Source organism: Pocillopora verrucosa, chromosome 6 (assembly GCF_036669915.1).
Source record: "Pocillopora verrucosa isolate sample1 chromosome 6, ASM3666991v2, whole genome shotgun sequence".
NCBI lineage: Eukaryota > Metazoa > Cnidaria > Anthozoa > Scleractinia > Pocilloporidae > Pocillopora > Pocillopora verrucosa.
Window position 1 is genome coordinate 5,895,496 of NC_089317.1, and position 72,089 is coordinate 5,967,584.

At 36.7% G+C, this 72,089-nt stretch overlaps 4 protein-coding genes and 1 pseudogene across 5 annotated transcripts; 3 read left to right on the top strand and 2 right to left on the bottom strand.

Annotated features, from left to right (window-relative positions):
- The first annotated feature begins 1,051 nt into the window (after positions 1-1,051).
- Positions 1,052-5,982, top strand: LOC131787827 (uncharacterized). Its single transcript, XM_066169095.1, has 3 exons — positions 1,052-1,412; positions 4,502-4,544; positions 5,597-5,982. The coding sequence occupies exons 1-3, from the start codon at positions 1,053-1,055 to the stop codon at positions 5,815-5,817; spliced, it is 624 nt and encodes a 207-aa protein (XP_066025192.1). The 5' UTR covers position 1,052; the 3' UTR covers positions 5,818-5,982.
- A 22,362-nt stretch (positions 5,983-28,344) lies between these two features.
- LOC131787826 (eukaryotic translation initiation factor 3 subunit F) lies at positions 28,345-36,562 on the bottom strand. The gene is made up of 8 exons (XM_059104889.2): positions 36,361-36,562; positions 34,485-34,564; positions 32,755-32,892; positions 32,142-32,233; positions 30,706-30,781; positions 29,956-30,016; positions 29,125-29,238; positions 28,345-28,469 (listed from the first exon to the last, which is right to left on the bottom strand). The coding sequence occupies exons 1-8, from the start codon at positions 36,553-36,555 to the stop codon at positions 28,389-28,391; spliced, it is 837 nt and encodes a 278-aa protein (XP_058960872.2). The 5' UTR covers positions 36,556-36,562; the 3' UTR covers positions 28,345-28,388.
- Positions 36,563-38,587: 2,025 nt separating this feature from the next.
- LOC131787828 (uncharacterized) lies at positions 38,588-44,816 on the top strand. The gene is made up of 6 exons (XM_059104891.2): positions 38,588-38,721; positions 39,148-39,455; positions 40,499-40,613; positions 41,959-42,072; positions 42,686-43,039; positions 43,578-44,816. The coding sequence occupies exons 1-6, from the start codon at positions 38,628-38,630 to the stop codon at positions 44,213-44,215; spliced, it is 1,623 nt and encodes a 540-aa protein (XP_058960874.2). The 5' UTR covers positions 38,588-38,627; the 3' UTR covers positions 44,216-44,816.
- Positions 44,817-61,531: 16,715 nt separating this feature from the next.
- Positions 61,532-69,915, top strand: LOC131777435 (immunoglobulin superfamily member 10-like). 2 transcript variants are annotated; one of them, XM_066168149.1, is made up of 7 exons: positions 61,532-61,663; positions 63,413-63,751; positions 64,361-64,627; positions 64,777-64,809; positions 67,584-67,616; positions 68,467-68,499; positions 69,297-69,915. In XM_066168149.1, the coding sequence occupies exons 1-7, from the start codon at positions 61,603-61,605 to the stop codon at positions 69,557-69,559; spliced, it is 1,029 nt and encodes a 342-aa protein (XP_066024246.1). In that variant the 5' UTR covers positions 61,532-61,602; the 3' UTR covers positions 69,560-69,915. The 2 variants fall into 2 exon arrangements, with proteins under 2 accessions (XP_066024246.1, XP_066024247.1); XM_066168150.1 differs by having other exon boundaries at positions 64,412-64,627.
- Positions 69,916-70,607: 692 nt separating this feature from the next.
- Positions 70,608-72,089, bottom strand: part of LOC136281828 (uncharacterized) — a 3,868-nt pseudogene continuing 2,386 nt past the window's right edge.

Below are 72,089 nucleotides of genomic sequence, written 5' to 3' on the forward strand. Positions count from 1 at the left end.
GGCTAGCAATCGAAACATTAGCTTTGAAACTATTTACGGTGGCCAATTTACGTTATCATGCTTTCATCAAGCCCAAAAGGAAAAAATTATCATTTCTATTCTTGTTTCACTTGTGGTGTTTGTTGCAAAGGAAAAACGATGAACTACGAGCAACCCGTCGACGTTAGGAACTAAAAGCATTTACACGTACGACGAACAAAAACTGACAAAAAGTTATAATTGGATTTTGTGGTCACATTAAAAATATGACAGGTGCCAATGCTGAGATTCTAAAATAGATAAGTAAGAAAATAATATATCGCCCGTGCATATTTTAATGTAGACTTTGAGCAATTTCTAGTTTTGGGCGAAGTCTATCGCGTTAGTCAAGAGAAAAAAATTCCGTCAACACGCAGCGTGCTAACGTCAATATCTTTTTTCACTGATTTTGATTTATTCGCGCAGTGAATTTCGCCGTAAAGCAGGGACTGCTACAAGTCTAGTTTCAACAAATTTCAAGCATATATATGGAAATTACATGTTACAGAGTTACAGCTTGATTACGTATGAATCTTGAATGCTATTGGACCCTTACATTTATGAAGATGTCATTAAATATTGAGCACAGAACATCAAAGTGTGATTTACGCCTACCATTACTTCAAATAATTCGAAATTATTTAGTGAATATTTTCTTAAGAGAACGATTTCCGAAAAGGGCAATAACTACAAGATATACCCACTTCCAGTAAATAATTTTAATACATCTAAAATGTTATACTCCTGAAAATCGGTAAGAACTTCGTCATCGTTATCCAAAAACAAGAGTAGAAAGAGAGATAGAGAGAAACAACAAATTAAAACAAAAACAAACAAAAGAAGCGTACACACACACATGACGTTCGCGTGAAAGCAAACCCGAAGATCACATTGAAAGAATCTGGTCGATTAACATGATAAAAAACGTTTCAGTCAAAAATGACAAAATGTAAGCGTTGTATGTCTATAAAACAGCTGGATAAAATCCGGTTTTAATGGACAGCCTATAATGACCGCAAAAGACAAGCATCAAGATGGCTGTTATACATGTTAAATTGGCAGTGTTTTCATTTCTCTTTGGTTTGGCTTTAACTAAAACTTGCGATACACTTTTTGGAAACCCAACCCAAGCAAGAAATCAAGATCGAATTTTTGCAGGAAAGCGCATTTCGTCTGACATGATTCCAGCATATGTCCCCGATGGCATATTCACCGTTACTGGTTGCCTGGACAGTTGTTTACGGTTTTATCACTGCACCTCCTTCGATTTCATGCAATCCTCAAAATTTAATGGGAAGATCTGTAAGATTTACGGCGGTAACCAACAGAATGTGCGTTTGGCGTCCAGGCGCGATTGGATCCATTTTAACATGAGTTCTGCATTTTTAAGACAGGTAAGCTGAATTGTAAAATTATATTTAGAAGAATAAGCATAACTTTGACTTTTGAGTAATAGTACGTTAGGATTTAAATGAGAAGAGCGAAATTTGATGCACTTTTGCGACCAACTAAGACATATTTCGTAAATCGTCTCATCAAATCTTCCTAGTAGAATTTAACGATTCCCATCAGGTTAAAATTTATCAGCGGGGTATTTCTCTAGTTTGTCTTAATTTTACACTTGGCATGTGTCTTCACTAATGAAGTTACCAAAATGTAACAAAATTTCATTTCCATTTTATTACTAAAAGAAATATGATAATAAATATGTGCGTACGACGCCCGATTTCACGTCGATTTCCAGTCCCGCGAGTGTTATGATCTCCCGCGGGTATCGACCCCTCACTAAGTTGAATCGCTTCGATCTGGATGTCATGGGAAGATATGTAGATAAATTCCACCCATTTGATCAGAACAAGGGTTTATAATCTCTAGATCAGAATTTTGTGAGCTACGACATTTATAGATACCTGTAGGTTCACTTGCACCTTGGAATTTATAATCGCCAAAAAATATATATCATGATGTCTAGTCCGATGCTAGATCGAACGCACTTTACAAATCCATGATTATTACTAGTTTTAAATCACGTTACAGGCCTGCAGCAGCGTAAAAATATATTCATGTCCCTCACAAAAAAATTCTATTGCGTCGTGTAGATACATAGATGGCCATCATTTGAAGGTAAAACATCAAAACTATCGACAGACGAGAAAACAAACCAACAAAGCAAAACAAAACATAGCAAAACAGAACAAAAATCTGGCGAGAAGGGGAACCATGAACCTGCTACGGTGGAGCTGAAATGAATACTCTAGACGTCTAAAAAACTTGTCCAGAGTGAGATTCTGAGCTCACATTTACTACCACGGACCCTTATTCAGCTCACTTGTGAGAATTTCTGTCTAAAATCAGGTTGCTTGCAAGATTGAATGCAACGTTCCCCGCCCGTATTGCTACAATTCGCTGCATTGTATCAACTGCATAACAGCTTTCAAGTGCAAACATTTATTAAAAATCTCTCGTTACCTTTGTTATTATTATTTTGGTTTTTTTTTTATATTTTATCAGTAGAGAACAGGGTAAGTTAAACGAAATCAGGTCGGACATCCACAAAAAAATTATTGACCAGAAGGCTTCTTTAAGGCAGATTTCCTATAACTTTTTTTTTTCTTAACGATTTTGTTTTAGCAAAGACCATAGTTAACAATTCAATCGAAGTAGATTATTCTCGTTTCAGCAAATAAAGCGATAGTTTTGACTCGACAATCATCGTCGTTATTACACTCAGCCTTACAATTAATTCTTTCTATTTAACTAATTCTTTTATCAACACGTTACTAACTGCGGTTCATTAGTAAATAATCAAATCTCTTCCAGTGATAATGAATTCAATACCGCCTACGCTTGTTGGAAAGCTAAATTATTCTTGTTTCAGAGCAAAATGTCAGGTCATTTGGTCAAATTGATTTCACAGTATTCGTACGGTAACACTTTGGTCTTATCCCCAAAGTCTAACAAGTTAGCCCAAGGCTTTTGTCTACTCAACGAAGCAACCACAAAATCACTTATTTACTTATCAGTCTTCCCAGTCAAGTATCTCCAATTATCTAAAAATGGCTACCACAGGCTTTTTGAAAGTTTCCTGGCTTTTATTGTATTGTGTCATATCATCAACTCGAATCAACAATTCCTGTCAACAGAATGGACTATTAAGGTTTAAAGAAATCATTGATAGCAATAGAATTGGTGGACATCGATTAGCAGACATGAACATGATTGTTTTTGAAAAAGATGTGTTTACTAACCTACAGTGCTTAGATCTTTGCTTGAGAATTAAAGTTTGCGCATCTATTGATATAAAAAAACAGAATACGCAGAGAAGTTGCAGATTAAACCGCGCAAATCCAAAGTATTTTATCATAGAAAACGACGACTGGACACATATAAATGTGAGTTCAAGGGCGTTAGAGGAGGTAGGTTCCCGTCCAATATGTGCTATTCTGTTCACTTCTTTTGTAAGGGAAATGCTGCACTCAGTCAGAATCTTGCAGTTGCAACACGTTTTCACTTCGAAAGACATCTTTTGATTTTTAATGTTGATAAATACTCGAAACTCGAAAACTACGAAAGATAATCATAGTCCAAAGCAAAACTGAGGAAGCTTTTAACATAAGGCCTGATCTTTTCTTCCGTCATTTTTTTTCAATCTGAATTTTCATAATCACTTTAATTGTTTCTTGCTTTTATCAATATTTCAATAACATGTTTACCTTTCAGTTCAATAAATGATTCTTACAAATGCTTTCAGAGAACAAAAAGGTGGTACTTAAATTTAACTCAACACAAAATTCATACCATCCTCTCGGTTTTCCTAACAAACCATACATATCCATTTGAAAGTGAAATCAAAATTCTATGTTCAACACTTATCCTTGTTTTAAATTCATTCCAACTCCTCGTTAAGCCTTGCGTTAATTTACTGGTTTACGTGGGTAACCTTTGATTTACATAAGATCATAACCACTTCTTAGAGTTATTGAATTTACTGTATTTTTTCTCTTCCCTCTTTTTTCATTGCTGACTGTTGTGACATTATCTTTGCATTGGCGATAAAAGTCCTGGGTTTTTGGATTTACATGTTTATCATCTAATATTTTATTATTTACGAACATACTTTTATTGCTTTATTTTCCGTATAGAAATTCATAAGTTTGCCATATTTGCTGCAGTGTTAGGAAGAGATTTTGTATTCGAAATGATAAACTTTAAGTTAAGAAAATTAAGTCAGGAAAATTGCACCTGTTTCTAGTTTTTTCCTGATTATACCCTTTAAATAAGATCAATTGTCAGTCACACTTGTAAGGGTTTGGAGTAAGCTATGTTAATGATCATATCCTCTTTTAGTTAAGCAATATAATATTGCACCGCTTTTGATAGAACGTGAACTTACTTTCTGTTATCTGTTTCATAGCATGTAGTTCTCAAGGTTACAGTGCAAACTGATAACACGAAAAAGGCAATAATGTTTTTTCTGTTCCAGATTCTTGCGTCGGCAGAAGACGAATGCAAAGAGAAAGACACAGGTAATTTCATTAAAATTGAAAAATATATTGCATACCCATAAATCACTATCAGTCAAATAGTCGATGTCAATAAACTTCTTAGGTAACTGGAGACTGCAGCCGTTCGGATTTGTGAGAACCTGTATTTTCAATAAAAGGAAATACGAAGAGAGTACAGCCAGCCACAGTGATTGTGAGATTTAGACTGACAGGAGTGGGAATTTGGCTTTCATGACTGCAAAAGCCTATTCTTTCACATTATTGAAGAGTTTGGAAGAGGGTTGAAAATCGTTCATGAGCTGCGAACTATAATATTATAGCTAAAACTTTAATATTTGTCATTAAAAGCATGCACAGAGGTCATAGAGGAACCCGCTGAGGTTGTTGGGAAAGGAGGAATCTGGATGTGCCAAAACAGAATTTACTTCATTTCTGATTTCTACCCTCTCCCCAAGCTCTGAGGTATTTCAATAATTCCCCTAAAATTTCCCGGCAATTTTTTTTTTCTATCGTATCTCCTTAATATTCTGTATTCTGTCAGACATGTTTAAGCGTACGTGTCTATGGGAAGATAAAGCGGGAGGAAAATATTCTATTCTATAAACACATGGCATATTAACCTTAATCTAAAACTCTCCTAATCTTCCCTCCAGGTGAGTTTCGAGGAAGGTCACGAAAGCGGAATCATATGAAATTAACGTAAATTCAACTGCGGCCTTCCTTGCAAACCTTTCCATAAATTTCGTAGATTTCGTCGATAGCCTGTCGAATAAGCGAAAATTTCGCAGTTTTCGTATATTTCGTTGGGCCTATCCGTATAACTATTTGAATTAATCTCGTAGACTTCGTCGATGGTCTTGCTCATTTCCGTAAATTCCGCTGTTTTTTCTCTCTGAGTTAAATCCTGGACATTACTCCCCAAAATTATGCACAAGGCCTTGCATGGATGAAGAGGGACTGGTCAGCCTACCTGACAAAAAAGCTAATGTCAAATACGTATTTCACTCGCAATGGAACAGTAGACATTAGAATGAAAAGTTTTATTTAATTGGCATGAAATGTATTTTTTGCAGATGAAGCGAGTTCCACTTTAGAACTTTCGTTCCAAACGCCGACTGCTGTGTCACTGGATGAGTATTGCAAGACCAAAGCACTAACTGTTGATTCATGTACTCAGAAGAAGAGGCTGAGAAACTGTAGCGGAGTCTGGGAGGCTCGAATTCTTGCAAATGGATGGTGTTGTGTTGACCCAGAAAGTTCAAGCCAACACTGTTGCTGTCCTATCCCACAGTAGATACCTATGCTACATTCATTTCACATCCTGTTCTACTTTGGAGCCCTTTTTAGAGACTGCAGTGGGAGGCTTACCATCTGCCTGACATTAATTATAAACACGCAAAGCATTGCTACTTAAAAGAAATTTCAAGTGCCTTTTTTTTCTGTAAGCATGTGTAATTACTTTTTTTTCAAAAATATTTGTTTCGAAGGATTAATTAGCTTAAAAGAAAATTAATACTACCGAAATTGAAAGAAACCTAACATCAAAAGAAAGACATGCTAGCTATTTGCCTAGACAAAGCCGGCTATTATTGTACCATGTTGCTTGAAAGCGCGCTCTGACGAAGGGCTAACGTTTGAAACGTCAGCTTTGAAACTCTTAACGGTGGTCAATTGACGCTATCAACTCAGTTGATAATGCCAAATTGCTTTTTTATACTCTCTCACCGACGTGGCACCACAGTTTCTTTAGAAACTTACCTCCCTTATTGTTTGAAAGATGTCACAATAGGACTTAGCATGATTACGTCGGAAAACCAAATTTCCTCTACGCCCACGCGTATAAGGTGCAGTATGGTAAATTTTTTGAAGAGAATTTTCCCAAAGCACTGAAACCAAAAGAGCAGCGTATCCACGTAGAAAGAACAAGAAAGTCGAAATAATTTATAAAAATACTATTGTAAACGAGGCTTGAGAGAATTTTCAACAAATGACGCCATCTTGTTTAAGGGCTAATTTTTCAAAGTGAACTTATCCGTGACACATTTCATTCTAAAAGCATTAATAAAACATTCAAAGCTTAACAAGCAAATCACATCACCAAGTCGTGAAGCTTCCTGGTCTGATTCAGCAAGGTTGAATCCAGAAAGACAGTTTACCGACCGCATCAAAACTTCACATAATTAAACACTAAACATCTATAAATTCATTTCCAGCTTCCAATAAGATATGGTTCTAATTGTTCAAAGGACGGATATCCAAAGACTAAATCGCTATCAATCAGATAAGTGTTTAAAAACCTACAACGCTATCCAATGCATCCTGTGCACAGTATCATCGAACTTTCGAACATGCTGGGCCTAGAGAAAAGGAAGTTGATTCATCTACCCGACCGATACTTGATTATGAAACTCTAATCTGGAAATTAAAATAAGTGCTAATACCGATACGAATGAAGCCTAATTGGTTTTATAAATTTTGTTCAGTTCGAGTATCGAAAGCAGTCTTCTTCAGGGAGAACTAATGGCAGATTATTTCCGAGGTTCCGGTAACAAGTCACCGCGTGCATTTCAATCAGTAGAAAACAGAAACTCTCTGAATGACAGCCGTACGAGATGGTTCGATTTGCAGCTGTCTTAAGGAAAAAGGAACTCCAGAAAGTTAATAGGTAAAAGCTACCTTGGTTTTTTTTTTTTAATAAGTACTTGCTTTGTTTTTGGTCATATAGGAAACATATCCTGTCAATAATTCTGGCATGGTGTTTGACAACACAAAAAAAATACACATATTACTGCTTCCAGCTAATTGTTTTTAATCAATGAGATGATACTGGCTTGTTTTTCCCAAGATTGCAATAATAAAGTGCAAAAAAAGGAAAAGAATTACTCGCGAAAAGTGGGGTTAAAATTTTGATGGCGGGAACACACTGATTGGTTTTGCTTCTGAGTTTTAATGGATGTTAAGCAAACACTAGCATATGGCCTAATCCCTTGATTTCCATCTGTTGATTTAACTCTGACAAAAAGATATTAAAATATCCGGCGAGAAAATGGAAATAGTACGTATGAAAGAAAATTTGCGTTTTGGGCAAATAAGTGTTATTTGTTCACATTGAATTTAACGAGTGTTTTTTCGGAAGACTTACCGCTGTGGCAATTAAATGGCAAAGTTATACATCGCAACGGTTATGGTTTGCTCTGCTTTTGCAATTGGTACTCTGATTAACCCATGCCAAAGAGGGTATAGATCATTTCGAGATACCTTACAAAAACATCGGCGGGAAGGAAGGGTGCTGTCAAATTCAACCGTGTCACTTCCAAGGCAGTTTGTTTTCACCAAGATGCAATGTCTTGAAATATGCTTGAGGAATCCTCTTTGCGACGGCTTTGAGATGAGACAAAAGGTTAACAACGAAAAGAACATGTGGGCATGTAAGATATACCGGATTTCAAATTCTAGTGAAAAGAAGCAGGAAACAAACGCTGGACTCAAAAACTGGATTCATTACAACATCAGCTCCCTTGAACTTCGAAAGGTTAGCTTTAAATTTAGTTTACGGTACCCTGAGTTATGCTTCTCCTTTCGGATTATATGTTTTAATTCGCTTTGTCCAATTTTGCTCCTTTTTTCGTCGTTGCCTTTTGCTATTTTTTTTGGTTCTTTATTCTTTATTTTTCTCTTCGTCTCCCGAGCACAAAAAAAACATAGCTAACCACGGCTATTACTGAAATGTTGGCTAGAAGCTACGGCCGGTATTCTCTTTCCTATTTTAATTTTTTTTTCTTTTCTACCTTTACAAGAAAAAATTGTTTCCTTGGTAAAAATTAATACAGAGGATATTACATGGCCGTGCGGAGGTTAGAAATTTCTCTTGGAGCTTTAAAAAATATTTAACGGGTGAGCGAAGCGAACGAGTGAAATATTTTGAACACGAATCTTCTATTTATCATGTAAACATCAATGGAAAACTAAATCATTCACTTTGATATGTGTATATTTTAAGTATAATAAAACAACAGTGATCTCTTCACATGTGAGATAACATGTTATATCCCTTAAAGTGTGAAGATATCATGTTTTGAGCGAAAGCTAATTCGGTATTTTATCGTTATCCATATAATGAAAATGAATATCCTGGCTTATTCGTAGTCTATTATCCAAAATTGCGCTCCATCCAATCACCAATGAGCAGCACTCGAGTTGAACACCTTCAGGCACAAATAGGACGGTAAACAAAGAAAATATAGAAAGATATTTCATAAGACTGGAGATCCTAAAAAAAAAAAGTGACATTAGCCTAGATTAGTTAAATTTGATGTAAAGCACAGAGATAATTGTATTTTACTTTTCGCCGGCATCAGGAGACATCAAATGAAAACTGAAGCAAAACAAGAAACAAAAATATATAGGATAAAAATTTAAGGGTATTTGGGAAGGAGTTATAATGAATACAGCCTATTTCTTTTACCCAATCAATTCCCTTTTGATTTTTCTTTTCATATACATGTACATTAATTAATCTTATCGTGACAAAGTTAAAAGTTGGAATTTGACGTAAAGTATTACATGCATATTCATGTGTATTTATGACTGTAACATACCGCAATTGATGGAAAAATATGCAGTTACAATTTATTTACTTCTTAGCCATCTTCGCTGACAATTCCAAATAGGTCTCTAAAATCTGAAAATAATAGAAATCTGATGCCCCTTTGCAATATATTGTATATAACGTCTCGAGGATGTCGCTGACTTTGCACCTCTAAAATAAAAACGTAGAATTTCATATGTGCAATTAAAAAGAAAATAATATTCCTACTATGAAACTAAAGTTGTTTCCTAAATCTCAGCGCTGAGACGGCTTCTCCATGAAAAGTAAAAAAAAAAAACGAAAACACTTGCAGGGCCGCTGAAATTATCAAAGACCGTAACTGCTGTTTATGTCAGATGAACATGAAATAACTATTTTTTTTGTGGTAACATTGCAAAGAGCGCCTTTCGAAAGATTCATGCCACTTGCTGCACGAGCTTTTCAACATCAACTCTATGAGAATATCATTCTCTTGATGCTATATTGAACAAAACACACAAGACATTTGAAAAAGTTTTTTTTTTCCTGTAGCTGTAACTGTTTAAACAGCTGTTACTAACATTTGCTTTGTAGAACAATAAAATTGTTATGAGCAGTAATTCATAAGCTTATGCATAAGAGAATAAAACATGGGTAGCCATAATTTTGAGTTAATTTTTTTTTCATAGAAATGTATACTAGGTTTTATCCTCAAGTTCCATGAGTTTCCAGACCAAAGTTTATTTTAAATTGTCAAATATCCTTATTTATACTTCTTGTAAAAGATATTTTTTACCACCGTTGCTATTACTATCGTTTGTTTATATTTCATTACAATTTCATAATCTCCGTCCTTTCTAGCGGAATGATAGATTTTTTCATAATTTTTTCTTTAATTTTGGAAATCAGCCATTTCCATAATTGAAGTAAATCAGAAGTTTAGAAATTTAAAAGTTTTGTACAGTTTAGAAGTTTAGAAAATTTAGAAATTTAGAAAATTAGAAATTTTGAAATAAGTAGAAATATAAAAATTTAGAAATAATTGAAAATTTACAAATTTAGCAATTTATTAATTTAAAAATTAAAAAAAATCTGAAATGATCTAGACCAATGGAAAAAAATTGTGAACATTATATGGGATGTAGGAAATCTGCTTTATCATGAATGTTCATGTTTGAAGTGATGCGTTATCTATTAGTTCTGAAAAGTTCATTCTATAGATTAAATAACAATTCTTCAACATACTTTATTCAATGTGGAATTGTCGAGTTGTGTCATAAACAACCCATAAAAGGACACGCGTCAAATTTAACGTCACTTTTGTTAATTATCTTCAGCCAGAGCTATAAAAACTTCATTTCCGTTGTCATTTAACTAACTTAGGCATTAAAGCGCAAAACATGTTGTTGAAAGATTATTTTGCTGCGGCATTGCTAGTAGGCCTAACATTTGATGTTCACTCACCAAGTCATTCCTGCCAAAATGCTTTTCAAAGCATCTTGCACAGCCACCAGCGAAGCGGGAAATTTCCTCGGACCAATGCAATCAAGCTATTGGGAGCGCATGTTATTTCAAAAATTCAGTGCCTAGATCTTTGTCTTCGAAATACAAAGTGTGATTTCTTCGACATGAAAAAAACTAATGCTAAGAATTCTACGAGGCCTTGGATTTGTTCAGTTAAGCAACGTGTATCTGCTCAGGATACAGAGCTCGTCCCATCAAAAGTGTGGCTTCATTTCAACATAAGCTCTCATAATCTTCAAGAGGTTAGTTCTTTGAATTGTAAAATACTGTTTTGTTCAACTTCTGCATGAACTTGAATGATATATCGTTTGCTTAGTGGATTTCAAAATCGCTTTTAAGGCAAATCTCAAAACATATTTCATATTCATGGAGCTCCAAATCTAGAGCATTTGTCCTTTCAAATAAGAAAATTAAGCACAATAGGAAAAAATGAAAAGTCTACCCCTATATTTTTTCCCAAACCTTAAAAGATTAAATATCATAGGTTTTTAATATTACAAAAACAAAAAGCTTACGTAAAGGATTATGAAAGAGCTATTGCTGTCATATTTTCATGTACCATTAAAAAAAACCGTCAATGAGATGAATTAATTTGTGGTTGCTTTCCGCATTTGCATACTTATAATATATATGATCATGTCAGATTCTCGGCTGCAGACAATGAGCCTCCCAAAACCAAATGCACAAAATGAAGAGCATGCAAATCCACAAAAAGCAGTCGATGTTTTTTCCAAAGCTGACGTACTTAATTAATGACTGTTTTACTAGGGAGAGAGTATTTATCATAAAACCTGCTGGTTTGCACACACAAGAATGATTCATTCCTCACGGAAGATATCACTCAGAAACTGACATTTGGTGGGGAAATCATGAAGGCGTCTAAAAGTCTCTATCTTATTGTGAAATCAATGCAAAGAAAATATATCCGATGCCATTAGCGGCGTTAGATTTTGAAGATGAGAGCGATCCTCACAATGTCTTACGGCAATCTACGCAGCTCAAACAAAACATTAAATGCCAAAATTAATAAAAACTTCCTCATGATAAAAAAATAAAAATAACTGAAATATTCCCTCAAATTTTGATCTTAATTAATCAACATGTCGTGTTAGTCCAACACTCATAAACTTGAAGAGATACGTCCTCTTTTTTCAAAAAAAGCTCGCAGAAATATCGAGCGAGTTTATGGAAATTTTTATAATGTCTACAAAATCCATTAATTGACGTCGGGATGTCGCTTTGACTCGCCTAAGAGGATAAAAATATGTCACAATGTCATCACTTAAGACGACACCGTCAGCAAATGGTTTAAATGGTTCCTCGTTCGGTGATGTTTTTCTATACCAAAATTTAGGAGGCAGCCAATGGCTCTATGATATAACACAAAGAGATTATCCTTAAATAATTGCTTCATACTTAGCGTACTTATATCGAGTTATGGATGCAGGCGTGAAGTTCGGAGAGCGCGCAAGCAGCATAATGGTTGTTGGAGGTGCAGTCGATAGCAACTCTAGCTTCTCGAGTGCTCTCCAAACTTCCCAAGTGCATCTAAAACTCGACAAATGGACAGCTAAAACATGAAAAAATTATTTTATGACATAGCATGCAAATACGAGTTGTGCACGAAAAAAGAGTTTGTTACAACTGTGTCGGGTTTATCAGGTAGTCGTGTTCTATCCGAAAACGATGAATAAATGACGAGGTAAAAAACCATCAAGAAATATTTCAAGACCAAATTTTTATTCAAAGAATAGTAAATTTTCTGCTTAGGAGCTAAAAACGTACGTATTTCTTGCAAGTGCGAGACCGCTTCGTAGATTCAGCACGCTTAGATCGCTGTTTACAAGAATTCCCAGCCAGAAAATTGCATAGGTTTAGGTTGAAGATTTTGAAACTTCCGAAATTGCACTGTTTTAAAATCGATACTTTTAGGACATATCAACACTTAAAAATATTATTTACCTTTCGAAAAATGGAGCGAATAACTTGCAAATTTTTCCTTTTTACAAGACCCGTGCAAGTTTTGTTGAGTAGAATTTGCGAACAGGAAATTAGCTAGCTTTGTGTTGAAAGTTCTGAAAATTGTACGATTTAAAAAAAGGGTCTATTGAAAGTACTTTTGGGACATATCAACACTTCAAAATAATATTTACCGTTACATAGATGAGTTCCCAACGTCGCAAAGCCTCAGTTGAAGTCAGAAAGCTTACTCCTTCTTTAAGCCATAATCCGCATCGCGTTTGGAAACTGAAGTATCGTTATTTCGTCGCTTGAGAGGGCTACATGCTAAATGTTTTTCGAAACGAGAAATATTTAGTATATTTTTTAGAAGATCTAATTATTTTAAAAGGTCTTAATAAATGCCTAGGAATTTTTTAAAAGGCCTATCTCAATCAGGATGGAACGGACAAATGATCTTCAAAGTTTTGAAGCCTCGCAGTTAAACGCGCAGGGAACTTGCAGCCGAAGTGAAACTATATTCGTCATGTTACGGATAGGCGCTTCGGAAAGGATACCAGATCAAACTCTTAGTTGTTCACCCACATGGTGGCCAATGTAATTTCTGTGGCTCACTTCACTGTGATGGCGGGAGATCGCCATGGTGAAAAAGCCGCGAAGGACCTCAGCATGATCGCAGTCGCTCTGACACCTTCATCATTTTTATTAATTTCAACAGTTATGCCACTTTAGCTATATTTTTCATCATTTCTGTCTTGTTTTTGAACACGAAACTACGTACATTAAACGAATGTTAGTTTCGTTTGACTTTTGTCACCGCACGTAAGCCATAATCTACCTTGAGTGTGAAAACCTTCAAAACTCGGAATGTCATTTCGTTTTCTCGTTGAAGATTTTCGTTTCTGCGCAAGTTATGAGAGCGTCAATTACGGCGCTTGGCATGTTTACAACCTTTGTTTGGTTCTTCTGTTGCTACCTGCCGGCTCGCTTGTTCCGAAATTTCACTTTCAATTAAGGAAAAGAAAGCAAGAGAGAAGTCTAGGAGATGATCGGAAAGTAGGAATTGGCAGATGGCGTGACAGCTTCAGCTCGGCTCCGTGTTTTGTACTCTGATAGAACCCATTCTTTTAACCAATGACAGCGCGCGTTCTATTCCAGCTTTATTATAAGATTAATTTACTCTTGCAACCATAATGTCAATTAGTAATTAACTAGTTAATTAATGTATTATAAATTTATTATTATTATCATGAACAATATTTTCGGAGCTCAAATCCCTCGAAAGTGAATTGCAAAGGTTATCATAGTTTGAGCAGCCAATCAGAGCGCTCCTTCAACGTAACTCTAGCAACTGTTTTAGTTTATACTCAAATAAATGTCTGCCAAAACAAAGGTAATTCTAGAACGATTTTTGGGATACTCACTTGGAGTTGATGCTTTCACTCTCAGATTTTGTCATCTTCGACTTCAGCCTGCTAAAGGAAAGATATCTGTCTCTATCAAGCTCATTGGATTGACACTGAGATTTTTCGGACGGAGATCTAGATAGCAGTGGAAAAAAATAACTGGCGTATCAAGACAAAACCTAAAGACGAAGTCTCTTCCTGTTCTTTTTCAGAACAGTGAATGAAAGTTATAACCTATCGATAATAAAGTAGACAGGATATTTTAAACTAAAACCCTCTGACGATTCAATTTAAAATTTGAAAATTGAGTAACATTTAGTGTGTACTGAACGTCCAAAATGTTTTACCGGCAAAGTCTTTAAATTGTTTTAAAGTCATAATGTTCAAATTTAAGCTTTTAATTTTTTATATATACAACATAGCTAGTATATACGTGTGGACCGCAAGTTCAAGGTTGTACAAAAAGAAAACAATAAAGGCTTTACTGTTTTTATTACAAATATACTAACGAGTGTATGTGTGAAAATGGTGAAAACAGCGCAAGAAATTGTCAGGTAGGTTAAATTGAAACAATTAAGATAGATTTGAGTGAAAAATTAATCAAAAAATAATTGCAACGTTAACTTTACATTTCCAATTTCTTTTTTACGAGCATTCTATTTAACCTATAATGAGGGTACCATCAACGGTACAAATATTTGCTAGTTAATGAACCCAGAAAAATTTTTTTTTCTTTGAGGGAAACTATTGCTGATTACTATGTTTTTATTTGGAATTAACGAAAAATAAAGAAGAATTTATATATGAGAGTGCTTATTTCCTCAATTTTAGTTGTCAGGTATAATGAATCAATGTTGGATAACCTTTTCAAGATAAATCATTGTTTTGCATTCTATACACTCTGCGTGCTGGTTGACGATTGAATTTTGGCCTTTTCACCAAGAGAAGCCTGCCCAAAGTGTTCCCACACTCAATGCGCATATTGGGCCGTCTCTAGCTTCTTGCGACGTTGAAGCTGCAAGCACTTAATGGACAAATTTATCATATATGCTTAATTATGAACATAAAAATTAAAAACCAAATGGAAGACGAAAAAATTAAATGATGTGCATTAGCGTTGGACCTATATTACATTTCCTTTCCTTGATTAAACAGTGTCTAAATGTGAGAAAATGGGAATGTTTGGAGTAAGGCTAATGGCTCTAAATGGTATGGAAGAATTGCGATTAATATAAGGACGTCAGATTCAAAATACAATTTTCGTTAAAGACAGTTTGCCGTGTACCATTTAATTACAGTTTCATTTAGGAGAAATTGCGTGTGAAAAATATTGACGCTGAGTAAACTGTGACATCTGTGCGGTTTGGATACTGAGGTAAAAATCTATTATAACCATAAAAAGTAAAAAATTAAAAACGCTGTTCAAGTTACTTTGTTTAAGCTTTTTTTGTTTGTTTTTTTTTTAAATAAAGCCGCATTAAGATGAAAAGGAAATTTGACTTACTTCACTAAATTAAGTCAATGCATATTTTTCGCCGTCATAAGGAAAATTACCATAGCGTACACACTTGAACCACGTCCGTCTAGAATCAAGCTGTCCAGTTCTGTAAATAGAACGCAGAAAAAAATGACGAAATTAGGTCTTAAATTAGCATTCTGTTTAATTTTTCTTGTGTTTGAAAGTTCCCTTTGTTGTGAGTCGTCTTACGATGCTCTGTACGACCTTCAGAATATATTGAAACATCGTCGGAAGGCTGAACGTATACATCCAAGGAACAGAATAATTGAAACCATTGTGCGAACAAAAATGGAATGCCTTGACATCTGTTTACGGACTTCTCAGTGTGCTTCTTTTACTTTGAAAGCAGTAAGGTATAAGCGTGGCACAAGGACTGCTTGGATCTGTTTGATAAACAAAGAAGCAAATTTTTCACAGAAGATGGCAAAGCATGATTCTAAAGGATTCATTCATTTCAGCATGAGTGCCTCGAAGCTTCAGCAGGTCAGCTATTTTTTCAGTTTTGTGTTTTAATTTCTGTCATTAATATTTGTTTGAGATTTGTCACTCTTTACTACCTTTTGGTTTCAGTAGAAAGACAAGTCTTGGAATCCTTAGTTCATCATTTCAAAATTTGTACTTTATCATTTATGTATCTTCGGATCGTGGTTAACATATCTACTTGCTACAGCACGTTTTCTTGCTTTGTTCTTCCGATATTGTTGTAATTTCTGTTCCTGCCTTAGTTTTATTCGAGTGACTATGGAGGCAGACTGTTGTTTCACACAGCAATGGCACCAACCCTGTCCATACCCGCATCAACAACGTAAACGTGTATTAAAATTTCTGACCCCTGACGCAGTATGCAGTCTGTAGCCTCTTTAACTCTTTTACTTTCAGCTAGAGCTCCCACCAAATTCGATTTTAAAATTAGGACGCTTATAAATTGCAGTATTGTATAACTCAAAAAGCTATTAACCAGGAAATGAATTAGAAATCCTTATTTACCGAAGTCTTTCAAAACTCAGTTGTTGAAAAACCGATAATGATGTCATTGTCACTATTGCTGAATTAATTCCATAAGTGGAACCCTTACCGAGTCCAGTTATGGTTGTAGCTTTGAGAGTTCGCCAAGAAATCGCCAGTTTGGGTTATGAACTCGGCTTTGCTTATCTGATTATTTTTACCATACGCTCGGAAGGATCGCACCTTACATAATTTGTGAACTTTTTTTTTTTTTATTTGAATGAAATATATGCGAGGATAATTGCTATGTTAAATATTTCTTTCATTTCGTGATTCTATTTGACAGATTCTTTTGAAAGCTCCTGAGGGAAGTTGTTGAAGGAAGAGACCACCATTGCCGTCATTTTGTCACTTGGCTTCGTTCACTCCACAAGAAAGAAATCATCACACATTTAAGTCAGATTGTTCCACAATTTTAGTCATGTCAGGTAATAAGTCAGATAGGTGTTAAACAATGCGTAGTGCTTACCGCATCTCAATTAAGTTGGTGTTTCGCTCGAACTAAAGGCGCCATTTCACTTTCGCGGAGTCGGAGTCATGTAAAATTCGAGTCTTAAGCTTGTCGCAGTCGGATTCGGGTGAAACAGAACATTTTCATTTCCTTTCGGTTCCACTTTAGACTTCGACACTTATGATACAGTGAAAAGAAATTCGTCGGAATCGCACACAAAAGCGGAAGGACGAACGAATCACAATGTTAGATCTTAGGCCATTCGATGGTTTGCGACTACAACAGTCCAGTTTCCTTTGGATCCTGGACGACTGACTTGTAAGCATCATCGATACTATTTTTCAGATTCCACTGATTTGATTTTCACTGGTTTGTATCACTCTTCAGCTCTGGTTACAAACTCGACTCCGAATCTGCCGGAAGTAAAAAACAGCCTTAAGAGGAGTGTTTGCCTAGCACCGCTTAACATTTGTCTGGCATTGCTATGAATATGAGCATTTTTGCAGGCAAAATCATAACTTACGCGAGTTTCAGGATATAAGAGAAGAAATATGAGAACAGATTGAATGTAATAAAAGGCAGCACCAGAGTAACTGTAACTGGTTGAATTAACAAACTGATTGCAAGTTTCCGTGGTCTGTTAAGTAATTGATCTCACATAACGTCATAATAAGATAAGAACAAAAAAGTGGCACATGTAGTTCACCAGGCGCGGCCGAGTGAGTCACTGATGTTCTTACCACATTTTGAAGTCTCGTTTGATCTGCTACTGCACAGACCCATATAGTGTCTATTTTCAACATAGAGTCTATTTGTTTTTTTTATTTATTAAAAAAGCAAATGGTCTTGATGGTATCGTAATTTAAGTGTCTTTCCTCCAATAGCCCATAAGCAAGAACCAGTCAAAATCAGTGTATGATCCTGCTTATCATTTAAAAAATATTGGCCCACGCTGTGCAGTCCAGGATGTCACTTTGTGGCACATGTAAATACAAAATGATTTTCCTACGGAAGCACTAGAACCATGGCGTGCAGTGTAGCGTTGAATAACCCCGTGATCAGCCACGTGATTGAAGAGCAAGGAACAAGCAAGGGAATTCATCGAAGATGGCGGTAAATTATGAATTTGTTCATGCTTAGCGTGCGTATATGGATGCACGCGGGAAGTTTGGAGAGCAAAAAAAATGCGTAAGAGTAGCTCGAGGCGCAGCCGAGGGCAACTCTAGTTTTTTGAGTGTCACAGAGCGACAACAAGGATCTGCGCGAAGAAGCCTTTGATTCTTTTTGTTTTGGTAAATTCCCAATTAACAACTGTGCACTTTATTCCCCAGGTTGAAAACATTTTACCATCAAGTGTTGTTAATGACCAATTGATGACTCTTTTTGTTCCCAGTGAATGTCTTTTTGGCCAAAATTTGTTGCAGCTGGTCTGCCGACAAATTTGCGAAACGTGCAACTTGCGACTTTTTTTTCGGCTTTATTTTTGTTGCTTGGTGGATCAGGACCTAAAAGGTCAATGCCGACAGAAAAATTGGGCAGTTCTTCGCTGATTTCTTCCATATTTGAAAGAGAGGGAAAAATGCACTGCAGCTTAACAGGACGGAAACTGAAGCCAGGTAAAAAAAATGCTCACGTATTTACGCACGCCCGTGCGTAAATAAAGATTTTGTTCATAGCGGTTCAATAGGACTTATATAGGGCAGGCACGCGCGCTATGTTATAGGATGGCATTTCGTTATAACAGCAATCTATTATCACTATTCATTTCTAGGATGTAAATGAACAGCTACGCTCAAAAGTGAATGAAATATTGGGATAAAAGTAAAGCCATGACGACGAACTAGGTCAATAAACCTACAATCTTTCCCGAAAAGCTGCGAATTCATTTGACCTTTCTGTTGAAATACAGTCCATATTTTCGCCACAGAAATTTTCCTTCTTCACCATTTCCCACACTCTTTTGGTAGAGTAGGTTTATAATATATATATGTGGAAATTTGCATTGACGTGTTTATAAAACTCGAAATGCAGTATCGACGAGCACCAATTTTTCACCTGGCTGGTATAAATGTAGCGAATCATAAATTAACTAAGGAACAAACAGAAAAATTTTAATAAGACAAGTTGCTTGATGAAATCAATTGCATTTTGGTTGTGTCAAGATCAATCTAGAGATCTCACAATTCCTTGAGAAAACAGACTGTAAACTAAGTACGTATATCACTAGAATGACGAGGCTGAATTTGCGCACAATCTTTCCCTCGTGTGTTCTTGTTCTGGTTGCAATCACAAGTAACGAATCGTGTCCAGACTCTGCAGAAAATTTTGAACACATTTTACAGACTCGTCAGCTTCCCGGAAAATTTCAGTCTAATGATGAGGGATTCATCCTATCTAGACAGCCCGTTCATTCAATGATGGAATGCCTAGATACATGCTTGCGAACAGTTATGTGTGGTTCTTTTGGCGTGGTTAAAAGGCCAGAGAGGTGGGGTTGCAGAATTTACAAACATATCCCACACCACCAGCTTCTAAAGCTGATCCATCCAAAAGCCGGATGGATGCATTTTAACGCAAGCTCATACGAACTTCAAAAGGTTAGTTTCATGTATTTGACATGCTAGAATTACCACAGATTTTATAAATCCAAAATAGGTTAGCCTCTTGGTACAATGATAGCTTATCATTTAAACCGGATTTTAGGGCTTATAGGCATAACTATAAATGAGTCTTGACCGAGCGGAAATTTTAATTTTTCGTGATAAGTTCTCCCTTCACAATTTCTTCCGGCAGTGTAAACAAACAAAAAAAACGAACAGAAAACAAATGTATAAATTTTGCCTTTGACAAATCCCCTTGTTCAAAAGCTCGGCAATGAAGAACATGTCATGCAATAAATTTGCTTCCAAGGGTCACCTGTCAAGATTAAATGTAATAAAAACTCAAAAAAAATTACAAAGGGTTTGAAGAGAAAATTTGAAGATGTTTGCCTGACAATTTAACAGATGCACTTTCAAATGTATTCATCGAATATTTTTTTTCTCGTCAAAGGGACCCTGCCTGTATAAATGTGAATTTTATGCATGAAAAGAGATCAAGCTGGGCCCATCAACTTCTTTGCGAAAGTGATATGCTTTATTCGGAAAGAGGTTAACACTAGAATTTATGTATTTGGTATTAAAATGACGACACAGATGAAAATTTTGGTCTTTTCCTGATTGACATTTGACCAAGAGAGATGTCAATAAGGCCAATTCGATAACGGAACTGCCACTGTGTAGTTTGGTAGGCACATCTTAACGATCGAAACTAATAATTGTGGAAAATATCAAATAACGAATATTCATGATTGTGCGAGGAGTGACTCAGATTTCAAACCTTTTTTTTTATTTCTTCTCGTATTGATCTAGTTTTTTGGTGGATTTCTAGAAAAGACAAAAGTTGATATAAGTGATTAATTAAGGATTCTATTTTTGTTTTTTTCTTTTTTGATGGCATGGTTCCTTTTTTAATTCCCTCTTTTTATCCTCATTTTTTACCTTTCTTGGTCTTTTGCTCTCATCTTATTTTCCTTGTTTTTATTCCTCTTTCTCTTCGTTTTCGTTTCCTTTTTTTTCCTTGGGTCTTTTCCTATTAAAATCTTAATTATTTTATTTCCATTCATTTTTTCAGATTCTATGGCAAGCAAACGTGGGCTGCAGATAAAGGAAAAGAGCTCTGTTTACATTAACAATATATTAAAAAAGTGGCGCTGAGAAAAACATGGACAAAGACATATGCCTCCCGAACAAAAATCGTTGAGTGTGATTTATAGCATGTAGTGCCACTCCAACAGAAGAAAATTATACATGTGAAGTTTTTGTCGTTTTCAATTTTTTTGTAAAACAAGGACTCGGATGGCCTTGATTTTGGTTTCTACTCTTACCTGTACCATCCGTAAATTTTGGATTATTTGTTCTCAAAGTAACAACAAGAGCAGCAGCAGCTTCAACAACAACAACAGCGTCAACAACAATAGCAAACAAGACTAGCAATTTATTTGGCAAGCCAGTAATTTGCAACGTAAAAAAATATAGATTAGAACATGAAGATCAAAATACAAAAGGTACTCGAAGCTTAAAAGTGCCGTGGCCTATCTATCAGCATTAGATCTAAATATTCGATCAACCAGTAGTATTTAGTATTTCAGCAAACCAATCTTCAAATGTGAGAGGGGGGAAAAAGTTGGCTGGGGGCATGCCGAATTGATTGATCGACTCATGAAATAAACGCAAATGGAAAAAAAAGTAATGAATGAACAAATCCCATTATGTTTATATTTCACCATGGTTTAATAGTGACTCAAAGGTGTCATAACGATTTAATTAAGAATTTCTTACTAGGCAGAGAAATTTGAATTTAAATGGGACATCGAAGTGAAATGATGAAACATAATCTACGACCGAGTTTCTCTTTCAGTTTTGTTGTTTTAGTTATGACAATTCGCGGGGAGTCGTGTAAAAGTTCTTCTGAAAACTTTGGAGACATCTTGCGAGCGCGCCAGATTCCAGGAAGGTTACCCACCAAGGAAGAATTCAGGCTCTCAGAGCATTCGGTTGTTTCAGAAATGGAGTGTTTAGATATCTGCTTGCGAAGACCAACGTGTGCTTCTTTCAATGTGCTCACGAAGACCAGCCATATAAATTGCATTGCCTACTATGACATCCCGAATATTTTGCATCTAAAACCAACATATCAAAACAGCGGATGGCTCTTTTTCAACGTCAGTTCACTTGAACTGCAACAGGTTAGTTATCACAAATCAACCGCTGATTATGTCGATGGAAGTGAAACAAAGTTGATGCATCCTTGGGTAGTTAAGATTTGTCAGTTGATTCTGTTTTGATGTCAATTGTATGGCAATGGTACCGGATTTTCAAAGGTTTTAATTAGCTAAGAGAAAATCGAACTAAAACTGAGCTGTCCTAGTGAGCATTTCCCAATTACAATGACAGAAATAGCAGGGAAAGATGTTACTTGTTTGGGATAGAGATGGATATTGAAGTCAACCATCGAATCAAACACAACCTGTGAACTTTGCAGGTGACTGGTAAAGCATCGGAGCGGAAACCCTGTCTGGATTTTGTCTTCTCGTGGGAGACCCCGATTTTTTTTTTTTCTCTCACGCTTGTCACAAAATGAAAAACATCTTCCCTTATACCAGAAAGTCTAAGAGCCAAAATAAATTAGCACTTTCTACCGCTACAAACATTTTGATCTAAAACGAAATAGAAGTGAAAACAAACATGAAAACACTACGAAGACCACATGTACCTACACAAGAGAACAACAAACAAACCGCATACAAAACAAAAACAAAAGAAAAAATGTAACGGATACAACAAACCTACCATTTTTTTAATTTTCTATCGAAAAAAAGATGTTACAAGAGCCATGCAAGTAAAAGGGAAACTCCCAAATCTAAAGTCGATTTTAAAACCTGAATTGGAAAATAATTCCTCTTTCCTTGTGATTCTGGTCAGATTTTGCCGATCTGATCGAAAATGCGCAGAAAAACTTTTATCTGAATGCTCGGGTTATTATGAAGATATTATTCGCTCTTCGCTTCGGTTTTTTAAACGAGTTAAGGAAATTAATCTATATGTTAGCATTGTAAAAAAAAACAGCTTTATGTTTTTAAATTCATAGTACTACCTTAGTTCATTTCATTTACATGTGAGGTCTAATTAATGGCTTTAAGTAAAATAGGAAAAAGCTAATTAGAGTAGTTTTGGTGATAAATTTTTATCAAAAATTCATTGGATTACGGCAAAACTGTTAGTGGCAGCTGCAAACTACTTATTTGTCCTTAAAAAAGCAATAATGATAATTCGAAACCACCAACAACTTGAGTTCATATTTATTCCAGTTTACACATCAAAAAGTGAAGGAATAATGACCAGTAACGTTATTATAGAAATACTTTTTATGCATAAAGGCACAATCGACCGGAAAAGAACAGAATCGGTTTTTTATGAGATTCTATTCGGTATCACATAACAAAAACTAAAGCTAAAAGGTTCTACACGTTTTTTACATTTGGGTTAGTTAAGATATGTTGCTCACGGTTGGCTGCTGACATTAGCCATGTACCAAATGGAAAAGCACTGAGGTCTAGATTTCTTTGAAAGAGGTGATAGATATCTGCGCATGTCACGAATTTTCATTGGAATTCATATCAACAGTATAAACCAATTAAAAGGACAGGAATTGAAAATAAGAAATAAAAAAGGAAGGATTTTGAAAGATTTCATATCCTTTGTATTCGCGAAAGTAATATAACCGCTCACTTGTCGCTGAGGTCCGCTTAGCACACAATTAACGCACAACTTACACAAAATGCATCCTCGCGATCGACATACAACAGTTTACTGGAAAATGTGTCAAGTATTCAAAGGATATTGATGCCTACGTCTTACCCTTAAAAAAAGCTCTAGCTTTTGGATTTTCAAAAATTTTGAAATTTTACTATCCCGGTATTGCTATGGTTTTCACACGTGAGCCCGCAAACGTTTGTGACAATCCAGACGTTTCTCAGCTCTACTGATTACTTCACAACCTCAGTTGTTGTATCCCCATAGGCTTAAGGGAAGGCTCTGGTACGTTTTCCTCCTTCTCATGAAAAGCTAATTTGCACATACCTTTTTTTAAACAGATTTTGTCTTCAAATACTCATTCCTGCTTCGCAACTGAGATCCGTAAGTTTGTACGATTTTTTGGCTAGATCATTATTTGAATGCACGGACAAAGACACTGAATGTAAGAGCAGTGAGACCACCCTCACTCTACGTCCTAGTAGCCTCATTCAGTATAGTGGTTTAATATGTGCCCCATAAATTACAAACATTCCATCGTTTTTTAGAGAAGAGAGGATTCTTAAAATGAGCGCCGTCTTAATTAAGTTAAGCCTGAATGAATGTTGCATCTTTGTCACAAAAGGAAATAATAAAAGCTGAGGCACTTGATTGTCGAGTGAATGCGGTAATTATCAACTTCTGCTGCAGTTAATATTTAGATATTTAACTGAGCGCCGAAGGGTAATTTCTTTTCTTCATTCATTTATCTCCAACAGCTGACGCCCTCACCGACGAAGATGACTTCTTACTGACTGATGCTGAGTCTTGGTTGAGCAAGCCATAGTGACACAGCTGGCTGTGGAAAGAAAATTCTCTCTCCAACATTATCAAAATACGCTGAAGCAGTTGCAACCATTTCTAAAAGCCTTTATTCAGGGGTTTTAATAATTTTCTCCATTAGCGGCTGCTCATACATACATATATACATAAACTTAATTGGGTCTCCCTTAACAGGGCTTTTCAGACACAACTAACCATCTCTACAGTTCATAATTTAAAAATCATAATTTATAATCATAATAAAAAACAAAAAGCCAATGATGCCTATTCCATTCATTAAATATAATGTTAAATAGTATTTTCTTGAAGTTTTTTATATTCCTAATACCCTGAAGATCCTTTAAAAGGCTATTCCATTGCTTAGCAGCCCAAAAATAGAAGCTCCGTTGTCCTGTCACGTGACAAGCGGCAGCGTGGAGAGCTCAAATCTTTGGATCTTCTCCTGTTTCTTCTATGAATCGCCGACCGTTTTGTAAAGTTATTCGAAAGATAACCTGATACTTACTAAGCCATTCAAACATTTAAAAACTAAGACTAAATCTTTAAATAAAAACTTTTCGGAAACATTCAGCCATTTAAGAGATCTGCTACCCTCGGAAATGCGATCATATTTCCTTAAACATAAAGCAATTCTGGCGGTAAACAATTCTGTCAGTTTATGGTTTAATAGCCGACTGTAACGTTAGGTGATCGAAACCCAAACATGAAAATATCGGCGGTGAAAGGTTCCTGTTGTCGACGGAAAGACTGACGAACCCCATGTCTATTGGCTATAGCACTTTAAAAACAAAGAAAAGAAACGGAGAGTTTAGATCATTAAACACTATACCATTAGCCACTTAATAAATTAACAAATGGTTACTGCTAACACAAAATTCAGCAACAAAGTTATAAATTTTAGCCAGACAAGAGTACCGCCATAACACGAAAACCAATCGCAATTGGTTGATCGCAAGTGATCAAAACGAGATCCAGCCTAAAAGCACTTCACGCACACCGCACAGGTGAATACTGTGCTTTTAGTGCGCGCCGATGGGCTGGTTCGGAAGTGATAACTCACCTATTCACCTCGCTCCAAGTGGCCAGAGACAAACTCACCCGTCAAGAGTTTATTTTCCGACTATTTTTAGGTAAATCGACAAAAATTAACTTTTTTTGTGTGTGTGTGTGTGTGTGTGTGTGTGTGTGTGTGTGTGGTATATACTAAAGCATTTATCTACCTCAGTGTCAAGGATAATGGTGGATATTTTCCTCCACTTTGTTAAATTATTTACAGTAAAATTACGTCCCTTAATAATTTCTTTTAATTTTTCTGTCAAAAGAAATGACCAATTGTCTAAAAAGTATAAAACAAAATTAAAGCGAGACACCCAGGTTGATAAAACTGTTTTCACTTTAGCACAGTCTTTGACAGGGTGTCAAAACCACTTCCACGACTTCAACATTTGAACAGATCCTTGATGGACACAGAGTTGATAATGATTAGAGAAAGTTTACTAAGAATTTTTTTCTGTTTTCTTATTTTTTTTGTAACCGGAGGATCATGCTGGAACTTTTACGATAACTTTGAGAATATCTTGCGGACTCGTCAAATTCCCGGAAGGTCAGACATTGGTCAGCACCGGCTCTCAAAACAGTTTGTAGTTTCAAAAATGGCATGCCTTGACATCTGCTTGCGAACAACAAGATGTGCTTCTTTTAATCTGCTAGAGAGGACTGATAAGAAATGGAACTGCATCATACTTGACAAAACTCCTCGGGAATCAGATAAACTGAAACGCACAGATACAGGTTGGATGAATTTCAACGTTAGCTCGCAAGAACTTCAGAAGGCAGGTGGCGATAACATAAGACACTGCATTACCTAACTGCTTGCATCTTTCATTTCTTGGTGGGTCATTAGAGCTTGTTATTTTATTGGGAGCTTTTTCGATAGGAATTTTCCTTCAAATAGACGGCGTAGAGACTGGTCTTAAGTTTTAAAGGTGCATTGTAATTAGCTTTTTGGTGTGTTCAGATCATGTGAATGAACGGCACGGAAAATGTGGATAAGTCTTCCCATTTGCAAATATAGCAATAACTTAATAAATGCGAAAAATCTCGATGAAATCATGGAGACGTTTAGCGTGAAAGTTTTTTATGTCTAGCGTACATTGAACTGCAGGACATCTTAAGCCAATTTTCAAAATCGAAAATTTAATTTCCTCTATCTTGATTAATATTAGCGAGATTTGACCAAACTGTTAAAAAAAGAAGTGATTTTTTTCTTGATAGAAGCTAAAATTATAAATGAATTGGACCGTAAATTACAATTTAGTTACAAATGTTTTCGAGTTGCTGGAAATAAAATTCTGACCATTCTTTAAGAGTTGGTATTTCTCTTCTACGTTTTAGGCCATCCTAATTTTTGAACGATCCTGCCAAGAAATTTTTGTTCGGGTGTCAGTAGTTAAACAATGCTTCGTCTTGAAAATGAAAATGACAACATATGTCATCATTTGCATGCGAAACCTGATAGGTGAATCAAAGAAAAATGAGTAAATTAATTGAAACCAATTTTGGCGACTAATTTCCACCTAAAAAAGATACTTGTATAAACCTTAAGAAAAATATGGGCTTTAACTTGGTGCATTACATAATTCTCATTCTGAAAAAAATTGAATCAGGAAACTTGCTTTTTTGCAGATTTTGTCCTTTGACACCCAACTTTGCCTTCTGGAAAGATCTGTAAGTTTTTTGTTTTTTTTTTAAATAATACATGCCGAGAGAAAAGCAAATCCCTCCGAACACAGAGAGGAAGTCGAGCATTTTTAAAAGCAGAAATGTTTCGTAATCAATTCCATCCGCTCTCTGCATAACTATTTACATGTGCACAAGAACCTAGTATTTACTAAGACTAATAAATAAGTAAATTATTAGTTGATGAATAAAACTGGAAGCCGCCAGTAATGTATTCTTTTCATCTGATTCTTTCAGCCTCGCTGACACTGATGAAGAAAACGTTTCCTGACCCAAGCATGAGTTTGATGATAAGAAAGCGAAGGCAATGATTTGTATATTATGCGGAAATAAAATTAATCAGTTGGCGAAAAGAAGAGAAAAAAAAAAGAGACAAAAACAATATGAAACACAGCACTAGAGTGAAGTTGATAAGCACACAGTAACGGATTAAATAGCCTACGTGTTGCCGTACCCTCCCCCCCCCCCAAGGTGAAACTTAGGCGTGAGGGGGGGGGTACGGCTACACGTAGGCTACGGATTAAAATGAATCTTGATCATTCATCCTTAAGCTCTAACAACAGTAGGCATTTTCGCCACAGCGTTCCCTTTATATCTTCTAGGGTGCTGACAAGTACAATGTAATAGTCAAAAGCTTTTTCAGTTGGAGATCTTATCCGTTATTCTCGTGACCTTAAAGTACGATTCACGGGAGATGACCTAAGGAGAAGTAGATGCTGGTCACTGTTAGGGGTTGAGGGTTAAGGCTAGCAGATAGAAACGAGCGAATCTTTTGGTAATCCTCATAGTAAGCTTCCCTCCTTGTTAAGTTTATGGCCGAAGATATGCCCATTGAAGAATGTTCGGACTCTAGGATGCAGCTCCTAAAAGGCTTTCACTGAAGCAAGACTACAGTGAATACGCAGTGCCCAAGACAAACGTTACTCATCTGTGAGAACTTGGCTCTCCTGAATCGCTCTGGCGAAGGGCTAACGCTCCAAACGTCAGCTTTTTTACTCTTTACGGTAGCCAATTTACGTTTTCAACTCAGTTGTTAGCATTAAATTATCTCCTGAAATAGTGCATATCCTGCAGTGCCGGCGTCTTATAAGAGCGTGTTGACTCTATTTTAATCTTGCGATCGTTTGTTCGACCGGCCATATTTGATCTATAATTTGAGTAGACGGTGGGGGTAAGTGGGGTAGGGGGCAGCGGGAAGGAACAGACGAAGGGAGAGGCCCCATTCCCCGTACCTCTCCTTCCTTTTAAGCACCCCCCTTAGTATATATTTCTTTCTCTCCCTAGCCTCCCACTGCTCTAAAAATCAAAGGCGGCAGCTAATATCGCGCGTCAAAATTACTATAGCTTTGTCTTGACTTGGAAGTAAATACGTTCCCATGCCTGCTTGTGTGGGAACCTATAAAAAAAACCTGTTAACTCCATTGAATTTCCGAAGCATAACCACTGAGGAATCCCAAAAAGCAAACATCACAGGAGGAGGGTTAATTCTATAATTTATTTGCGTACTAAAATCCGAAATACTATATAACAGTGGCCAGTTTCTCTCCAAGCGAGATCTGAGCCTTGCAAAGGCCTGACAGGTACACAATCATCAGCAAGTCCTGCAGTAAGAATGACAAAAAAAGAAGGTCAAAATTGAATAGAACAGGATGCTGAAAATTAATAATTTAAATGTTGCTTGTACATCTTTGAGGTCTTGCAAACTGGTATACTGTACGAACAGTCTTGTTTAACAAGTACAGTTAAAGAGGAAAAATACAAGCAAAATAGTATATAAAGGGGCTAATGTTTGCGTTGGCTGGTTGGGAAATGAGATTGCATCCTGTAAGTCAGAACAATGCTAGAGACCGACCGAAGCGTAATGAGCATGGACGCCGCAGTTCCATAGAGGATGAACATTCTGATTGCAAGCTCACATGAAATTTAGCGCAGTGTAGCTATTACAGTACAAATCTGGAGCACCGCTTAATTCATTACACCTTAACATCAGTGTGCCTATTCTCTATACTGTTCTCTTTACGTTTCCTTAAAGCTGCTGACAAGGAGAATTTGTTGAAAAATCAAGACCTTCTTTAGTAGGTGATAAGTTCCTTTATTTTCACAACCTTAATGTGTGATTCAGGGGTAATATTGGTGTGGAGAAATTAAATTCTAGTCACTCTGGCGGTTAAGGAACAGCCTTAAGAAGACCCTTTTCATTGCTTTGGTCACATACATGATACATCCACAGGCACTGTAAAGTAAATATATCATTACCTGCATGTTACTGTTCAGGATAGATTCAAAGTCTTCCTTTGACATTCGAGGAACTGAAGTAACGAGATCCATTAGCTCTCTGCCTACACTGTTATTACCCGCGACTTTTCCAGCCTTTTCCGAAAAAAGAAAAAAAAGCGCACGTGTTACTTTGCTGTGAAAGCACAACTTTCTAATGGCGACAACGCTGCCCAAAACCAACATTTCGAAAGCAAAATAGATTTTTTAACTCTCTCTAGGTGTGGTCTTTTTTCCATCGGTAGAGGCTAGGGATAAGGGAGGGAGGGGGGGTTGCAGTAGGCCCCCTTAATAAAAATTAGGGAAGGAAGGGGGGAAGGCGGGGGGGGGGTGCAGTAGGCCCCCTTAATAAAAATTGGGGATACAGTCCCTATGTTGCCTAGCATAAAATTGGCATAGAGATATTTCCGTTGGCTGGGCCAGGTTGTTCAAAGCTAGGTTAAGATAACCCAGGATTAGTGTGAAATCTGATTTAAGATCTGAAAGCTTTAAAAGAGAATTATTTTCGGCAATAATTTAATGATTGGATGCCCTTCAAATAATAGAGAATTAACCGAGAAGGGCTTTTGAACAAAGGAATAGAGAAACCCAAATTAAAATTGGACCCTGGGTTAGTGCTAATCATCCAAACAAAACCTGGGCCCAGGAATGCAGTTGACGAAAAATACGTTGTGGGACAAACAAGAATGAATTTTCATGTGATTTCTTTAAGACTTGTAACGGTATTTTGCTTGGAGTCGAAAAAGCGAAAATGTCGTTAAGGCCTCACTGATATCATCACAACAACAAAAACAAAAACCCAAAAAGACTCACCAAAACATCATCCACATAAGCCACCACGGTACCAAGCATTTCTAAAAGCCTTTCACTAGCACTAGAAAAACAGAATATTGATATCTCAAACACTGAAAATTGCATTATAGTCAACTTAACCACCTAGAGAGAGTGCCGTGGAAAGGGATATGGTACAATATTATTCTGAAAAAAGTCCCATTTATTGGAAATAAATGACTGAAAGTAAGAAGGGAAATTGTAAAATACAGTTAAATGCATTTCTTCCTTCCTTTTTTTTTGGGAGGGGTGGGTGGGGAGGGGAAAGAGGAATTTGTTACAGAGTCAATACCATTACTAGGATCACTTACACAAAAGCAACCAATCTTTCAAAGGAAAAAACATTGATTTTGACGAAATGTATATTAAATTGAGACAATCAAGGCTTAAACTAAATTAAGCACACTAGGTAACAAAGACTTAAGATGGGAGTCATGGCTTATTTCCAGACCAGATTGGTCATCTGCAATGACCACAATGTGAAACAAACAATTATAATTCTCTTTGAAAGTGCTTTTCATCCCAATAACAAACCACAACCTATTTCATAACAGATTTGTGGGTAAGTTTTGTGCGAGAGACCCACATCGAAACAATCACAATCTAAGAGGGCGAATGTGAAGTATGAGTGATCCTTATGCCATGCCACAAATTATATAATACAGACTATTAAAATAACATTGAAGAAGCACAGTACACAGTATCCTTAGAATTACTGACTGTTCCACTGACCTGTTAACATGTTGCATGTCTGTTAGTGGACTAATACTCTGTTTGGCTGCATTTTTTGTTCTCTGGAGCCAGTTCACTGCAAATTTAAATAAAAAAGGAAAGTTGAATTAATAACCCTTTAACTCCCAGAAGTGATTAACCCTTTCACTTCCAGATCAAATTTGTAATTCTCCCTGCTGTCAACCATACAATTCTTATGATGTTAGTTCAGAGAATTAATAAGTATTGGATCAAAGAATTATCCCCAAATTGATCTTTTTCTTTATTCTCATCACTTATCTGTTTGATATTGTATAGACATTGTAAGGAGAAATTCTGTCTTGGTCACTCATGGGAGTTAAAGGATTAACATGAAACTTCTCCCCGTAATGATTCTTACAATATCCAGCAAACAGGTAATAAAAATACTAAAACATCTCGTAGAAGTTGTTGTCCTGATCTAACATTAAATTCTCCTAACTGATTTACAAGAAAATGTGTAGGAGCTAGAGGGGAGAATTGACAATCATACAGTATCCACTTCCACACAATTGTCATCATTGTCATCAACATCATTGCTACAATATATATGACCATGATGACGATAATAAAACACATTTACAGTACAGCTTTACACTGTACATTGCTTACTTGGCTGTCAGTGATTAACCTAATCTTGTTATCATTATGGAAAATATAATGACTGTTTAAAGTGCATTCAGAATTGAGCGTAGGCCAAAGTATTTTTATAAGGCCCTGGTAATAAACCAGGGTGTGAAATTGCACCTAATACAGGTGCCAATGTGACTAAATTTTTGCATCTCAATTGATACATAGAGGCCATCTTGGATCTGGGTGAGCCTGAACATTGTATATCTTCCATCCTAGTGTCCACTTTGCAGCATGTTAAAGATCTTTTCCCTAACTTAATTTTGAGGTTTTGTTTGTCTTTGAAGATGGCCACCAACTTTTTTTTGAATTGGCTACCACTTTGAATTTAGGAGCCAAGTGGCTATTTAAAAAAAAAATTAATTTCACGCCCTGTAAACAATTGACATCAGTTTCCAAGATCCTTAACAGCTCCTGAAACTTCTTGTTCAATATTTTTTCAAGCAAATATCATTAATTAGCAGAGAAAGATGATTTTTAGTCTTATCATGAGTGTGAGACAAAGAAAAAATTCTGAGTTCCCATGAGGAATTGAACCTCAGACATTTGGATTCCATGCTCTGATGCTCTACCACTGAGCCACAGAGACTCTACAGCGAGCTAGGTTTATTACAAACTTCATATGATGTGAATCCTGCACACTGCTAGGATAAGCAATGATAGGACTGTGTCATTTTTACCAAGCTCAAAACTTACCATCTGTCTTAGTCTATTTACAATCATCAATTAATGTTTGTTTGGATTATGGATACATGTAACTACTTTACATGAAGTTTGCAAAATCTTACCTCCCACTCTCTCAGGCCCAGTAAGTATAACCTCACAAGGGATGGGTGAGAAAATGGTTCCCTCTGTCTTTCCAGGAACTCCCATCTTACAGCTGTACAAAGATATTCAGATCAAATATGGGCACTTAAAAAAATGTGTATGGCTAATTATGGTAAGTCTGATCAGACCAGCCAGACCAATGACCTCACTGTGCTTTGCTGGCCAAAAAGTATTATCTTTGTGATGCTTTCATCATTGTCATCATTATGATTAAAGCATACATATGGGAAATTGCATAAATGCAAATGTTTTTCATGATTCAGGTTATACTTTGAAAGTTTTAAGTAATAATAAATGTGAGCTCAATTGAAATTCCAAGCTCATTCTATTTTTCCTAATAATCTATTACCTATTACCAAGCAGAAATACACAAAATAAATAAATAAGACACCTCACACCATCCCAAACTGAAAGTAGACAGGCCTAGAGAACAAGTTTTCCTGGCTTATTTTCCATGATCACTATTAGACTTAGTACCAATGTTGATACAACCAGAGTAATCAGAAGCAAATTCCCAAGACACTGATACAAAACTTAACAGACCTGGCACAAGTAGTATCTAAAGCAACCCACCTCTGATAAGCTCTTATTCCCATGCGAGAACCTTTAAGTGTAGTGTCCACTGTAACATGCACTGGATTGGTTGCCTCTCGTGAATAGTATTCATGAATGAGCAAAGAATGCTCTGTGACATCTGAGCCTGTAGCATACCTAGAAACAATCCAAAACACAAATTTTAAATGAAGCATTGGAAGAAATCTCTTCAGCCATAATTGTTATATCTGTTAAAGAAAGTTATATCATTAGTCTTGCCCCTTAGAGTCACTATTGATTTGCTTAGTGAAACTATACAGGGTGTGAAATTAACTTTTTTTTCTGATAGCCACTTGGCTCCTAAATTCTTCAAAGTGGTAGCCAATTCAAAAAAAGTTGGTCACCATTTTCAAAGACAAACAAAATCTTTCTTTACGCTGTCAGCGTTCTAGATAGACCTCCAAAGTTAAGTTAGGGAAAAGATCTTTAACGTGCTACAAAGTGGACACTAGGATGGATGATATACAACGTTCAGGCTCATCTAAATCCAAGATGGCGTCTAGTTATCGATCCAGATGCATGTGCTACATCTTGGAAACAAACTTAATGAGGAAGTTTGCCGCGGATTTATCTATGCAATTTTTTTAATTCACTATAAATTGATAAGGTTATGGTGAAACGTTTTAGTTGCCAATTTGCCGACTAACTTTCAGGATTTGGTCGCCAAAGTGAAAAATTTAGTTGCACTGGTGCCTGTATTAGGCGCAATTTCACGCCCTGCTATAGATTGAAATTTGTAACATTTCAACTGCCTTTAACCGTTTAACTCCTCTAAGTGACCAAGACAGAGTTTTTCCTTTCAGTATCAATATAGTATCAAGCAGACAAGTGATGAGAGTAAGAAGATTGTAAGAGAGTAATAGGATTGTTAATTGATCCAATACCAAACTCTCAAAATTAACATCACAAGAACTGTATGGCAGACAGTAAGGAGAATTACTAATGAGATCTTGGGAGTAAAAGGGTTAACACTGCCAATCTTTGCCAGGTTATGAGGTTGAATAATTATATAAATGTATATATCACATTTGTGCAGCTAGATGGTCAGCTTCTATTGCTGCATTTTGCATGTTCATTTGACATAACTGAGATCTTTCCTAAAGAAAAATCTCTTTAGCTATAAAAATCCTCTCTACATCTAATTCTTCCACTTACAGTCATCTTCCCTCTTTCAAATTTAACCATAAACGATAATGCTTTTTATGTAATTATGTAATAGTCAATGTAGTCTAATTTAGGATTCCCTTGTTGTGTTGTTGACATCATTATTCAGACAAGTAATATTGTTTCCTCATAGATCCACTGTGGTTACAGCAGGCTGTCATGCTTTTTCATGATACTTGTAGATGTCAATGTTTCCAGAATTTTGCATTAACCACAGTGTATCTTTTTTTAATGTCCTTGGCAAGAAGTTCTATGTCTACTGCAAGATACATTTTGACCAAAATTTCTCTCAAACCACACCCTAACTCACCATACATTTTGTAATCAACTTCAAAAACTATAGAACATGTTCGAATTGTTAAAAAAAAAGTAAAAGTAAAAATTGTTAATCAACAGGAAAAGAAAGAAAAAACTTTTCAAGTTAAGAAAAAAACCTCAAGTGATTGACATTTAGCCTACGAATTCTACAATCAAGTGGAGAATTCTCCAATCTGTGACACCACGTGAATAATCTAGAGGATATCATAAGCAGCACATGTACTCACCAGCCTACAATTTCATCATTTGGGTGTGATTTTTTGTGTAGATCAAACATACTTTTAGCATACTCTAGTTCAATGGCGACCTGAAATAAAGTAAGAGTCACAGATCCTAAATCCATTTCATCAAATCAATAAGAAGGTTAAGTCAGCATTTAAGTTTAGCAGTCTATTTTGCAGAAGCTTATTTCCCTATCTATAACATGGAGCAACATGGATTATCATGCAGATCCATACAGGTTACCCTCTCTCCCTCCTCATTGGTAATTCATAAAAGGGTAGGGGGTGGGGGAGATACTGTTGTATCTATCACCATGATATTTCACCTACAAGAAGTTATTTGGTGACATTTGGTTTGTCACACATTCTTCTTGATAACATTTGCATTTTATGGCTATTCACGATCACTTGAAGCACATAATTGCCCCTTAGATGGAAGAAAAACTGAAACCCAAATAGGAAAAACTGAGAACCACATTGGTTACCAAATCCTAAAAACCTGATTGTATTTTTGACAAAAACAGAAGAACAAATGCTAAAAAACAGAAAAGCTACAAACCATAACAGACACCAAAAACAGAAAACCAAAGTTTTTTGGCCAAAAACAAAAACATATCTACAAAATAACCTAAACTGCAAAACCAAAATTCCCAATGTCCCTCTAGTACCTATTTACACTCCTGGGTGGAATGAGAGGATACATGTGTTTGAAAAACAATGAGTAGGTCTGTAACCACAACTTCAGAGATGTTTCAACACATCAGGCTCAATAAATATTATTAATGAATTCACACATCTTCAAACTAGCCTCTAAATTTCATTGAATAGAAGGAAGTAAGTTTCTGAAAAAACGGTGGTGCTTGCATCAATGGGAGAGTATAAAAGGGTAATTTAGCATTATCAACTAAGTTGATAACATAAATCGGCCGCGGTAAAGAGTTTCAAAGCTGACGTTTTGAGTATTAGCCTTTGGGTGAAGAGCTAACACTTGGAAGGTCAACATTCCCTCTGAAGAAAGAGCTAATGCTCAAAATGTTAGCTCAAAATTTCATTGCCCCCGGAGCTCACCGAAGGTATTCTCATAGCATTAAAACACTTTTAAGCATAAAGGTGACAAGATAGAGAAAATGATCGAACAAGGAATACTGTTTGATTTAAAACCAACTACTCAGTGCTAAAATTACCAGTAATCTATAGAGAGAATGCACAGTAATAAGACTGATGAATTAAGTCTTATAAAAGGAAGTGTAAAAAGAGGAAAATAGGGAATATATGGAACAGCCGACATATCCACAGAAATATATTCAAGATACGGTATATATAATACAATTATTTAGCGTAATCGTCCTGTAATGCAATGATACAATGCTTTTTTGGTAAAGTTTCCGCACAGCCCCATACTATTGTAAAACAAATCTGTTTTCCCAACGGAAATGTATTGTTTTTGTCATTGTTTTCTCTGTTCAAGAACTGAATGCATAATGTTGGATGGGGCTGTGCGGAAATTTTACCGCTTTTTCCTTGAAAATTAAGATTAAGAAAATTAAAATTGAAAATTTATCATTTTACTGCTACCCTTACACATCGAATAAATATGCTAAAATTACTCAAACTGGAGTAAATTTAAGCCGGAAACTTAGAGAAAATTCGCCGGCAACATAAATGCTGTCATGAAAATAGGGCTAAAGTTTAATTTATTTACATGTGTGATCGCCTAAATTCAAATCAATTTAACATAAAACAGATCTTAGTGACAGATACCTCGCAGCGTACCTATCCATCAGATTGTACAATGTACACAAGAATGTACAGGAGATAGATTGTGAAATTAAAAAAAAGGGAACAGCACAAAACAAGGCAATTAAGTTGTCTGAAGGCTTACTTCGTCTTCGGATTCATTGTGTGGAACGCCAAAAGAGCTTCGAATCTCGACTGAAGACTTGTCAATAGTTCCAAGAAGTGTTCCTATGACTCTTTTTGCGTCTTCCGAACGTCTTTCGAAGCCATCCACGATCGAAAATAACACTACAGGATGAACAAACACTTTCCTCGCTCTCACTGTCTCCGACAGCGCCATCTTGAATGTTACGCACGTGTTTAATTAGTTACCAGGTCGACTAGGTCCATTTTGCTGGTTGAGCCTTCGATCTACTAGTAACAGACCAGCATTTCAAAATGAAGATAGCTCTGGTAAGGGTTGTCATGTTAAAACGAGGAGAGGTCTCTGTCAGAGTGGGAAGACTGGTTTAAGGAATTATGATTTTAGATGAATCTTCCTAGTTTTCTCAGCGGTGTTTAGTTTTTTTTTTAGCCCTTTCATCGCAAATTTGTTACTTACTATACTTTGAAAGTAAAACCTTTCGACATCTTCATTTTTTTGCCGAAGACGTGAAACGACAGGGATAAAGGAATGTTCAGAGATAATTTGACCTAAGTAACCTTAATCTAAAATGGTGAGTGTCTTGAAATCGCAACTAAGTTTATTTTAAAACAACAACAAACCGAGATGTAAAATGTCAGCCATTTAGCTAAGCACATGGTTGTCTTCGCTCTGCGCATGTTCTAGTGTTGCTTAGCAACAATAAAATAGGTCCGCACAATATCGACACAGTGAGAGAAAAAAACACACCTGCTCCCATACTATGAATCATTCGAATAGTTAATTTGTTATATGCACACTTCCTGTTTTCGCCTTCCTGTTTACTTGACATAGGCATATCATGATTCTCTGTATTTGCAGCAATGAGCACGTTTCTTGAAGGCAAAATCACAACACTAATGATCTTCATGAACTGCAAGATTTTTCAAAAATAAAAAGAAAGAATTACATGCAATTTTTAAACCACTGAATATCTTTTTCGTTTAATGCGTTATCTTAGGGTGTAATTCAGGTGTTATTCCTCCAGTTTGCTACCACGGATGGTTTTTGGTAAAGCACATCAGAAATATCATATAAATAACTGAGGGTCTTGATGAGATATTTCCAGAAATGCATGCAGTAACGAAAATGGCGAAAATTCATCAAAATCGTCAAATCCCCCAAGCTGATTTCGCCTTGACAAATTTGACTAAAAATTTACCAAAATCCATGAACATTCATACGGTTTGACGAAACTTCGTCAAATTATCCATTTCCGTTACCAAGTGCACTCTGGACACGAGTAGAGTCTTGATAGGGTTAACTTTTAACCGTGAAACATCAAAAAATTTAGCCATTAAGCAAAAGAACTGACAAATTTTAACCACTATACGTAGATTATTTTTAACCGCAAAGTTACGTTAGCTGTAAAAGCCATCGCCCCATTGAGATCCATTTATCTGGAATCTTCATTTACACATTTAAAGATGAATAACTTTATCTGCTCTAACAATTTGAATTTTGGATGGCTCTCAAACATTACGTCGAATTTTCTTCTTCATCGTGAGTAAGTTATCCTTAACCTTAGCTTTGTGCAAGGTGTAATAAGCTTTAATTTGCAGTCATAATGTTGTGCGCCAAAGCTGTCACTCAACGAGTGTTTCAATTAGGCTCCCACGAATTTAATTATCTTGATACGTGCTTGAAATGCTATAGATAAATGATTTACAACTGTTAATTTCCCAGCACGCACAACTGAATAAAAATATTCAGTCTGTTGTTTCTGATTAGGAACGAATATGGGTAAGTCCAAGGAAAAAAATATAATGGAAGAACAGAATACCTGAGTGCCGCCTTCATGAAAGAGAAAAAGTGGGAAATACAGTAATGGAATTGACTTCTATTTGCCTACTAATAGTTAGAAGAAAAACAAAAGACGAGGCCAAACTAAAATGCTAAATAAAAATTACTAATTCAAAACTGTTTGAAAGGTAGGCATGACAAAACTGATCACTCCAGATCGCTGCCATATTGGCTTGCATAAAAAGAATATCAACTATTGAAAATATCTTGCTTGCATCAATATTGATTCATGTTCCCTCAGCAAGATTTCGTAGAGACGATGTTACCCCTTATGTATTTCTGACAATTAACTCCTGCAGAAGTTCAGTAAATAATTCATGAAGAGAAAGGTATAAATTTGTCAGCTGCCACTTAATAAATTTATGTATTTACAGCAAATCGGTGTAAACACGAGGCATTATGTTATTACCATAGGCGTGCTTCTCTGAATGAAAGTTCTCGAAGAGCGTATCGCAATGGACCTCGTCGTTCTGAACATCATAAGCATTCTGGCCTTGACGTTCTTTCCAACAAAAACTAAAGGTAAAAACTTTTTTGTTTTTATTTCACACATCCTCCTCAACTGAATCATGATTTAAGGTCGATTCTGTGTTCTTATTTAGTTCATAACATAGATAATAGATTTTTCAATAGCTCGAAGGTGCTGCAAAACCCAATTTTGCACGCCATTAAAGGTTAGTGGAGGAAATTTCTCCTCAGAAATCATGCAACAAAACAATTGTGTCATACTTCAGGTGTGCGTTAGTCGTGTTATGAAACACTTTGGAAAGTTAAGAAAGCATTCAAGAACCAAGAGTTGCATTTGTCTTCACCTTGAGGAACTCTTGCACATCTTTTGAGCTCTCCAAATCTCTTGCGTCTCAATAACCGCCTGCTGGCGCATGAAACAATTGTTAATTGCCAAGACTGTTCTAATTTTGCACTTTTTCTGTCGATCATCACAAATAGGTCAAGCAAAGACTATTGACGCACTTGGTAAAGGCATAGAGAGAAATGCTCACACTGGTGTCGCTTTCGCCAGATTTAAAGCGCACAAACTGTCCTATCTGAACATAACAGCACTTGGAGCAGATTATGTCCACAGCAGTAGAGATTGTGGACTTACCTGTATCAACACACCCTCGTGCTTTTCCTTCAACCTGGCTGCCGTTGTTGATATGAACAGTAAAATCCTATGTGAACTGCTTCCCTCGGACATCTACAACAACTCGGACAAACTGGTTGCCAATCGTCTTTTTCATCATTTCAGCATCTGGGTAAGAATTTATATTTCATACATTTTTAGAGAATCGATGATGGTTTTCTTAAAGATGTAGGAAGTTTAAGTCGTGTTTGCTCAGTAATTACTTATAGGGAATATGGAAACAAAACGTCGAAGTCAGCGTAAAACGTTTGTGCAACATGTGATCAGGTTTTAGCACCAAGACTCTTATACTGTATTAGCAAACATCCAGCTGGCTAAGAAAGTGGTGGTTAGCTTTCTCTGATGCTTTGATATGCTTTGTTTTATTTTTTTGCTTGACTCTACCTTTTTTTCCTGACTTAATCAATTGGGGCAAATGGGTAAATTGGGAATCGTTGTGTTGTGATAACTCTTGAACCTCCTTTACGGCGTTTGTTTTGGAGTTTTCTAATTTTATATAATGTGACGAATGAGAGCAAAATTACCTGGTTTTAAACGGATCAGTTATGAACAAGTTGGTTATTAAACGGTGATATTTCTTGGCTATCTTATCACAGACTACTTCATAAAAAGCAGCGGCAATCTTTGAGAATTACATTCGTGACCAACGTGTATGAGGCAGCTAAATTTCACGACCAATACAATAAATTTTGAAGAACCTGAGCTTTAATTAAAAAAAAAAGAATCTTCCTGACTAAAACGGGATTTATCGAGAGAAAATTCCGAGATAGCATGTACCATGCAAGTGAAAAGCACTTTTCGAGCGCGCTGATGGCCTAGTCCGGACGTAACGTAATTTGCAATGATTTTTCTCCTACGAGCAGCACAATATACAAAATCGTGCATCAAGGGTTAAATTTCCGACCATGTTTCTTTACATTGAGAGAAAAAAATCATTTTTTATTTACTGTGTGATATATGATAAAACAATTATTCACCTCAGTGTTGATGAAAGTGTGAATATTTGCCACGCCGCTTCGCGGCTCAGTAAATATCCACCACTAGTCACCTCAGCTTTGGTTAATAACCGTTAACTATTTTGAATCTTATCGTATGTCAAGGTAGCATGCGCTACCATCTAGAGCTTCTTCGCTTTCCTAATTTTTTTGTCTTTAGTCTCCGTGCTTAAACAAGCCCTGTCAAAACAAAGGCACCTGCCGTTCAAATTACGTGAGCAACAGTTACGTGTGTGTTTGCACAGAAGGATACACAGGAAGTAACTGCGAAGCAGGTAGGCAACGATTTGTAATCATCATTCATCATTCCTTCTTTCAAAGTTTTTTCTTTAACTTTCTAGCATCTAATGGTACATGACATCGCCCTGACATCATACTAGAGCCCTCTCTAAGAATTATTCGAACACCTAATTCAGTTTGTACACAAGCGAAAATCGGAGCTGCCAGTACAAAATGAAGGGAAATGAGGTTATAACGGAAGCCAAAGGTTTCAAATGTATCAAGGGCCATTCGCATTACCAACTATATGCAGGAAATACAAATGTTTATTTTCCCTTGGCATCTTTAATTTAAAAAAAAAAACAAAACAAAAAAAAGACAGACAATCTTCCAAGTTAAAACTTGTCATACGTTTTAAATATTCACGCTTCCTGAATCAATGAAAAAAAGAGTATGCCATGAAATTTTCAGTCACTGTGACACGACTTAAAGGTTGACATCAATTAGAAATATAGAGGAAAATTATAGCTTTTAGAGAAGATAAAACCGAAAACTTAGGACTAATTCGAAAACAAAATGTAAAATATTGAAACAAAATATTGAGAAACGTGAAAGTTTTCGAGATACAGAAAAACGGCCAGCCTCGCTCAACAGACTGAAGCCAAGCAGATGCACGTATTAAGCATGGGACAATACACAGGAAACGCGGAACTACTATATGTACAAATCTTGTGCTTAAGTGTCCATTGCTCCTAACGATGAGTAATGATTTTCAATGTTGCTAGAAGAGATACATTCGAGCTAGAAATTCATTGGCACGAGAGCAAAAATAAAACAAACTTGCTTTATTCTAGAGGGGAACGGCATTAAGTGACCTTGTTTTATAAGTCCAAAAGGTGAAAAACATCAACAACAATAAGAATAAACAAAAAATCAAGCCTTTATTTTTAAGAATAACTGAGTGTATCAAAATCAATAATGCTTGCCTTTACTTCATTTTAAATAATCAGTTTGCAAAATAATTCTGACTGTTTAAAAGCTACTTTATCAAGCAGCCGAGTTGCCCCTTTTGTGCTCGCTCAATACAAAACAAAAATTATCACCATGGAATGGCAAGGACTTAGTAGCTCTGAAAATACGCTAGCCGTAATATCGCTAAGCCGGTGGATTCTCTAATGTGCACCAAAACTTAATCGACAGTGGTTTAGCATCGTCTGTGATATGATCGACACGATATTCGTAACAACAATTAATAAAACGACTCTAACAGAGCTTGATCATTGCGTGACACGTTGACTCAAGCGGTGTTGTCCCTATTCTTATCAACAACGGCAAATTGGCGAATCATATTGCGACATCAATTCCAATTGTTGTAAAAGATACCTTTTTTGGTTCAAATAGATATTGATGACTGCGCGAACCGTCCTTGCCGTAACAATGGAACCTGCTATGATCATATTGGTGGCTTCAAATGCGCATGTCCGAAAGGTTTTGATGGGCTCCAATGTGAAATAGGTAAGTTACGTTGAGCTGTCTATAACCAAAGTTTCCACGCATCGTTGAGGTTCAAAGGCAGTATTAGTGCCTGCTCACGCTTGGTTTAGGCTTTTTGTGACTCTCTTCTTGCTCAAAGGATTTTCCTTCCCGCTGTAAAAATTACAGCTTGACGTGGGGGTAAACATTGTATGAAGGGCCATAGCAGGGATGTACGGCTTATTCAAACTTACTAAACTACTGATAATCTATAGAACTGGCCTAATATGCAGCGTATCATTGTACATTTAGAAGTATATTGTTAGTGGTATTCTTGTTATTATTTTTGCTGATGATTTGTATATTTAAAGTGAATAAATAAATAAATGAATATAGAACGAGGACTCAATAACTCTCTTGCCCTTTATTATCTTTGTTTTGGCCAACTGACATTTTTCAAACAAGCACAAACCTATACAAGATAAGCTCATTACAGGAAATAGATACTAATTGAAGGCCCCTGAATATATCTTTTGCCACTAAATCGCAAGCATAACTTGGATCAAAGAGACAATAGATTTGGGTTTGTACACCGCTAATGCAACAAATTATGTTCTTATAACAACTATTATTTAAATTCATATTTCTATGACAGTCCCTAAAGTGGAAGTCGTTCGCTCCTGTGACAAATTACCTGTCTGGCAACTCCATAACGGGGATGTTATCATCGAGTCGAATCAGACTGGTACAAAGTACCAAAACAATTTGGACTGCCATTGGATTGTGTCTTCAAATACAAGAATAGAACTTGTCTTTATGATTTTCGAAACGGAATATGTGCACGATGTTGTGCAAGTTTATGACGGTGAATCATCCTCTGCCCCTCTGATTGGTGGATTTAATGGATCATCTCTTCCTTCCCCAGTAACAAGTTCGTCCAGCAAACTTTTCCTTCGGTTTACAACCGATCATTCAGTAACTAAATCTGGATTTCGCGCACGTTTCCGAGGTATGATGCCTACTTATATTAATGCATGTTTCGTAAATCATAAGAAAATCAGTAGACATAACATTTCAAAATACTTCCAAATGAAAACAAATGATTTTCCTTTTTGATTTTTAAAATTGTCCGAAAAACTAAGAGAAAATTACTATGATGACTTTTGACATCTTATTATGAACGTTTTGTAGAGGAAAAGTGGGCAAGGAACACTCATGATGGTGTTCATATGTATTGAACTTCAGGCAGTTTCCCCTTCAGCCATTGGCTTTCTTCAGTTTGAGACTTCCGGTTTCTCCCATAACTGTTTGCAAGGAAAGAATTCTCCCTTATAGTCTTAAGCACTTCCTCTTAATAACGTCCTCGACCTATTAAAGTCTTTCTTTTTTCATTTATTCTTAAAATTCTTGGAAGATAAAGACTTGGATGCAATCCAACGCAGTCCCAGATAATTTTCAACAGATCCTAGATCGAGCAATTGAATAATTGATGAACATTTCAATCAAATCATAAATCAGTTGATATCGAGTCCTCTTTTCTCTCAAAGTTTTGACAGATGGTGCATTGCGTATAGCTGGTAATAATCCATACACTGGAAGGATAGAGGTCTTTTTTAATGATCACTGGGGCACAATTTGTGACAATGGGTGGAACATCGACGCTGGCCGAGTGGCCTGTAAGCAACTTGGCTTCGACAGGGTTTCCCAAGTCTTTAGCGGCGCCAGTCATGGCCAAGGAACCGGTCCAGTATGGATAAATGCGTTGAATTGCTTTGGAAATGAGTCGTCAATTTCCAGTTGTGGACACAATGGTTGGGGTAACCATGAAAACTGCACTCATAATCAAGATGCCAGTGTAACTTGTTCGCATGACTCTCTTCCAATTCGTTTGGCGGATGGTGGAGCGAGCTACGGTCGTGTTGAAGTGTTTGACGGTGGGCTCTGGGGAACAATTTGCGATGATACATGGGATATAAATGATGCAAATGTGGCTTGTAAGCAGCTTGGCTTCACTGGAGCTTCCTCTGCAAGCACTAGTGCAGCACATGGTCAGGGATCAGGTCCTATATGGAGAGATCACATGAACTGCGTTGGATCAGAGAGCTCGTTATTCGAGTGTCCATTCACCCAGGAAGGATTTAACCACTGCCATCACGGCGAAGACTCAGGCGTGGTTTGTTACTGATAGACGCGAAACTTGACATTGTTTAACGCACCTTTGCTTGAACACGAACTCGGAACAGACATTAGCACCCAGCGTTCAGTTAATTTACACAAGAAAGTTTCCTAACCAAGTCTCATCACATAAATTGGTATATAGTAGCACTGTTTTCTTTTTGAGCCCGTCAATTTTAGACTAAATTTTTTCCAAGCTGTGACTTGAAAATATAGTGAAAGATAGTTATTAATTAGCTTCTGTTTCCATGTTGTGCCTCTAAAGCAACTCTTTAAAACCATAAATTCCCAAGAGCTGCCATTGAATAGTGCAGCCGTAATTTTATGTAAATGACATTTTTATTGATTATTGTTACGGTTGGTTTTGCCTTGTTTTTTCATGTTCAGTTTTTTCTCAGTGTTTTCTCCATTTACACAAAGTGAAAATAGTATTATGCATCGTGTTGAATCCTTTTGATGATAACCATTAAATCGTTTATTCCGGTTTAGAATGAATAAAGAATAAAAGCAGTACCTTTAAACTGTTGTAGCGTCCATCAATATAAATGTGCAAATTTTGTTACAACCCGAGATAAAAAAAAAAAAAAAGGAAAACGGTTCTCCACATTGTTGCCAGATAGGCCGAAAAAAAGCAAATACGCTGAATTTCGTTGTTCAAGTTCCCGTATTACCGCCCGTATTACAGATATAACCTTGTCGCTAAATTAGATGCACTCACTTGCCTAGTAAAATAGGTGGGCATGTCTTTATGAGGATTTGTTATTGTTTGTATCTAACGCACCTGTTATGTCTAAACCAAGGGAGACAAGATCAATTTACCAATAAAAGCATGATTTCAGTGGGCTTGTTTTCGGGAGTTTACCGGCAGTCGAATCTATAATCGCATGTTGACAAAGCATTCTTTTTTTTTAGGTCTGCATCTTGCCCAAAAAAGAAAAAGTCCCATCAAAAGTAATATTCATAAACAAAAGGCTATAAATGAAAAAATGAAATAAAGTCTGCGTTATAAGAAATATGAAAGAAATAACTTAAGAGCTAATGTCAGCATGCATCAAACAAACAGCGGCTAGTCACCCAAATTTATTTTCCTTCCTCTTTCATATTTTGTAGCCCAATATGTTCTAATAATTGTGGTGTAGTTTTTTTGTAAAAATTTATTTTAGTTTTCAAGAAATAATTTTTTTCGTTCGACCGCTCAAATATGCAAATTTTCACCGTGAAAATTACACGAGTTGTGTGACCTCATGTAACGAATGTATCAGACCTACGGTAATTTTGTTAACATAATCCTTTGTTTTATCATCTAAACTTAATCCCCTGTCGTTGTTGAAGCTGGAAAAGAAATATTTATTTTTTGGTGAATATTTTTGTCCGACATACTTTTCCTATGTCGAAAAGTAGCATCAAAACAAAGACAGTTTTAACAATGACCGATATGACACAATCTACTGAACTTCAAGCTTTTATAAGACAAAAGGATGTTTATTAAGTTACTGTAAAAATTTCCTTGTGTATTTGTGTTGTCCTATCTTGAGACGAACTCAAAGTCCGGCAAAATTTACTTGATAGCGATTATGAAATATACATGGTGCGCCTACTTGTCGCCACCGTTAACTGGCATAAATCACTACAATTTGCAAAAAACTCTAACATAACACTCTTACCTTGTTTATTTATGATTTTATCAGCTGTTTTGATGATCACGTTAATTATGCTCTACCACATTCTAGCCAGATTTGGGTTCCAGTTTATATATCTTCTCTAACTTATTATATCTGTTGCGTGACAAGCGTGACACAGAAATTTAAAGACGAATCAATCTCCGAAATACCAAGAGATGGGTTTTTTTTTCCTCTTTGCATGACATCTAAAAAAACCTTTCAGGAATTACTGCATTCAGAAAACTAAAATGTCCAGATCCATCAATGATTCCTTTGCCGGCTGAAGTCAGAGTATGATTACAATGGTCAATTTGATTGACAAGTTACATACTGATTTAGCTAACTGATCTGTTTTATAAGCGTCTCATCTTACATGCTAACATGGAGATTTGCTATTTAATTAAATCGTTCGCTGGTGGAACTTGTGGGTTTAGTTATCGAGAAGACCAAGTCGTTCCCTTGCGTGATTGTTAAAAAGACACTTCAAGTCACTGCGGAGTTGCAAGTTTTCAGATCCAGGAAATGAAGTTGATCTTGTTTTGCCGCGTGCCGGTGTCACAGCGGATTTGGACCCCCCGCGGATTTGGACCCCCTTCGCAGATTTGGACCCCCCTACCAAACTTTCCTTTTAAGCATCCTTTGTATCATATTTGGTAAATAATTCTATTTGCAAGCTTTTTTGTCGACGTTCTTTTCAATTACAACACAACATTTTCTCAATGAAGGTAAAAAAAAAAAACAACAACATTCATTTCGTTCCAATTCTATCGCATTCATTATAGCGAGTCGAACAGTATACGCAAGAATTAGATGTGAACAAACTACTGCATTCGAACTATTGAAATTGTTGCAATAAATCTTTGCTTCTTCTGATGCGAATCAACATTGGTACGAAACGTCATAACAATAGTGGCGACTATTGCGTCCAGTCACAAAAATAACTCAGTCTAATTTTCTAAAATAATAACATTAAACAGTTTTTGAACAAGAACGAAGAAACTACTCGAATTACAAGTCTTTCATAAAGCCTATAATAAGTAAAAATGTTTCTATTCTGAATTATTGGAACTCTCAGCTTATTTTCAGATGCAAATCAACTTCAATGTCAACGTCTTAACAAAAGTGGAGACTATTACATCGAACTCAATCTTATTTTCTAATTTTAACAATTATTAACTGTTGAAGGATCCGAAATAACACCTTAACAATTACGAAGACGTCTAGAGTCTGGCAATTTGCAGACAATACAAAGCCACTCGTCCTCCGAGGCAGTCTTAAATCCCTCGCACTGTACCATGTCGTCCTAACACTCGGGCATTGAACAATGACAAAATAAATTAGTGTCACAAGTTTGTTTCTTATTGAATCTAACGGTGTTCGACTATCGCGGAAAAGGTTAAAAAACGACCTCTCTCCAGACATTAAACTAAATTCTTGTCCATTTTCCCTTGGTCAAAAGAGACATTCGACCGGATGCCAGTTCGTATGCATTAACGATACGCATGTTTTGAATTGAAAACATACTTTAGTACGTTATGGAACGTTAAGTATCATCCATTTTTATTAGAACATTAAGGATGATGTTTTCACTCAGTTTTGTTAAGGGGCCCAAATCCCCGGAGGGGGGTCCAAATCCGCTAGCGGATTAGGACCGGGGGGTCCATATCCGCTTGCGGATCTGGACCGGGGGGTCCATATCCGCTAGCGGATTTGGACCAGGGGGTCCAAATCTAGTGGGGTCCAAATCCGCTGGGACACCGGCATCTTCGAGACGCCAAAAGATATCGATGATTTTACAAATTGCCCCACTCACAGATCAAATCTCGGTGTTGGGTGGAATCGTGGTCTTAATAGCAGATGTAGGGTGCCAAAAGAAATGTCCGGCCATGGTAAAGGTAGGGTTAAGTCGATTCCAAAAGCTGATAGGGGAATTGGCAACACAGATAGTACTCAAGATGCCTGGAAAATTCGTGCAATCTGGCTTCGGTAAGTAGGCTACTTACCACCGTGAGCAAAATTACGTGTGAAGTCAGAGTTAAGTTTCGATCGGGAATTGGTCAATAGGCTACCAAAAATTCAGACAGAGCCTGAGTTTTCTGAACTAATGTCTGAACACTTTGTTGGCTTTCCGCCGTCTGGGGGGACGCGTAATTATGCACACGGTGGTAAAGGGCCCTTCCGCACTAGCAACTAGACGCTGACAAAACATGTTTCTCTTCGCCAAAATCACATCAGAATTTGTCCTTGCTAAATGTCAAGTGTGCTGCACGTATTAGCACCCCCTGGGGACCCCTTTACATAAGAGGGCTGGGGTGCACGCCCGGAATTTCAAAAACGGCCGCTATAAAATTATAAAAGGTGCTTAAGTCTTATCCGTGTGGGAGTGGCAACAATTAGCCTGTAAAAACGAGTGTTTATATCCTTTTCTGTCTTTTTCAATGCTTCCCTCGCTCCTACAGAGGATTCATACAAATGTGAGAGCCGTGCCGCGTTTACATTGTACAGGTAGGAAAGGTCGTCCAGAATGAGTGTTTCGTTCTATAATGAAAACCCCAATAAACTCACTCAGAAATGACTCATTTCGGATAAATTTTACGCTGGTTATTATGTGTCAACCGGTATGAACTCTTTCTTGTACAAAACTCATTCGGATATCATGTAAAAGGCCCCTAAAAGTTTTTATTCCCAGAGCATCACGCTTTGCTCGCCTGTCTGAATACTAAAAATTTCAGTAGCTTTGAAGCAACGACCGATTTTAACTGCTTCGCTGCCGCTGAAACAACGATTAGTGAAGGAAGAACATATTTTAATATTTTCAATTCAACGTGAACAAAAATCTTTATAAATGGTAAATATTCACTTGTGTCGGTATCAATTATTGCGTGACTAGCTTATGATATAAATGAGGGAGGGGAAAACACAACGCAAAACCTGAGCTCCTGTCAAAAAGTAATACCCAGGCGTAATATAATAATATAAACGGCTTATAAAATCATAAATAAACAAGGTAAGAGTGTTACGTTAGACTTTTTTACAACTTGTAGTGATTTATTCCAATTGACGGTGGCGACAAGTAGGCGCACCATGTACATTTCATAATCGCTATCAAGTAAATTTTGCTGGACTTTGAGTTCGTCTCAAGATAGAACGACACAAATACACAAGGAAAATTTTACAGTAACTTTATAACCATCCTTTGGTCTTTTAAAAGCTTAAAGTTCAGTAGATTGTGTCATATCGGTCATTGTTAAAACTGTCTTTGTTTTGATGCTACTTTTCGACATAGGAAAAGTATGTCAGACAAAAATATTCACCAAAAAATAAATATTTCTTTTCCAGCTTCAATAACGACAGGGGATTAAGTTTAGATGATAAAACAAAGGATTATGTTCACAGAAATACCGTAGGTCCAGTACATTCGTTACATGAGGTCACACAACTCGTGTAATATTCACGGTGAAAATTTGCATATTTGAGCGGTCGAACGAAAAAAGTCATTTCTCGAAAACTGAAATATATTTTCACAAAAAAACTACACCACAATTATAAGAACATATTGGGCTACAAAATATGAAAGTAGGAGAGAAAACGAATTTTGGGCAACTTGCCACAATATTTCAGATTTGTTCGATGGATGCTGACATCCTCTCTTATGGCAATTCATTAAATTACACGCAGTTTACTTGGGCCAGCTTTCTTTCGCAATTCGTCAAGCCTAACTTATGGCCCTTATAATCATAATCATACCAACCAAAGTTCCTAAAGATTTTTGTACGACAAAGAGATGTTTGTAAAATTCAGATGTATTTTGAACATGAAACTAAATTCAATTTTCCATGAAAGAAACGCTTGCTTATCGAAAGGCATTCTCGATTCAAGGTACAACTTGCAATTGACTCAATGATTGCAAGAGGCTGCGCCCATTATAGAAAAAAAAATATGATTTTTTATGTATTGTAAGTCACTACCACCTATCAATTGTCGTCGCTGATCGAAGTAGAATGAGGCCTCTCTGTGAGCTGACGGTATTGATTGCTTTCTTACTTTTAAATGTGACTCTCGCCCAGACAACGAATGGCTTCTTTGAAACCGTATTGTACTTAGGAACTTAAGTGTTATCATAAGTTCTGACCATGAACAGGTCATTATGATCAAAAGAATTTCTCTGCTGCTTTATTAATAGCCTCGTGTTAAATATATGAGCGATTAACACTCCTTTAAAGTAGATCGGTCATACTAGTGGTTTGTGGGTTGATTTTTATTTTAAAATGTAACACTTTTTCAATGGCATTTACACTTGGCACAAGGACATTGACAGAAAAACATGACCTGCAAAAACGCCAACAATAAAGGTTTATTCCCTGTCAAATACTAGCAGGCGACAACTCATCAAGGAAATATTTGCGATCGTCCTTTAGAGTAGAGAAGGTTTCATGGCAATGAGACAATACAGCTTTAAAATTCTTAAGAAGAACACCTTCTAAAATGATATTACTTCTAAGCTGACTTACATTTTTATATTGTCACTAACGACTCTTTCTAGCAAAACTTTACCAACCGTGAATGTAAACAGGTAAGAAAAAGGTTAAAGGTATGTGTCACCTTAGTACCTTGCGGGGAGGCATGGTTCAACGTTGTGAATATTACATGTCCATGAAAGCTAATGAAAATCAGTTATCAGAAGGGTGAGAGAATCCACCGGCGAAAACCAGTTTTCGCAAGTTCGTCGATTGCATCACCTGTCATGGGACAGCAACTATGTAAAATATCGTAACGTGGCAGTAATATATATTTCATCTGTCAGTTCGATATTTTAACTCTGAAGCAAAAAAAACTGCAAAATGCATAGATTCTGCCAATCGAGATAGACGATGGCTAAACAAAAACACATTTAAAAAGTCTTGCTAAAGAGGATTTTCAACATTCTGAAAACCTGTGGGGATTATTTTTTTGCAAAGAATTTAAATTTAAAAAATACATAATTTGTAAGACGAATCTGATCGCTCAAACACAAGCACCTTAGTTAACATTACACGTTTGCCTTCAATCAAAAAATGTACGACTATTACGTATTATCGTCACCATAGTCCTGATATACATGTACAAGTTATTTCAAACAAAGCCTATTAATAACCTCTCTCTGATAAGTGCCCTACTCTTCAACAATTTCCTGCTCAATCAAAAATAGGGAACAGACCACATCCTATTTGAGTTAAAAAAGAAAATTCGTGCCAGCAACTACTAAACTTGTCAATGAATTTGTTTTGGCTATTTTTTTACTTATAAGTTACTTATCGCTAACTCGGGCAAAGGACCATTGGACGATAATAAAAAGAATGATACAACTGTATTATTGACAACTGTAGAATTGACATATAACTTATCACTTGGCAGATGCAGTGTCAGGTTACTGTTGTAACCTTCAAATCTACAATGGCAAGGAAGGAAGCAATGTAGAGAAAGGCTTGGCAAGCAGAGTTGTAAAAGATCTCATGGAAAATTATCAGGGGCAAGGACATCATCTTCATGTATACGACTTTTACACCTCTCCTCAACTATTCCAAGATCTTTTGGAGGCTGGAACCCTTGCATGTGGGACAGTAAGAAGCAACAGAAAGGGTTTTCCTGCAGCGGTCCGAGACAATGTTGATCAGAATGACTCATTATTTTAAAAAGCAGACATGACAGGGAGGTTCGCGACAGCAGTACACTGGAAAGACAAAAGAGATGTTTTTGCACTGACTACAATCTATGGTAATGCTGTTGGTGATGACAGTCCTCATAAAGCGGAGCTGATCTGTGAATACAACAAATACACGGGTGGCATTGACCACAATGATCAGCTGCTGGTCTACTACGCCATTGGGCGAAAAACTTTGAAGTGGTGGAAGTGCGTGTTTTGGCGGCTACCCGACATTGCATTGGTAAACAGCCACCTGCTCCATAAACTTAAACCTGGCAATGAATCAGTTACCCAGAAGCACTTCAGGCTCAATTTATGCCATTCTCTGGTTCAGCCACTATTTACGTTGACAGAAAATCCGGGTGCCAGAGTTGTCGGGGGCTTGGTCGCCCTCCAGTTCCTTGTGATCGTTTGATAGGAAAGCATTTTGGGCAAAGGGCTAACAAGAGGAGAAGATGTAAAGTTTTGTGCTTGCATACAAAAACTAATTTGTACTGTGGAAAGTGTGATGCACACCTTTGTGAACAGCCATGTTTTCAAAAGTAGCACACCCAATCGAGCCTTCGATAGGCTTACCAGCTTCTCTTTTAGCCAAAGATCGCAAACAGTGGCCTTCTAATGCAGAACAGTAACGCTCTCATGAATCTTTTTTCAGGGAGAATACAGTTAGAGTTGTTTAAGTAAGAAAACATTGTTTACTGATTCAAAACATATTTTAACTATTTTTGGAAATTTTGAGATCCCGGAGTATATTTGAAAATCAAATTATTTTGGATGGAGAAAACATCAGTTGGCTTAATAGTTGTGCCTTATGAATAGCCTATAAAATAGCCTTTTTTTGATGTATACATTGCCAAGGAAAATATGTAAAACATCTTGAGAAAATTTATCTAAACCTAGAAATTCTGATATTAATTTGCATATTTGCATAAATTATGTATGATTGTTGGTTACCAACAAAAACTGTTCAGAATTTAATAACCCCGCTAATCAAATGTAACATGTATATATTGCTGTAAAGTACAGTCTTTTATAAAACCATTTTATTTTGTAGTCCCCTGAACTATTTTTTCTCTCCAAAAATATTCAGTCCGAGAAGGGTTAATGAAAAAGCAAAAATGAGAAATACAGTAAAGGAATTGACCTCTATCTTCCCACTATAGTAAGAAGAAAAACGCAAAGGAGGCCAAACTAATATACAAAATAAAACTGTTTGAAGGGTAGGCATGAAAAACGCAAAATACATGATGCAAGCAATTACTTTGGATTTCTGCCATACTGGCTTTCAAAAGAAAATCAACTATTTATAGTCTCTTACTTGCATCAATAATGATTCATCTCCCCTTGACGACATTTCTTAGAGACGATATTGTCCCTAATGTGTTTCTGACAATTAGCTCCTCCCAGAGGTTCAGTAAATTATTCATAAAGAAAAGTTATAAATTTATCTCTTGTCATTTATGAAATTGATGTATTTACAGCAAATCGGCGTAAACACGAAGCATTATGTTGTTACCTTAGGCGTGCTTGTTTGAATGAAAGTTCTCCAAGAGTGCATAGCAATGGACCTTGTTGTCCTGAACATCATAAGCATTCTGGCCTTGATTTTCTTTCCAATAAAAACGAAAGGTGAAAACTTTTTTGTTTTTCTTTTACACATCCTCCTCAATTGAATCATGTTCCAAGGTCGATTCTATGTTCTGATTCAGTTCAAAACATAGATAATAGATTTTCAAGAGCGCGAAGGTGCTGCATCACCCAATTTTGCTGGCTGGTGGCGTTTTTCTTCCCATTAAAGATTAGGGGAGGAAATTTCTCCTCAGAAATCATGCAAATAAATAATTGTTTCATACTTCAGATGTGCGTTCGTCGGGTAATGAAACACTTTGAAAAGTTAAGAAAACAATCAAGAACCAAGAGTTGCATTTGTCTTTACCTTGACGAACTCTTGCGCATCTTTTCGAGCTCTCCAAATCTCTCGCGTCTCAATAAACCCCTGCTGGTGCATGAAACAAATTGTTAATTGCTAAGTCTGTTGTAATTTTGCACTTTTTCTGTCGATCATCACAAATAGGTCAACCAAAGACTATTGACGCACTTGGTAAAGGCATAAAGAGAAATGCTCACACTGGTGTCGCTTTTGACAGATTTAAAGCGCACAAGCTGTCCTTTCTGAAGCAACAGCACTTGGAGCAGATTATGTCCACAGCAGTAGAGATTGTGGACTTACCTGTATCAACACAACCTCGTGCACAACCTCGTGCTTTTCCTTCAACCTGGCTGCCTTTGTTGATATGAACAGTAAAATCCTATGTGTACTGCTTCCCTCGGACATCTGCAACAACTGGAACAAGCTGGTTGCCAATCGTCTTTTTCATTATATTAGTATCTGGGTGAGAATTCGTATCTTACTTATTTTTAGAGAATCGATGATGGTTTTCTTAAAGATGTAGGAAGTTTAAGTCGTGTTTGCTCAGTAATTGCTTATAGGCAATATGGAAACAAAACGTCGAGATCAGCGTTAAACGTTTGTGCAACATGTGATCAGGTTTTAGCACCAAGACTCTTACACCGTATTAGTAAACATCCAGCTGGCTAAGAAAGTGGTGGTTAGCTTTCCCTGACGCTTTGATGTGCTTTGTTTTATTTCGTTTCTTGACTCTATCTTTTTTCCTGACTTAATCAATTAAGGCAAATGGGATATGGGTAAATTGGGAATCGTTGTGTTTGGATAACTCTTAATCCTCCTTTTACGGCTTTTGTTTTGGCGTTTTCTCATTTTATATTACCAGTATGTACGCATCTTGCAGTGATGGTTGTATCTGGTATAACATGCAAATATAATGAATGTGACGAATGAGAGCAAAATTACCTGGTTTTAAACGGATCAGTTATGAACAAGTTGGTTATTAAACGGCGATATTTCTTGGCTGTATCACAGACTACTTCATGAAAAGCGGCGGCAATCTTTGAGAATTACATTCGTGACCAACGTGTATGAGGCAGCTAAATTTCACGACCAATACAATAAATTTTGAAGAACTTGAGCTTTAATTAAAAAAAAATGAATGTTCTTGACTACAACTGAATTTATCGAGAGAAAACTCCGAGATAGCATGTACCATGCAGGTGAAAAGCACTTTTCGAACGCGCTGATGGCCTAGTCCGGACGTAACGTAATTTGCAATGATTTTTCTCCTACGACCAGCACAATATACATTGATTTTACATTGAGAGAAAGAAATCATTTTTTATTCACTGTGTGATATATGATAAAACAATTATTCACCTCAGTGTTGATGAAAGTGTGAATATTTGCCACGCTGCTTCGCGGCTCGGTAAATATCCACCACTAGTCACCTCAGCTTTGGTTAATAACCGTTAACTATTTTGAATCTTATCGTATGTCAAGGTAGCACACGCTACCATCTAGAGCTCCTTCGCTTTCCTAATTTTTTGTCTTTAGTCTCCGTGCTTAAACAAGCCCTGTCAAAATAAAGGCACCTGCCGTTCAAATTACGTGAGCAACAGTTACGTGTGTGTTTGTACAGAAGGATACACAGGAAGTAACTGTGAAGCAGGTAGGCAACGATTTGTAGTCATCATTCATCATTCCTTCTTTCAAAGTTTTTTCTTTAACTTTCTAGCATCTAATGGTACATGACATCGCCCTGAGATCATAGTAGAGCCCTCTCTAGGAAATATTCGAACACTTAATTCAGTTTGTACACAAACGAAAATCCAAGCTGCCAGTACAAAATGCAGAGAAATCACGTTATAACGGAAGCGAAAGGTTTCAAATATGTCAAGGGCCATTCGCATGTATACTACGGTTCAAAATGATTAAGATTCTTTGTGGTATCCCTTGAGATTTACCAGCCATATGCAGGAAATACAAATGTTTATTTTCCCTTGGCATCTTTAATAAAAAAAAAACAAAAACAAAAAAAAAAAACAGGGCAATCTTCCAAGTTAAAACTTGTAATACATTTTAAATATTCACGCTTCCTTAGTCAATGAAAATAAGAGTATGCCGTGAAATTTTCAGTCACTGTGACACGACCTAAAGATTGACATCAATTAGAAATATAGAGGAAAACTATATCGCTTTTGAAGAAGATAAAATCGAAAACTTAGGACTGCTTTGAAAACAAAATGTAAAATATTGAAACAAAATATTGAGAAACGTGAAAGTTTTCGAGATGCAGAAAAACGACCTGCCTCGCTCAACAGACCTGAAGCCAAGCAGATGCACGTATTAAGCATGGGACAGTACACAGGAAACGCGGAACTACTGCATGTACAAATCTTGTGCTTAAGTGTCCATAGCTCCTAACGATAAGTAATTGATTTTCAATGTTGTCAGAAGCGATACATTCGAGCTAGAAATTCATTGGCGCGAGAGCAAAAATAAAACAAACTTGCTTTTTTCTAGAGGGGAACGGCATTAAGTTACCTTGTTTATACAAGTCCAAAAGGTGAAAAACATCAACAACAACAAGAATAAACAAAGAAGCAAGCTTTTATTTTTACGAATAACTGAGTGTATCGAAATCAATAATGCTTGCCTTGACTTCATTTTAAATAATCAAATTGCACAATATTTCTGACTATTTAAAAGCTACTTTATCAAGCAGCCGAGATGCCCCTTTTGTGCTCGCGTAATACAAAAAAAATTATCACCATGGAATGCTACGGACTTAGTAACTCTGAAAATACGCTAGACGTAATATCGCTAAGCCGGTGGATTCTCTAATGTGCACCAAAACTTAGTCGACAGCCGGTTTAGCGTCGTCTGTACTATGATCGAAACGATATTCGTCACAACAATTAATAAAACGACTCTAACAGTGCTTGAGCGTTGCGTGACACGTTGACTTAAGCGGTGTTGTCTGTATTCTTATCAACAACGGCAAATTGGCGAATCAGATTGCGACATCAATTCCAATTGCTGTAAGAGATGCCTTTTTTGGTTCAAATAGATATTGATGACTGCGCGAACCGTCCTTGTCATAATAATGGAACCTGCTCTAATCGTATTGGTGGCTTCAAGTGCGCATGTCCGAAAGGTTTTGGTGGGCTCCGATGTGAAATAGGTAAGTTACGTTGAGCTGTTTATAACCAAAGTTTCCACGCATCGTTGAGGTTCAAAGGCAGTATCAGTGCCTGCTCACGCTTGGTTTAGGCTTTTTGTGACTCTCTTCTTGCTCAAAGGATTCCCTATCTGAATTCTATACTTTTCCTTCCCGCTGTAAAATTACAGTTTGACGTGGGGGTAAACATTGTATGAAGGGCCATAGCAGGGATGTACGGCTTATTCAAACTTACTAAACTACTGATAATCTATAGAACTGGCCCAATATGCAGGTATCATTGTACATTTAGAAATATATTGTTATTGGTATTCTTGTTATTATTTTTGCTGATGATTTGTATAATTAAAGTGAATAAATAAATAAATGAATGAATATAGAACGAGGACTTGATAACTCTCTTGCCCTTTATTATCTTTGTTTTGGCCAACTGACATTTTTCAAAACAAGCACAAAACTATACCAGATAAGCTCATTCCAGGAAATAGATACTACTTAAAGGCTCCTGAATATATCTTTTGCCACTAAATCGTAAGCATAACTTGGATCAAAGAGACAATAGATTTGGGTTTGTACACCGCTAAGGCAACAAATTTTGTTCTTATAACAACTGCTATTTAAATTCATATTTCTATGACAGCCCCTAAAGTGGAAGTCGTTCGCTCCTGTGACAAATTACCTGTCTGGCAACTCCATAATGGGGATGTTATCATCGAGTCGAATCAGATTGGTACAAACGACGAGAACAATTTGGACTGCCATTAGATGGTGTCTTCAAATGCGAGAATAGAACTTTCCTTTATGATTTTGGAAACAGAATCTGAGCACGATGTTGTGCAAGTTTATGACGGTGAATCATCCGCTGCCCCTCTGATTGGTGGATTTAATGGATCATCTCTTCCTTCCGCAGTAAAAAGTTCGTCCAGCAAACTTTTCCTTCGGTTTATGACCAATGATTCAGTAACTAAATCTGGATTTCGCGCACGTTTCCGAGGTATGATGCCTTCTTATCTAAATGCATGTTTCGTAAATCATAAGAAAATCAGTAGACATAGCATATCAAAATACTTCCAGGTGAAAACAAACGATTTTCCTTTTCGTATTTTCGTTTTTCATATGCAGTGAACTTCAGGCGGTTTTTCCTTAAGCCATTTGGTTTCTTCAGTCTGAGACTTCCGGTTCCTTCTTTAACAGTTTGCAAGGAAAGAATTGTCCCTTATAGCCTTGAGCACTTTCTCTTAATAACGTCCTCGACCTATTAAAGACTTTTTTTTTTAATAGATCGAGCAAATGAATAATTGATTGACATTTCAATCAAATCATAAATCAGTTGATATCGAGTCCTCTTTTCTCTCAAAGTTTTGACAGATGGTGCATTGCGTATAGCTGGTAATCTGGTAATGATCCATTCACTGTAAGGATAGAGGTCTATTTTAATCATAAGTGGGGTACAATTTGTGACAATGGGTGGAACATCGGCGCCGGCCTGGTGGCCTGCAAGCAACTTGGCTTCGACAGGGTTTCCCAAGTCTTTAGCGGCGCCAGTCATGGCCAAGGAACCGGTCCAATATGGATAAATGCGGTGAATTGCTTTGGAAATGAGTCGTCAATTTCCAGTTGTGGACACAGTGGTTGGGGCAACCATGAAAACTGCACTCATAGTCAAGATGCCAGTGTAACTTGTTCCTATGACTCTCTTCCGGTTCGTTTGGCGAATGGTGGGGCGAGCTACGGTCGTGTTGAAGTGTTTGACAGAGGGGTCTCGGGAACAATTTGCGATGATGCATGGGGTATAAATGCTTCACTGGAGCTTCTTCTGCTAACGCTAGTGCGGCATATGGTCAGGGATCGGGCCCTATATGGAGAGATTACATAAACTGCGATGGATCAGAGAGCTCATTATTCGAGTGTCCATTCACCCAAATAGCATTTAACCACTGCCATCATCACTTCGAAGACTCAGGCGTGGTTCGTTACTGATAGGCGTGAAACTTGAACTTGTTCAAGGTTTAACGCACCTTTGCTTGAACACGAACTCGGAACAGACACGAGCAACCAACGTTCAGTAATTCACACAAGAAAGTATCCTAACCAAGTCTCATCACATAAATTAATATACAGTAGCACTGTTTTCTCTAAGTACATCAAGTTTACACTAACCCTTTCCAGGCTGTGACTTGAAAAAGATAGTGAAAGATAGTTATATTAGCTTCTGTTTTCATGGTGTGCCTCTTAAAGCAACTCTTTAAAATCATAAATTCCCATGAAGCTGCCATTGTATAATGTAGCCGTAATTTTATATAAATGACAATATTATTGTTACGGTTGCTTTTGCATTGTTTTTTCATGTTCCGTTTTTGCCCCGTGTTTTACTAAGTGATAAAAGTATTATGTATCGTCCTTTTGATAAACCCAGTGATTCGTTTAATTCCGGTTTGGAATGAATAAAGAATAAAAGCACTACCTTCAAACTGTTGTAGCGTCCATCAATGAAAATGTGCAAACTTTGCCGAAAGATAGGCCGAAAAAACCCAAATATGCTGAAAGTCTCATCAAAAGCAGTGTTCATAAACAAAGGATTATAAATGGAAACATGAAATAAAAACGCTTTACGACATCATCTCAGGCAGCACACCATTCCAGATTTCTTTTTCGTCACCATCAGAGCTCGAACTGCAACAGTCGCTCTGGGGTTCATCATCTGTACTGCCTAGATCCCCATATTCATTGTCGCTGTTAGAGTATGCTGCCTCGGATTCCGGTAAGTCCGCTGGCTATCACAGGACGAATACTCTTATTTCAGTGGCTTGAGGGAAAACCTAAAGCATCCTCAACGGTTGACTTAAGCTTTGGGCGTCTTTAATCGTCAAGCGAAATATCCAAAAGCTAACAGTTAACTTTCATTAATCTTTACTTAAACACAAGGTGAACTTTAATAACGCAAATCTTTTAGCATCATTTAAGTGCTCTCTTTTTGGCACAAAATAGGTTTTTTAAGTAATATACATTTAATTTAACTTTAAGGTGAGAATTAATTGAGTCTCGCTGTTTTGACATCTTTAATTGACGCACTAAAGATAGTTTTATTTTGTTCAACGTGAAACTGCAAACTTTATCGTGCTCACAATTCTTTCTGGGGTCGAAACATCTGTATTGAAAGCGACGGCTTTCATTTTTGCATCTCCTTAAAAGAGTGCATTCAGTGAAATGACAAGAGAGCATATTTCCGCGCTCACTTTAATGACTTCGTACCACGCTCAACTTTCGAAAGGCAGGAAGAACGTAATTGCTATTCAAAAGACAGGTAGTTTTCAGAACCAACAATCCATGTTTCAACTCCTAATAAAGTACTCTTCCGGTTATGATAACGAAAAAACCAACAAACAAACTAATTACACGGCAACGTCAAACAACAACCAAAAATAATTAGTGGATAACATAGCTTTTGCAAAAGTGTCCTGTTTCTGTAATACAAGCTTGTTTTTTTTTTTAACATCTTGGTCAGTTTATGCCACTCGGCCAATATATTCCGTTCGACAATTTACAAGACATAAGTTTATGCTCAAACTCCGCGTTCTTCTTTTCTCACCTACTCAGCGTTTGACCAAGAATTACCTACTTCTGCGTCGATTTCAAGACGCTCTTCCTGAACAAAATCTCTGGGTCCTGTAGGGAATTGGTGTAAAGGAAAAAAATAGTTGGCAGTGGTCTATCGCCTCAAGCAACGTTGAATGGAATTTATCTTCTCATGTAAAGATAAAGATGTATAGTAACTTATATTCATGTAACTTTTCCATTTTCAAGGTAACTAACCTTCATAGTCAGATGAACTTGAAATTTCCTGAAAGAAATCATGGGAATTTGAAGTCGCCCCGAAAGTATCTGTTAAGTTCGTCTCGTTACGTTTTCGCTCATACCTTTCGAAAGTTGAACGTGATACGAAGTCATTACAATAAGTGCAGTAAATATATCCTTTCTTATCATCGCACTCCATGCGTTCTTTAAAGGAGATCAGATATTTGGACAAAATTGGCTGCTGCACATGAAAAAAAATACAACTGCTATTCTTGGCCAACGCAAGTGTTGGCTAATTTGTAATGCATTTGCTATTGACAGTTCAGATTACAAAAAGACTATCTTTAGTGCGCTAATTAAGGATGTCAAAACAGCGAGACTCATTTAATTCTCACCTTAAAGCTAAACTAAAAGTATATAAATTAAAAATCCTTAAAGGATGCTAAAAGATTTGCGTTATTAAACTTCAACTTATGTTCAATTAAAGATTCATGAAATGTAACTGTTAGCTTTTGGATATTTCGGTTTACAATAAAAGAAGCCTAAAGCTTAAGTCAACCGTTAAGGATGCTTTATATTTTGCCTAAAGGAACCGAAATAAGAGCATTTGTCCTGTGTTTCCATAAGATTTCTTGTATACAGGCACTGATTTGCTGCAAGTTCCTGTTGGTCCTCAGCAACCCATTAAAAAAAGTGTATGTACGGTATTTGTTTCGCTTGCAGCTGTACGAGTGCTCTATGCTCAGTATAATGAATTCGGTCATCACTAATCTATACTGCTTACCTGAGCTGAACGCCACTAAGGTAATTCAAATCACAGAGAGAAATAAAATGCAGTGACCCATAGCTGTGCGGTTGAGAGTTGAAACCAAATTTCCCTTTTAGAAAGCGCTTTCTTGTATCTTGTCTGTCAAAAGAGAACGAATGCAATAAGCTTGTGAACGTCCGGGTTTCACCCGCATCTGATCTTGTTACGTCAAGACTCCATGACCGGCTTTGCACCGGAATGTGCAGCCAGCTAATTTGCATATTGTTTTTCCGCGAAAAGCTCATGAAACCGTGGTAAACATGCACAGGCCTGTTGCATTCGATCTCTTACGACAGACAAGATACAGGAAGCGCTTTCTTAAAGAGAAATATTGTTTCAACTCTCAGTGGAATAACTATGGGTCATCACATTTTCTTTTTCTCTGTGATTTTCATTACTCTGGTGGTGTTCAGCTCAGGTAAGCAGAAATACATTATTGATGACTGAATGCATGGTATTGAGCACAAAGCACTCCTACGGCCGCAAGCGAAGCAAATACCGTACTTGCACTTTTTCAGTAGATCGCTGAGGGCCAACAGAAACTTGCAGGGAAGTTACGCGAAGTTACGCATTAAAATTGTTGACCCTTTTGAGCATTTGGCAACTGTATCGGCTTTTGCATGACTATTACAGATTGATTCTGTCAATGATATCATAAAAACTATGATCTCAGCAAACATAATCATATCATAAAAGCTATGATCTCAACAAACATAAATTTGGGATGACCGAGCCTGATGAAAGATTGTGATTGCAATTACTCGAATTATTTTTTCGCATCACGCGTTCGTTTCGCAGGAAACATTTGCTAACTAATTGTGTCTTGGTATCCTTGCAGCGAAAAGTGAAATGAAATTAGATATGAGGTGAGACTGTCTTAGCGTCACTGTCCGTACAATAGATAATTTGCAGCGGGTTGGATGAGGACAAAGTCAAAACCCTCAGCTCGCGATTGTTTCTGCGTCTTTGAATTGAATAAATGTTTTTCGATCCCTTTTGTTTTGCCACGCGCTGTTACAACCGTTCCCTTTAAGCAAAATCAGCTTGGCGGAAATGAAGATTTGATTAAGTCAAATTATCGTCAGGAAACTGAAACTTCTTTCTTTTATTTAACTATAAGTATAAAATCTTTTCATCTGATGAAGAATGAAATGCCACGATAAAGATTCAATTTATCAGTGATTCGCTATACGGACGAAAAAATATTATTTTGCGTATCGCAGATTGATTATCGATCGATCCTTGGTCAAAGCGATAAATTATTTGGAGCATTTCTTGAAAATATTTCCCTTCGACTTAAGCCATTAATTTTGCTCCAGCAAGCAGCTAATTTCATTTCTTCTGTATCAAGAAGACACTTGGAAGAGTCAACTCTAAAATCCTAATCCTTTTGATATGAGAATAAATGGCCTTCTGACATCATTTTAGCCTTATAGGAAACTCGGTTGGTGATCGCAAAGCTATTGACCTATGACAAAAGATAGATTATAAAATGCCAAACACAGGGGCTCTTTCACCCTGACTTGAAATCACCACATAGCCCCTGAGTCTCTGAGGATGACTGAAAACATACGAGTAATTAAAAACATCGGATGACCACGAGAAAGATTTAAGACAAAAACTAGCTAACGGCTTTACGTCTTTAATAAAAACAACAGTTAACTCCGAAATGCACCACAACAACAAGTGCACATGACGCATACTGTTCGTTGTCCTGTTCCTATTATTGCTAAAATTGGGCTGATGAGAAACTGTATAATCGCGTTAGAGAATTTTGACTTAGCGAAAGATGTTCTTTCGTCTTGTCACGAGCGTGGGACAAAAAAAAAATTCTAAGTCCCCATGGGGAATCGAACGTTAGATCTTCGGACAAAAACAATTTTGATATAGTTTTGATTGTAATGATGAGTATAGTGATAACAAGAATGATAATAATAAAAGTAAATACACTACTAATAATGACACTGATAATTTTGAAAATAATGACAAGCTAAGACTTATTCCATATTTTAATCTAACGCTTAAAATGGATCAGCGCGTACCGAACAATTCTGATAAAAAATCGGATAAAAACGGAGGTACGGATAATATATGATAAGAATGATATTAAAAGTTCTGATATTGAGATAAACAAGTGAAAAAAACTATATTACCCTTTATTTGATAGGTGCTGACCGTGTGTTTACAGTAAAAATTCACCAGAGATACTTGCTGGCGTGCTCTGAATCTAGCGATCCAGGAAATTTGAAAGATATCGATTGGTACCACTGCTCTCCGGGTCTTGAAAAAGATGGTTGCGACAAAGGGGGGAAACAGTTCCTGATAGCGCAAGTTAGAAATATGAGAGAGAAAATTACCTATAACCCAAATTTTGACGTTTACACCAACGGAACCCTAGTTATCAAAAAGGTACTACCTACGGATGATGGAGTAATGTTTATCTGTTCTGCCAGGGTGAGATTTCTAAGGAAAGAAAGTTTCACCACGATCCTCAATATTGCCAAAGGTGATGTTTATATGTGTTATATAAAGATGGTAATAGTAATTAATAATAATGTATTCATATTAATAACAATGGGAATTTAACAGTAGGCAATCCACGTGGTGGCTTTTGTTGTCCACGGTTTCCAGGTCGAAATGAAATTTGAAATGTTGTTTTACTGGGGGGAAGGATAATTGAAGAACCTTGTGGAAAAATAAAGAGCAAGGACGAGAAGCAACAGAAACCCACTTGTAACGCCAGGGGACCGTTTATTGAGGATCCCGGTAGCTTATCATGCCCTTAAGATGTTCTGTTTTCATTTACGTTGGGAGTTTCAACAGTTTTGAAACAAGTTTACAACTTTTTTTACTGTTAAGTGTACCAGAATATGCTTCTCTCTTCTTTACATTTGATGTTAAAATATGGCTTTCGGGCCTTAAACTTTGCCAGACCTTTTTGAAAGGGGCGCCAGGTCCGGGAAGTAAATACGGGCCACAGCGATGGGAGGCGAGCGTTCTCACAACTGCGAATGAACCATCCCCGCTCCTGGCTTTCATATATTAAATTGTATCACTTCGGACACTGTTTTTTTACATCTTTGCTTTTCTCAAAGCAAACTTTGATTTTTTTTAGAATCACCAAAATTAATACCAACTAGTCCTCGATTGATTAATGTCATTGAAGGAATGGATCTTTATATGGATGCGCTAGTGCAGGGCTATCCTTACCCCTCGGTAACTTGGAGCCATGACGGGCTCCTCTTACAGAATACATGGAATAACGATTCAGAAACAAGTCTTATAATTCGCAGTGTCACTGTATATGAAAGCGGACAATACACCTGTTACGCCAAGAATTCATTGGGAGATGATATCTTCACCGTAGACGTTTATGTTCAAGGTATTGATTTCATTCATCGTTAGGCAAGCTTCGTTAGAGTAGAGTAGCCTGTCAGGAAAGAGAAACGCGGAGAAAGTTTGCTGTTTTTGGTCTATTATTTTTTTAAGGTATACCAGTGATTCACTTTGCCACTCTGTTTCTACCCTTAGATTTCCAAACTCCACAATCTTCACTAACATCAGGTAAGTACAGTTTGCTCTATTTCAATTTTCGCAGCGTCAGTTTTGGAGCAAACTTTTAAACCGTGTCCAAACTTATATAAGATTGCGTTGATTTTTGTCAATCCTTTTTTCACGACCGAAATCTTTATTAGTGGCATTTTTTCAACTTCAAAATCAACTCTAGTATATCTCAAAGCCGCACTCGTGAAATTTCACATGCATTGATAGAATGTGATCTGCAACCATTCCTCCACTTTTTTCCTCACTCTGCTCCATTTCAATACTCTTCCTCATCCCTATTCCTACTTATACCCTCTCCCTCTAATAGAAAAGCAAATTACAGTCGAACCTGTGGTACGCGGTCACAAACGGGGAAAGGCAGTGTTAAACGGTTAAAAAATACCATTTTATGCCACGATTGACCGCTTAATGCACAGAAAATCCTTCATAAAGTTTTATTTAGATGGTTCCATTTTAAGAGACCGTTCGACAAGATCAGCATTAATTTTGTATCGTCTTACGAAGAAGTTGTGGTGTGCTTTAGTTTGTTCTTCTGTCATAAGAGTGTCTTTGTAAATGAGAAGAGTGTGACAGTCTGAGTTTAGGCCTTCCCCAAAACCATGAAAAGTTGTAGGAATTGCAGAAAATTAGACAATTCTTTTTCCCATTACACCAGAAAGAAGAAGTATTTATGGCAGAATCCCCCAATATTCCATTCCAGTAGCAGCTGACAATTTTTCACTTTCCTCCTTCTGTCGGGTTTGCTTTTGTCTTGAATCTTGCTGAAGGTGTCACATCGATTAATTTACTTTCTAATCCTCTTCCAATTTGGAATGGGTTTGTGTATTCTCCAACAATAGTGAATATTTTTCGTTAATGATATTTCTGATCATCTTCCGATTTTTGCCGTTATATTGGGCTATAAGCATGCTTTTGGTGATCGTAACGGGTATATTTCTTTTTGCCTCAAAAATCAACAAAATACGCCAAGATTTAAGCCTGAGCTAGGAAATGTAAACTGAACGGAGTTGCCCGGTTACAATGATCCGTACTTAGCCTATAGAAGTTTTCTTGAGAAGCACATTGCTATTTATAACCAATGCTTTCCTGTAGAAATGGTAATGGCCAAAGGCTACACAACATCCAAATTCTGGCTTTCTAAAGCACTTTTAAAATCAATTCGGGGAAAGAAAGTACTATACAAGCGTTTTTTTGATAACCTCATCCCCCAAAGAGAGTATCGTTATAAGTGCTGTAAGAATAAACTCAGTCACTCTTTACGAACAGCTAAACGTCAATATTACGCTAAGAGGATGGAAGAGGCAAAACTAATGTAAATGCACTCGGAGGCTGCTCAATGAGGACCTGAAGAAAAACACTTCGAAACTGACATTGCCGTCGTTATTTAAATTTGACAACAAAGACTTATTAGATCCTAGACAAATTGCAGATTAGTTTTGTATCTACTTCACAAATATTGGTCCCAGTCTAGCTAGAAATATTCCCGTATCTCTTAAATCGCACCGTCACTTTCACTACGTGGATTTTAATGATTCTCTAAACTTTGATGAAATTTCTGAGCATGAAGTCGTCAATATCTGTGGCACTTTGCGCTCTGAGAAAGCTACAGGTTTCGATAATATTTCCACTATTTATCAAAGAACCTATTACCTCAATTTGCAGTACTTTGATTCATATCTTTAATTTAAATCGCTAAGTTCTGGAGTTTTCCCAGCAGAGCTAAAGATTGCTCGTGACGCGTCCGGTGATAAGTCATTAATTTCAAATTACAGACCCATTTCTATTCTACCCCCTTTCTCTATAATTTTAGATGCCGAGCCAATAAGCTTTAGATAAATATAATTACACCAAATTTCATGGTTTTCAAACCAAGAAAGAAAAGGAAAATCTTAAAATTATACTAGAGATTAACCAATGTATTATTGATTGACCAAGTTTAAGAGTCTATGTTTTTAGGTGTTATTCTTGACGGAAATTTGTCATGGAAACCGAAAATTGCTAACATCGCTATGAAAGTTTCAAATTCCATCAGTGTAATCTGTAAATCTAGTCTCTGCCTACCTACTTCAACTTTATGTACCCTGTACTGTAGTCTTGTTTATCCCCACTTACTTTATTGCATTACAGTATGGGGCTCCAATTATCCATCCACCTTGAAACGTATTGTCCTACTCCAGAAAAAGGTGGTACGAATTATATCAAGAAGTGCTTTTAACGCTCATACTGAACCTATATTTAAGCAGTTGAAAATTCTAAATCTTTGCAAAAAACTCCTCCAATAATTACATCTGCGTCTTTTTCAAGAGAAATGAAAAATCCTATATGCTTCCTTTCCTAATCAAATAGTTTTTTGTATATATGGTTGTTCCATTTATCTTGATAAGACTGAAGACGGTTAAGACTTGTGAAAGAGTATAGGGAATAGAAATTGAAGACTTTGTCTCCAGTGTAAGGGAAAAAGCGTCTTCTGTTGTTTGTTGAATTGGATTTTCTCGGTCTACGTGAAACTCTCTTTTTTTTTTGCGTTGCATGATGCTTTGATGACTTCTTTGTCATATTCATATGTAGGTGACGCTCTGAATGTCGATAGGTATTTCCACTTTTTTTAACTCCCTATAAGACATCTGTCTATAAATCGAGCTCTAAGCTCCTTACGCTTTATCTCGTCAGGGGTTTTGTTGTTTTTTTGTTTGTTTGTTTGTTTGTTTTTACACGCACTCAAAGGGAGGGAAGAAAATTTAATCTTTTTTGATGTCATTATTTTACTCTATTAGAGACCCAAAGTCCCTCAGCTTCACCTCCCCCAAGTAAGTGTACCTCTGTTCCTTTTCTTTTCTTTAAATGAATTGCTCCGCTTTTTTTAGTCTATTAGTCTAGCATGTTACAGCAACAACCTAAATATTCCTCTTGAGCCCGCGTCACCTCACCCCTCTAGGTATAAACACCGTTGTCACTTAGCGAGGATCACTGCTTAAGCTTTCAAAAGTTTCTTTTTGTTGGTGATCTTGGTTTTTTTGTTAGCTAAGATGCAATAAGACGTCTTTTCGAAAGGTACATGGCCAGAAAGAGTGGTGTTATTGTTTTCTTTGTTTATATGTTAGCTAATTTTATCTTTTTTCTTCTGCCGTTTGTTAAATTGGATATTCTCAATCTACGTAAAATTTCATTTTTGCGTTGCATGGTGCTTTGACATCTTCTTTGTCATATACATACAGCTATTTCAATTTACGTTGTCGGATCAAAGCTTCAAGGGTACGGGACAAGACCGAAAGGCGGTATGGGTAGATTAGAATTAATTTTAGGTTTTCGGGGTTGTCGGCGCGAGATGGACATGGAGGCTGCCTTGCGCGTCTTAAGATCCCATATTCCCCTTCGGTCTTGTCTTGTAGGCTTGAGGCTTTGATCCGACAACGTAAATTGAAATAGCTGTATGTAGGTGACGCTCTGAATGACGATAGGTGTTTCCACTTTTTTCTGTTTTAACTCCCTATGGACATCTGTCTATAAATCGAGCATTAAGCTCCTTACGCTATATCTCGTCAGGGGTTTTGTGAGTTTATTTGCTTTTTTTTTTGTTTGTTTGTTTGTTTTTACAGTCACTCAGTGGGAGGAAAGACAATTTAATTTTTTTTTATATTATTATTTTTACTTTTTTAGAGACCCAAAGTCCCTCAACTTCACCTCCCCCAAGTAAGTATACCTCTGTTCCTTTTCTTTTCTTTAAATTAATTGGTCGTCTTTTTTTTTGGTCTGTTAGTCTAACTTGTAACAGCAACAACCTAAATATTCCAGGCCTCTTGAGCCCACGATCTCCTCACCCCTTAGGCATGAACACCGTGTCACTTGGCGAGGATCACTGCTTAAGCTTTCAAAAGGTTCATTATTGGTGATCTTGCTTTTTTTGTGGCCAGAAAGAGTGGTGTTATTGTTTTCTTTGTTTGCATGTTAGCTTTATTATTTTGAAGAAAGGAAAAAAAAGGCGAAAACTCGATCGAAATCTTTACGAATTTAACCAGTATTACTGATTTCAGATATTTCAACTGCTTTGGCTTTCCATTCAACTGTTCATTTTTCAACAATAATACTCTTTTTTTTTCCCATGATGCCATTTTGCGTATAATTGAGGTTAATTCATTCTTACAACATGGAAAATAGTGCCATAGCGATTTATATATATGTAACAAATACTTCAATCCATAACAACTTTCAAGATCGTCTGGAGAAGAAATCGTGAATTTCTGTAATGAGCTGAATTTTCGATTGGTGTCCAACTATGCGATAAAAAAATGTTCCCCGTTGAAATCTTGTACGAGTAAAACACACATGTTCCTTCCCCATTCACACAAAACATTAAGCCACAATAAAATGTCAGCCATTCAATATGCACTGTGTTTGGTGGTTTCTGTGATCCACAGCGTTACATAGTGCATGTACTTTGTATAATAGTTCATAATGACTGAAAAGAAAAAATAACTGTTCATTCTCAGAAATGGAAGATGGGGAAGTCTTTCACTGGTTAACCGGTCTACTTGCTGCACTTCTCTTAACTGCTGTTACAATCATTATCTATCTGGTTGTGAAAATCAGGAAGCCTGATCTGCGCATCTCAGATCACACCCGTGGATTCGAAAGTTCAACTGTTCACCCAAATTTTACCGTTGACGTTGGAAGTGGTGATTACAATCCACTAGTACGTCAACTCACCATATTAGGGCAATGGAACGCGCAAAAAATGCCACGGTATTTGTAACTGCTGTCGGGCTAGGTATTACTGTATATAAAATAAACTTCGTGCTTTGTGGCTGTATCGCGTTGTTGTGTTGCGAATCGAACGTCTTCGAAGTCGTCACTTTTCTTTGAATTTCACTGCGTTAAGCTCCAACTATTCTCAGGCGTACAGAGATGACAATCAGTAAGCATGGCTTTGTATTCCTTTAGTTTCATTTTGTTTTGATTGTACCTTGACTATTGTTAGTTTTATCTTGCGTTCGTGTATGCAACTATTGTTCGCGGCCTTAGTGATGCCGTGTCACTTAAATTAGCCTTCTGTTTGTAGTTTAGTTTAAAGTTAACGAAGACGAGTGGAATAAATCATAAAGGATCGTACGTCCGTTGATTAATGTGTTGATATCAGTTCAACGACCCTCCAACCTTTGCCATGCCTAGAGTTTAGTTACAGTATTACACTGTGGAACAGGGCAGCAATACGAACAGAAACGGTCCGCTCGATCTTTAATTTCGTTTTCAGTTTTTTGCGCATAATTTTCTCAGAAACAAGCTTAGAAGCCCACATGGATTTTTTGTCATCGGGAACACATAAATGGTTTCTTTGGTGTTGTTTTATTCTTTCGCGGGTTCCTTGTGCGATCAGTACGATGCTCAGATAAGTCCATATGAAGTGTAGAAACCTAGAGGCCAAAAGACATCCTTTCTTCGATGGTTCAACAAATAATGCCAGCCGATATTTTGCTCATTGCTCGTATTTTTCCTCGCTCCCACGGGCTCGGAAAAATAATACACTGACTCACAATGAGGCTGGGGATATCTAAGATAAATTAACAAAAAAGATGTCCAAACATTATGAATTATTTATTGTCATACTTTAATAAAGTTGTTTCTCTTTTGTCTGTGTATAATTTATATAATCTCAAATATGTAGGCAATAAAATCTTCATCACTATAATACATGTACAGAATATAACTGGCTATAGTAATACACTACATAAAAATCTATCATTTCAAATATCAGACTAAATTCTAGTAACTGAGAAACATGATATAAATTAAATTAAATACATTTATATAGCGCCATCTTCCATTAATTGTCCATGGCGCTTTACAATACTCTAAAAACCGTAAAAATTTAAATCATAAGAATTAAATACATTATATGATACAATACAATAAGGTTACGAATAAAAAGTGAAAACCACAAGTGAAAATTACAAATCAAATGCACGCTTAAAAAGATAAGTCTTAGGACTAGCCTTAAAAACTGCCTCTGATGATGATAGCCTGATCTGGAGTGGTAGTTTATTCCAGAGCCTTGGTGCCGCCACGGAAAAAGCCCTTTCACCATACGCTTTAAGATTCGCTCTAGGCTCATCCAGCAACCTGTTGTTTAAAGATCTTCGTGTGCGACGAGAGTCATTATACTTCAATAGGTCTTTAATGTAATCTGGGGCCAGTCCATTCAGAGCTTTGTAAGTTAGCAACAATATTTTAAAAATTATCCTATAATGAACTGGAAGCCATTGTAAGCTCCTTAGTATTGGTGTCCATATGTTCCTGCCTTAATAATGGATCTAAAACAATTTGAACTGATACAATAAGAAACATAAGTTCAACCTAACATCTAAAAAATCAGGATATTCTTAATCAATTGAAATTAGTAATTGTATCGATTATTTGCCAATATTTTTGCATGTGTACTGGCTATCAAATATGATTATACACCGTAATAAAATACTAATACAAAATACTTATCTTATTCTGAATGTACTTTTAAAAATACCTAATCTAACTGGCTATAGTAATACCTAACACAAAAATCTATCAATTCAAATACCGTATTCTCAATTCTGGCAACTGAGAACCAGTTAACCAGCTCTAGGGCTGTAGTTCGCCTCTTTAATTTCTAAAAAATAAAGCAAAACAACAAGCATGAGAAGGATATTCTTGTACTTAATACAAAGAATTTATTTCTCCTGTAATATATGTGTACACAGTGTAAGTGGAATTATTGAGCATGATATTCTGTATAGCCTCTTTATTCTTATTTTTCATTAAATGGTCCATATAAACTATTGTTTATTGCTTATCAACATCTTAATTTTTTTCATTCAAGATTTTTTCTCACGACAGATTAATCTTTAATATAATACCATACAGTTGCCAAATTTACTTTACAATAATTTCCTTGGAAGCCTCCAGAGAGAGGACAGAAAATAGCATTAACAAGGCAATTTCAAGAGGACATAGTGCGATAATCATGTTTATATGCAAAGCTGTCCAATTCGAAAGGGGAAAAAAAGTTACATCCAATGGGAAATATCTCCCTCCTATTGATCACTGTAATATAGGGGTCCACTGGTAACACTGATCAATTGCCACACCCCACCACTGGTGAGCAGCGGGGCATATAAAAAGTAAAATGTTAAAAATAGTATCCAAATACATACCTCTCTTTGGCGACCACTCTTCCTGGTTTTTTGTTCGCGAGCCTCATAACGGTCACTGCTCTTTAATTTCTGAGTTTCAAGACGTGTTCTGAAATATCT

Excerpts from the sequence above, each read along its gene's own strand:
- LOC131787826 (XM_059104889.2), bottom strand. The coding sequence starts at position 36,555 with ATGGCGCTGTCGGAGACAGTGAGAGCGAGGAAAGTGTTTGTTCATCCT. Across the intron at positions 32,234-32,754 it reads GGAATAAGAGCTTATCAGAG|CTGTAAGATGGGAGTTCCTG; the intron begins GTGGGTTGCTTT and ends ATCTTTGTACAG. Across the intron at positions 30,782-32,141 it reads TGGGCCTGAGAGAGTGGGAG|TGAACTGGCTCCAGAGAACA; the intron begins GTAAGATTTTGC and ends TTAAATTTGCAG.
- LOC131787828 (XM_059104891.2), top strand. The coding sequence starts at position 38,628 with ATGAAAGTTCTCGAAGAGCGTATCGCAATGGACCTCGTCGTTCTGAAC. Across the intron at positions 38,722-39,147 it reads CTTTCCAACAAAAACTAAAG|GTCAAGCAAAGACTATTGAC; the intron begins GTAAAAACTTTT and ends CATCACAAATAG. Across the intron at positions 40,614-41,958 it reads AGGAAGTAACTGCGAAGCAG|ATATTGATGACTGCGCGAAC; the intron begins GTAGGCAACGAT and ends TGGTTCAAATAG.
- LOC131787827 (XM_066169095.1), top strand. The coding sequence starts at position 1,053 with ATGGCTGTTATACATGTTAAATTGGCAGTGTTTTCATTTCTCTTTGGT. Across the intron at positions 1,413-4,501 it reads GTTCTGCATTTTTAAGACAG|ATTCTTGCGTCGGCAGAAGA; the intron begins GTAAGCTGAATT and ends TTTCTGTTCCAG. Across the intron at positions 4,545-5,596 it reads ATGCAAAGAGAAAGACACAG|ATGAAGCGAGTTCCACTTTA; the intron begins GTAATTTCATTA and ends TATTTTTTGCAG.
- LOC131777435 (XM_066168149.1), top strand. The coding sequence starts at position 61,603 with ATGGGTCATCACATTTTCTTTTTCTCTGTGATTTTCATTACTCTGGTG. Across the intron at positions 61,664-63,412 it reads TCTGGTGGTGTTCAGCTCAG|GTGCTGACCGTGTGTTTACA; the intron begins GTAAGCAGAAAT and ends TTTATTTGATAG. Across the intron at positions 64,810-67,583 it reads ACAATCTTCACTAACATCAG|AGACCCAAAGTCCCTCAGCT; the intron begins GTAAGTACAGTT and ends TTACTCTATTAG.